The sequence below is a fragment of the Mytilus trossulus genome, chromosome 2 (genome assembly GCF_036588685.1).
Source record: "Mytilus trossulus isolate FHL-02 chromosome 2, PNRI_Mtr1.1.1.hap1, whole genome shotgun sequence".
Classification (NCBI taxonomy): domain Eukaryota; kingdom Metazoa; phylum Mollusca; class Bivalvia; order Mytilida; family Mytilidae; genus Mytilus; species Mytilus trossulus.
The window spans coordinates 61823154-61895242 of record NC_086374.1 but is presented as its reverse complement, the minus strand read 5'-3'; the positions used below and the strand labels follow the sequence as shown (position 1 = coordinate 61895242).

Below are 72089 nucleotides of genomic sequence, written 5' to 3'. Positions count from 1 at the left end.
AGGATCGGTTGATATAAATAGGTCATAAAAAGATCATTTTACCTCAACAAATTTAGAACTATTACCATATGTAAGAGTATTAACAACTAGATTTGTAATTGCTAGCAATAACGGATGGCACCCTGCCCCCTATTAACAGGTGAGCGGCAGCCATTTTGACAATTCCAAAGTCAAAGAGAGCATCTACAGATGTCTAGTAACATTTTTGCAAAGTTTCATTAAGTTTGAACATTTTGAAATGTTTGATATTTTTGCTGTTTCCATGGTTACGGCGGCCATTTTGAAAATTCTAACTTCAAAATCCAACTCTGCCTATGCCAGTTACCATTCCTGTAAAGTTTCATCCAGTTTACTCAAAGTTCTTATTTTTGAAATTTTTGACCTTTTTGCATTGTTGCCATGGTAACAAGACCTACCTATTTTGGAAATTCCAACTCCAAATGCCACATCTACTATTGTTGCTCATCATTACTGTGAAGTTTCATGAAGTTTTGAGCATTTTGAGAATTTTGAAAATTTTGGTGTAGTTTCCATGGCAACATAGTAGTTCCAATGATCGCCAAAGTCATCCAACACCTGTATATAGTGGGCACCTACATTGTTTTAAAATATGATGATTCTGAGTCGAAGCATATCCAAACAGTTCACCAAAAACCAAAAACAGATTTTTTTCACAATTGTGCCGTTTCTATGGCAGCCATATTAAACTTTTCCATGCCATAATTAAAAAAGGGGGAAGGATATTAAAAATCAAATAAGTAACGAATAGGTAACGAATAGGTAATGAATAGGGAATAGGGAATAGGTAACGAATAGGCAACGAATAGGGAATAGGGAATAGGGAATAGGTAACGAATAGGCAACGAATAGGGAATAGGGAATAGGTAACGAATAGGTAACGAATAGGGAATAGGGAATAGGTAACGAATAGGCAACGAATAGGGAATAGGGAATAGGTAACGAATAGGTAACGAATAGGGAATAGGGAATAGGGAATAGGTAACAAATAAGGAACGAATAGGGAATAGGGAATAGGTAACGAATAGGGAATAGGGAATAGGTAACCAACTTGACGCCCATAAAAAGAAAAACGTCAATCCGATACTTAAGTTGAACCGCATAAAAGGATCATGAAAAACGACCAATCCTATACTGTTAGCTTCCACTCTTTGTAGATGAAAAAAGGCAACACAAGTATGCCGCTGTTCAAAGGTCACAAAGAAGATTCCATATTATGTAATGATAAGTTTTACAAATTATTACCGCCTATTGTGTTCAAATGATAAACAGCTAAACACTGTATATAAACTGTGCTTCTGTAAAGCTCTATATTAACTGTATATATGTACACATACAGTTTTACAGATGTACAGTATATAGACAGCTGTATTGCTGCACAGTATATATACAGTTTTACAGGTGCACAGTTCATATACAGTTTTACAGATGTACAGTATATATACATCTTAACAGATGCACAGTTTATATACAGTTTTACAGATGTACAGTATACATGTATTTACAGCTTTAAAGATGTACAGTATATATACAGCTTTACAGATGCCCAGTTTATATACAGTTTTACAGATGTACAGTATATATACAGCTGTGTTGCTGCACAGTATATATACAGCTTTACAGATGTTCATCAAGATAGCGTCTACTAAAGTAGCTGTGTACAGTATGTAAGAATCTAAGATAATCAATTCCAACATCTTTACATTGTATCGGTCAACTAATTCGTGATTTGGAACGTTGTACAAATGAAGGGCTGATTTCATTTGCCCTCCATAACTCTTAAAAAGCCGTTTTTGTGTAAAGAGCCATCCTGATTAATGGAGTCCGTATAGTGTTAAGATTCACGATTTTTTTTTAAATTGTAATACCGTACACAATTGGACAGCAGATATAATACGTTTTATAAATGGTAAGTCTGTAGTTTGAAAGTTATAATCAAAACGTTTTTCTTATTTAAGTTTGAAATCATCTTCTGATTTCGATATCGAGTTAAGATAAAGATATAAATCAGCTTTCTAGTTTAATTAGTAATCGAGTACTCAAGCTTAAGTGTACTGGGATATTTTTAGTATATGAAATGAAAGAACCCACTAACAGTTGGTTAGTGAGTGACAGTACACTATCACTAAATCTTTATCTGAAATTATATTACTTTACGGGATGCGTTCAATTCTATTGTTGAGAAGATACTACATGTATTTGAATTCTTCTTCAAACGAGTACGAAAAAAGTAGGTCAGAAAGGGTGCTCAAGTAGTAGCTATTGGCATACCGACTGTCTATTAAAACATGCGTCAACCAAAAATAACAATTAGGTTGTCGTTAAAAAAACACCATTCTTTTATGATGTCATCATCTGTGTTTTAGCTTTTGGAATCAGTATCTATGTAGTAGATTTCAATTACCAATACAATGAACTTGTATAAACGGTTCGCAATTTCTGGGCATCACTGGTTATTCTTGTGTGGACGAAACGCGCGTCTGGTGTATTAAATTTCAAACCTGGTACCTTTTGTTAGCTATTATTTGTGTGTTTCTCTGTCCTTTATGTTCTTCAATTTATTTGTATTGTAGTCATGTCATGTTATGTTGTCATTTCAACGTTATTTTAACATTGTCATAAAAGCGGCAGGTTTGGCTAGCCACACAACTAGGTTCAACCCATCATTTTTTTTTCTCTTAAACTGTTCTGTAAGAGGGATGATATCAGGTGCTCCGGAAGTGTAAGCAAATACTGCTCCACACGTTGCTACAGTCGTGTTGCTTATGTTATAATAAATCCGGTAAATAGTTTAATTCCATAGGTCACATTCATGAAAAGGAGCGAGTTCATCAAACTATTTGCGAATTCAATCTTCGTTTTTGATCTTTGAATGTCCCTTTCAAGTCTTCCTCCTCTCTTTTACTGTAGAAAAAATGTAAGTGTAAATTCTTAGACAGCTGTTTTATCGAACAAACAAAAATTCCACCTATATGTCGTTCTATAATAAGGTTTTCGTGAAGTTTGATGTGGATATCAATAAGACCATAGATTACTTCAACCGTTTTCTTGTGGGCCATTTTTTATGTTGTAACAAAAAAAAAAAAAAGCAGATTTGAAATTTTCCTAAATTTTTTTTTTCATGACTGATGTTTCTTTGCATCCCTTAAAGTACCTAGCGTAGCTTATAATTGTTAATGATGAAATTGTATAAAGTTGTCGCTTGTTTTTTGTTCATTACATTTTAATTAAAAAATCAGGCCGTTACCTTTCTCGTTTGAATTGTTTTACATTTGTCATATCGTTACCTTTTAATGCTGACTGTTGGAGGCCGTACCGTACGGTGACCTATAGTTCATTATTTCTGAGTCATTTATTCTCTTGTGTAGAGTTGTCTCATTGGAAACCATATCAAATCTTCTTGTTTTTATATTAAATTGTATTGCCTCGTTTGTTTTTAACTTTTATTAAACAAATTTGAATTTTTAAAGATAATGATCTCATTTATCTATATATGTTACAGTAAATTTGAATAATCAGTGATTATGTAGAATCCTTGAAATTTTCAGGAATTATGTAGTATCACTGGCTAATTTAGGGATTATATATAAGCACTAAAATTTTCAGGGATTATGCATAATCACTAGATAAAAACCGTTAGGGATTATACATAATAACTGAAATGAAGAAATAGTTTTATCTATAAAAAAATGAATAAAAGTCAAAATAATTTATTCTATACAATTATATAAAACATCAATATAAACATAAATTGTAAAATGTTAAGAAAAATATATATCAAAATGATAACCCCATTTTTTAAAAATGTTAGGCACAATATATTGAAATGTTAAACACGGTGTATTAAAATAATATACTTCACATCTGTTTCTATCACAATATCCAAATTAAAAAAAAACTTTCCGTTCACATACCGAATCAAAATTTTCAACACGCTTAAGAAAACTTAAGTGTTCACTACAACCATCTCAAGGTATCCCGAAAATGATTATGTTTGTTCAGTTCCCCTTTTCTTTTTGTCTGCGGAATTGCTATGAGAATGTTACACCAAATGCCAGCTTCCTCTAAAATTTATCATTTATCAATCCTTAGTTCCGCCTGTTTTATCATCATCACATTTAAGTTCTCTCATTTTGAATTTTCTTGTTCATTTGAAAAAAAAATACCAAAAAAAACCTAAACCAGAGAACAGATGTTCCATCATCTTCTATGCCACAAACAACAAGCTCTGTGGATTTACAAATAGAACATGAATTTACATTTGACGCTGTTTTTTTTTTTATTTAAGCAACAAACAATACATGTAAAATTATCGCTTTAAAGGGAATGTTGATTAATATTAAATTTGAAGGCTTCAACTTTATCTCAAAACCCTGTGTTGGTTAAATATTTAATATTATCCTCTGTGTTTAAAAGTAAAAGTATCTCATTTGGCAAGGAATATGAAAGAAAAAAATGATAATTTGTCTATATCATAATTTAGTACGCGAGTCTGCCGTACTAAATTATACTCCTGGTACCTTTGATAGCTTTTAATTAGTTTCTAACAAACAAAGGATCCTTACATTATTGATAATCCCTGAAATCATATAAGTATGTAGAATAATTATTAAAATGATCAGTGATTATGTAAAATCACTGGTCATTTTCAGGGATTATATATAATTAATAACGATTTCAGTGATTCTCCATATTCCCTGAAACATCAGGAATTCTACATAATCCCTGATTATACAAATTCACTGTAACATATATACATCTATGATCATTTGATAATGAATGATAAAAAAAAATCCAACCAGAGGGAGTATTATAAAAAATGGTAAAAATTATAATAACATGAAAAAATGGTGTACAAAAGCGAGAACAAACCTGACGTATGTGATATTTTATATACGTTATTTAATTTAATGGCTGAATGTTAATATGGAGTTTTCACTGATGTGTACTGAATAATTGGTTTTCTTTTATACAACATGAACCGTTACTGAAATGTGCATCATTTATTGAGAAATAATTATACTTCCAAGTAGCAATTAGAGTGAAAATTGTCTAAGTCGGTAAAATTACAAATATTGGGTTTATTCAAAACATTACTACATAAGTGAATTATTCTTAAATACAGACAATAATATCATTTGAAAATCAGACATTGATGTTCATTCGACTTATAATGTACACATAAATACATTCTTGAAAGATATACATATCTTGGAAATCAGGCCTGAATTTTGACACAATGGAAATTTGATTACCAATAATGGCGTACAAAAATATCGATAAAGGACAAAAGAAATAAATGTCAACTATTCAAATCACATATTCGATACAATATTATACTCCCCCAATTCCATGAATAACTTGTAGATTCCAGATATTGAACGACGAATTTACTATGATAAAGAAGACACCTGACATTTCAATGCACTACAATACAATTGAAAAAAAAAACTGTGGACAAAACTTGCAAATCGAGTACCACTTATTTTGCATCAATATTTGTAACAGAAACTAAAACCATGTTTCCTATGCATGTATTCCTGTTAATCACCCACTTGATATACAGTTACTGCTGATCTTTGTTTATTTCTCCATTTACAAAATATTTAAAAAAAAATTCCCCGCATTTTCCTACGTTAAACGGTATGCAAATGTGAAGTAGTAATATTTCAGCTCTTAGCATACAAAACGATAATTGATTCAGATTGTAGAATAAAAATTATTTTTCTGTATTTCTTTGTCTCTTCAACAAATATAGCAAAGTACATAAACAATGTTTATTTTTTATTGATCAAATACAACTATTTAAATTGGTAAAATATCTGGTTCCTTGAGTGTTTATTCAGTTTTTTTTATTTATTTATTAGGTTGCTAACGTTGGTGCTAGTGTTTTCAATTATTATTTGAATATGATAATATTCCCAATATCTCGCTTAAATTCAAAATAGAAGCAAACTTTCTTAAGACAGTATATGGTTACATACACATCACCATTTTTTAAATGAAAGTTAAAGTGACGTGGTGATCGCCGAAAAAAACCCAAACCAATTATACAAATTGAAATGTATGCAGTGTATGATACGCATAGTAGAATGAATTGTAAATGATGAGATCTACATATGAATAAAAAGAGATATATAGAAGAGGGACGAAAGATACCAGAGGGACAGTCAAACTCATAAATCGAAAATAAACTGACAGCGCCATGGCTAAAAATGAAAAGGACCAACAGACAAACAATAGTACATACAACACAACATAGAAAACTATAAAATAAAGTTATATATAGGGTACGCGTAAATGCAATACCAACCAAAGGAAATACTTAAAAAAGAAGAAGAAAACATATTATCTTCAATATAGATAGGTTTCTAAATATAATGTATAATAGTCCATCGTCATGAGTTAAAAAGGCTATGGACAAATTAAACAAAAACCCTGAAAAATATGCTTTTGGTGTATCATTTTCCAAATAATAAACTATATTAGATACGTCACCAGACACCAAATGTTGACGAGGTTACTGACTCTGGACAGACATACGAATTTGTCACTTATATGGTAAGGTGTAACTAGCATTTAGAGAAGTCTATTCTCCCTCTCTCATATTGATCATTAGACTTCCAAAAGATACATAAAATAACATAAACAAATCAGTAAACAAAAACACTTAACTACCAATGTGCTAAAGTTATCTTATAATAGATAATAAAATCGCATGTAGAATATGATTCAAAAGAATGCTTGCTGTTACCAAAATCATGCTCAAAGTACTTTAAATGCTGATATGTAATCTTGTCGTCCTACATATACATAGAGATTGAAAGAAGATTGCATACACTAACGTTAAGAATAGGACAAAAAGATGCGATCTTGTGCAATGTCCTTTACTATATGTAGAATACTGTTGTAATAAATTTCTGGAAATATCTCAAAATGTACACCTTGGATAAATATTTACGTTCATGGGAGTGTTTAAGTTGAAGCTTTTTTCTATATGTGTTTGATTTAATCGAATGTAATCCCTAAAGATACTACGCACATTGAAAGGTAAATGACACACAGACACAAATGTGTTGTAAGATAATTAACAGACCTATCAATGTAAATATTTGAACATGGTATAACATTTACTACAATTAGTGCTTTGCCGAATTTCTAATTCTACAAATCATATTTTTTCCTTTTTTTTCTTAAAATGTGTGTGTTATTTTATGTAATTTCCTATAGTTGAAGATAAAATTTATCAGATATTTCTTTTAATAATCTGTTTGTTTTCCCACATTCACAAGCGTATCTATATTTCCATTAGCAGCATGTGAATGTTGATATATAAAGTGTTATGTAGATATGAAAAAAATGTACAGACATTAACAAAATCATGTTACTAGAACTAGATTATATAGTTTATCAATATTTGTAATTTGTTTAAACTTGATCACATGTTCATTTGTATTTCGTAGGTCTAAAACATCGGTTGTCTATCCCACTAAACGTGTGTTGTAAATCTACATTAAATTATCTACTTAATTATGTATAATACGCACAATTCTGTTGTTGGAATCATTCGAAGCAGGCCTTTCAACCTAATCACAGGTAAAGGACAATGTAAGTTTTGTAAAAAGCCCTAACATCTGTATATTTGCGCTTAGTTTCCTGTTATTATCATATTGGTTTCTTTTTTTCAGTAAACTGCAGTATCGTAGGTTTCATAGGTAACGCTTCTTCTCAGAAATGCTTATAATCATTAACAAAAGTATACTTTATTAAACTGAAAAATCAGAAATTGATTCCTCTATTTATCGTTCCAAATTTACTCTTTTGTTATGATCATAAATGTTATGAATGAAAAGTGCTATATTCTAAAAATCGGCATAGATTTTTACTTTCAAAACCCTTGACCAAATCATTCCTGCAGACTTAGTTCTATCCAGTTTATGTTACCATCTTTGATATTGATTAAACGCTTTTTGGTTGTTTATCATTTTCATTTAAAAAGCATTTTATCATTTCAATATCTTAATATATTTAAAAATATAAGGAGGATAAGTAAAATAAAAAAAATGTCCCTTTTGATATGAAAGAGTTATTGTCAAAAGGGAAGAAGGCAGTTGTATGTTTTTTGGATATTCATATGCTGTGGAAAGAAATATCAAGATTATCAAAGTACCAGCCGGCATTGTAAGTTGAGAGGACCCCAATTGATCCCACAATACAGTGTCTCATAACCTTTTATCTGCACATAATTGTCTGCAAACAACCACTAATGAAACGGTATTCATCAATATCTTTATTAAACAAACTTCGAGTAATGTTTGACCATAAGAACAAAATATGTTAGGAATAATATTTATTTAGCAAGTAATATTATACCAGTATGTAAACAAAAGTAGTAAAATAACCACCTCATCATCGTCATTAAGAAGATCAAATAAAAATATACACATGACTTTCTGAACTTAAAAGGTGATTTGTTTTTTCCTTACCCATGAGAATTCAACGATAAAAATAAAGGTCATCTATGGAGTATCAAAAACATTATACAAAGTATGCTGTTGGGCGAAAACAGAAATAATTCAAAAATGACAATATAATCATCTGCTTCTTTTCTTAAGAACTGTTGGAGATAAAAGTTAGATTTACATTTTGAAATATTGATGTGTCCGTATCAGATGCGTGTACTGAAATAAATCTTGTATACATAAGTTTATACATTGCTTATAAACCAGCTTCACTCAAATGTTAACTACTTTGGAAAAGACCAAACCACTACTAATAATAATTATCGTCGTCATCGGTCACAATAAGTTAGAATTTCACAAGGTTCCTTTTAGTTTTACAGTTTACGATTTCGGTAATGACTTATAGTTAGACTAGAGTCAATTGCCAATTCACTACATTGTTCCCTACACTGTGCACTTAATCCTGGATCTTTGATACATCGATCATTGATGTCAAATAAATTTATTAAAATTATATGAGTAAAAGTAGCAATTCAACATAACCTCTAATCAATCATTTCAATCGATCTACACAATACATTATAGACATGCATATATAAACAGTGCGAGCAGCCACAACAACACAAGAATATAATAGTAGAAGTAAACACATACACAGTTATCACATTGGTGGATCAGTCAAACATAAAAGTTTAGATAAGTTAGGCAAACTCATAATATTGCAAAAAACTACATTTGAAAATGCCTGTACCAAGTGAGGAATATGACAGTTCTTGTTCATTCGTTTTTGATGCGTTTTGTTATTTGATTTTGCCATGTGATTATGGATTTTCCGAATTGATTTTCCTCTGAGTTCAGTATTTTTGTGATTTTACTTTTTATGCATAAGTTTGAACTTGATTTATTAAAAACTGGGGAAGCAGACTAAACTTAACAAATCATATAGAAGACATATTTAATTGATCGATTGTTAGACTGGATGCTTTCCAAACTCTTGGTCTTGAATTTATTTTACAAAATGCAGTGGCGGATCTAGGGATTGGGGCGGTCTTGTGATGGCACCCCCTTTATCTCCCCATAATATGATACTATGTTTAGTCACTATAAAATTAATTTCCCTTTAAAGATAAACAAATATAGTAAGTTATATATTTGTTTTAATTTAATCGCAGAAAAAATCGATCTGATTGGGATTTTTAATTTCAAAGTATGAAATCTTGAATTATTTCATTAATTGCCGCCTGAATGTATCTGATAATCCTGCAAAAAGTAAATCACAAAAATACTGAACTTCGAGGAAAATATTAAACGAAAATTCCCTAATCAAATGGCAAAATCAAAAGCATAAATACATCAAAATAATGGACAACCACTGTCATATTCCTGTCAAATGATTATGTATATTACGTCGAAAAACGGTTTGATTAGTTTCTTTCTTTGAAGAAAATGCAAATACTGCACATTTGGTGTAATCACTTGGTTGTAGATGTTAACGAAATTAATTGCAAATGTTCAATCTCCTTACATCATAACCTGGACGCCAGGTCCCAGAATACCCATTGTTTCCAACAAATGTTTTTGATGACATATGATTTTTATTTAAATCTCTATTTTTTGAATAAGAATAATAAGAAAACAATATCGCTATCATGATCAAAGTCATTGATAATCACAAAGCTCTAAATTCTTTTTATAAAACAACATTTAACGATTTTATTTTCTTGAATAGAATTGCTACAGATAAGAGTCATCATAAAAATCTCAGCTTTACTTTTTCGTGGGGAGAACCATTTTCGCAGTAAATTGTCACATCTAGATTATTATGATTCAAATAAAATTAAGTTCCTCACAAATTGTTGTCAATATGATGGTATTCTATATGACTGTCATACAAGTGAGAGGTTAAGCTAGCTATAAAACATGTTTAATCCACCAAAGGAAATGCGTGAATATGACAGTTGTTATCCATTCGTTTGATGTGTTTGAACGTTTTATTTTCCTGATTAGATAAGGGACTTTCCGTTTTGAATTTTGCTTCGAGTTCGTTTTCTTTTGGTTATTTTTTTATTATATAGAATGTCAATATGTTTTTGAGAAACTACATAAAAAGGCCGAACTTAATCCTTCCTCATCAACGTCTTAACGTTATATAACTTGTATCCTAGGTGTAGTGATATTAGATACGATCATTTGCCTTTTAAGCCGACATTAGTACTTCGAATAATCCATCGAATAAGAAAAATTAAAGCTGACTTTAATTTTTAAATTTCATATTTTCATCTTGGTAGAAAGAGATAAGCTGTCTTGCTATGTTAAGAATATTTATGTTGATGTTAACTCGACCCCAAGTGTATAACTTGGATCCTTTTGTTTGATGGAATTTAACATCCACTGGGTCGATGCAATTGCCGATTGACGTCGCATCCACGTGGATATCACAATCCAAGTAGTGAGGTTTTTTGTTTAACATGAAATGATATTGACTTTATAGAAAAACAAAGCATATTGGGTACCGATGCATGATGTTTATTTTCTGTTAATCAACTATATAAACATTCATGAATCATTCAAAAAACAAAAGATTGATACCCCGTATATAGATTGCCTAAGTCGTATTCGTCAATTTCTTTTAGGAATTTTTGGCTCTTAAAGATTAACAACTTCGTATTTGATTTAGCCTTATATCTGTTGTAATTTGTGCCAGACCGAAGGACCCGAAGAGCGTCTTAGTGACAAAACGTGCATCTGGCGTACAAAAGAAGTATAAGCCTGGTATCTTTAATGTTTTCACCAATTAAAATGATAAGAAACCAGTCTATGTTTGTTACAGGGTGATCTTCTTTAAAATCGCTCTACGCGTACGTCAGTTTTTACTTAGGAAAATTTAACCTGAATCTTTGGAAAAAGAGGTAAGGATTTAAGTCTGTTTTCAAGGAAGTTATCTCACATAAAAGCATTACAAAAGTTTAGAATTATTTTTTTTTAAATATCATAACTCATCAAGTCATAATTTATGTTTTAAACAGCATATTGTTTTAAAAATATTTCAGAACATAAAACCAGATGGTCACTAGAACATAACATAGGCCAAAACCACAATTGAAACATTTTCAGAAATTTTATAGTAGTCATACAACTATGACACATTGAACAGTTACGCAACAAACAGAAAGCAAACACAACGATCTTTACTTCTAATGCATTCATTGATACCGCTTTAACAATGTTTAGGGATTAACAGTTGCTGGAAAGTGTTATAACAAAATAAAGACGAACGACTTGCGACTTTGACACATGGAACAGATACGCAACATACAGAAGGCAAACACAACGATCTTTACTTTCAATGTATTCATTGAAACCGCTTTAACAATGTTTAGGAGTCAACAGTTGCGGGAAAGTATTTTAACAAAATTAAGACGAACGACTTGCGACTTTGACACATGGAACAGATACGCAACAAACAGAAGGCAAACACAACGATCTTTACTTCTAATGCATTCATTGATACCGCTTTAACAATGTTTAGGGATTAACAGTTAGGGAAAAGTATTATAAAAAAATAAAGACGAACGACTTATGACTTTGACACATGCAACAGATACGCAACAAATAGAAGGCAAACACAACGATATTTACTCCTCATGCATTTATTGATACCGCTTTAACAATATTTAGGGGTTAACAATTGCGGGAAAGTAGTATAACTAAATAAAGACGAACGACTTGCGATTTTGACACATGGAACAGATGCGCAACAAACAGAAGGCAAACTCAACGATCTTTACTACTAACGCATTCATTGATACCGCTTGAACGATTTTTAAAAACAAACAGATGCGGGTGGTATCATGATTAAAGAAAACTGAAAGACTTGCAATTCCGACACATGAAACAAAAACGTGACGGACAGAATTAAGATACGCAACGATCAACACACTACTAACGCAGACACTGATACTATGGCAATGATTTGCAGGGATTAACAATGCTTGTTTTATCGTGTAAGTGGTTAGATTTAAATGGAATAAGAAATAAGTATCGAGCGCCTAGGTAAACACAACTAAATATTTCAACAAAGATGACATAAAATATATTTTCCGTGAACGCAATTACTGTACCAATAAATCTATTGTCGATATACATCCTGATTGAAATCAGAGAGCCAACTTTTTTTCCAGCCCAGTTTTAAAAGACAAAAATATTTGAAATATAATCCGATATATATCAAAACTAACAATTATAGGTTGTATCTTATAGATTTGTCAGATTTTAGCTATAATATTTCCTGTAAAAAAGGTGACCGATTAAGGTGTGTTTGAGAACAAGGAACACAGACGAAATGATTGACTATAATCTTTCTTGAATTTGTTAAAACTTGAGACGAAAATTTAAGAAACTTGAATAGTGTCTATGTCAAGAACATCGTTACATAAGGGTCTAGAGGGTTGTCCTTTATTTCTGTATTATTTAATATGTAAATATAAAAAATGCGGTATGATTGCCAATGAGACAACTCTTCACAAGAGGCGACATTATTTTCTTTTTTGTCTATTTTTGTCGTTTTTTTATTCCCTCTTTTATTCTTCACTTTTTGTCCAGTGTTCTTCATTTTGAAAACCCATCCCAGACCCTCGTACATATATTGGTCTAAAAATATGAATCTCAAACTATTTTTTCATTAAAAAATAATACAATATAGATTTTTTTTAAATATTACAAATAAAGGTGGCCAATAGTTGTTTCCATCTACGTCATTTGCACTCTGGTGGCAAGTTGTATCATAAGCAATCATACCACTCCTTTTTATTTATAAATCAGAACAAGTGCTAAAAAATGTAACATCTGCTAGTTTTCATCATAAAAAATACCCCAAAAGAACTAGTAAAATGTAAAACTGTTAAGTTTAAAAGTAAACAATAACCCCCCACATCCCCTTCAATCTTAAAAAGCACAATATTTATATTCATGAAAGTTCAATTTTTATCTTTTCACTTTTAATGTTTTTTCCGTTTTACCTTTCAAGCTCCATGTCTGAACTTGACCAGTTTTTGTATCTTATTCGTTTAAGAATTTCTCAAAAATGGTTCTCTGTTATTTAGAAAAACCCGATGGTTGAAAATACAGAAAACAAAATCTTTACAGTTCAAATATTTCTATTTTTAAATATCAGTTTTAAAATGAAATCAAATAAAGTGCATAGCATCTTTTCAGTGATAATGCATTATCTCCTACTAAATAATAATTATGAATAAAGTTGATCTATGTTCTACATGGAATTAATTTCAATTAACGTTGTTCGCCATGACTATGATAATTGTATCTTTTCTTATAACTTCCTTCATTGGATTTGCTAAAAGGTAATGTCAATATTTCCATGCATCATTAAAGATTTACATAAAATGTACAAATATTAACGTACAATAAATGAGGAAAACGTAAAAGATGTTTACTGCCGCCCCTTTGAAGATGTCCGTCAATGGGAATCGTTAGATTCGCCCACCACAGAATCATCAATAAATATATTTCATTTGTTCAATTGACTGAAAACAACTTATGACACAACGGACGAGAAAACACTTCAATTTGGATTCTTAATTATTTTCTCTTATCACAGAAAAGGTAAACCTAATTTTTTATTTAGAATATTTTACATTACTACTGCACACTGTTTGTCAAAGTAGCACACACGCACGTGAATCTTGGATATAAAAAGCATATTTGTTTTACTGTAGCTAATTAAAAACATTAATTGACTGTGAAAAAAAGGTAGTGTTTCATACTACGTAAATGTCCATTACTACAGCACGATATCATTTGGAAAAAAAGAAACACATGTGCATCTCGAATGATTTTTTTTTTATGTTAGTGTATCATTAAAAACGTATAAAAGCGTATATTGGCCGTAGACAAATATAGTTTGTAATACTACGTAAAAATTTAAGAATCATACAATTTCATTTTATTAAAAAAAAAAAATAATTTATGACAGTATTACTACTACTAATACAACTACTACTTGTATTAGTTTTGATAATAAAAAAGCAAGTCTGCTGCATCGTATTATTTTTATTCAAAACAAATAAATCTGGGATTTTTCTTTTGTAACAAAAAAAATTAAATGTAATCAATTAATAATTAGTAGATATTAGTAGAATCAAATGATATTTCCTAGTAATGACATCAAATGATATTTCCTAGTAGTGACATCAAATGATATTTCCTAGTAGTCACATCAAATGATATTTCCTAATAGTGACATCAAATGATATTTCCTAGAAGCGACATCAAATGATATTTCCTTGTAGTGACATCAAATGATATTTCCTAGTAGTGACATCAAATGATATTTCCTTGTAGTGACGTCAAATGATATTTCCTTGTAGTGACATCAAATGATATTTCCTAGTAGTGACATCAAATGATATTTCCTTGTAGTGACATCAAATGATATTTCCTAGTAATGACATCAAATGATATTTCCTAGTGGTGACATCAAATGATATTTCCTAGTAGTGATATCAAATGATACTTCCTAGGAGTGACATCAAATGATATTTCCTAGTAGTGATATCAAATGATATTTCCTAGTAGTGACATCAAATGATATTTCCTAGTAGTGATATCAAATGATATTTTCTAGTAGTGACATCAAATGATATTTCCTAATAGTGATATCAAATGATATTTCCTTGTAGTGACATCAAATGATATTTCCTAGTAGTGATATCAAAGGATATTTCCTAGTAGTGATATCAAATGATATTTCCTAGAAGTGACATCAAATGATATTTCCTAGTAGTGATATCAAATGATATTTCCTAGTAGTGACATCAAATGATATTTCCTAGTAGTGATATCAAATGCTATTTCCTAGTAGTGATATCAAATGATATTTCCTAGTAGTGACATCAAATGATATTTCATAGTAGTGATATCAAATGATATTTCCTAGTAGTGACATCAAATGATATTTCATAGTAGAGATATCAAACGATATTTCCAAGTAGTCACATCAAATGACATTTCATAGTAGTGACATTAAATGATATTTTCAAGTAGTCACATCAAATGATATTTCCTAGTAGTCACATCAAATGATTTTTCCTAGTAGTGACATCAAATGATATTTCCTAGTAGTGATATCAAATAATATTTCCAAGTAGTCACATCAAATGATATTTCATAGTAGTGATATCAAATGATATTTCCTAGAAGTGACATCAAATGATATTTCCTAGTAGTGACATCAAATGATATTTCCTAGTAGTGACATCAAATGATATTTCCTAGTAGTGACATCATAATTAAATTGTTTATCAAGGCGCGCGTGGGGTACAAAACAATTAACCCTTGACACTAAGATGAGTTTATTACTAAAGACAACCGAATTCAGTTAACACGCGCTGTAGAGTCGAACACTCTTTAAAAAGGTCAAAGAAAATAATGTAATTATAATAATACTACTACTATAACTACTTCTTTTTCTACGTCTACTATCCATAATAAGTAATGATAAAATTAATAATGATAATAGTCAAAATAAGAAGGTCAATAACACTGGAAGACTTTTGAACACCGCTATACTGCTGTTGCCTTTATTTATCTAAGCTTTCTCTTCCGTGCGTCGTTCAAAATGTATATCGGTCATTTCTTTTAGATCACAATAATTTACAAAAAGAAGCATTCAGTTCTGAAAAAACAATCCTTCCTCTAAAAAAACAACCAAAACACGTGATGTAACAAAGTGTCCCGTAAGTGTAGGCAATACCTTTGATTAAACGTAAACGTTGAAGATAGGCAATGAGTAGAAAACTGTAGAAAACTTTGATCTAATTTATATTTTAAGAATGTGTTCTTTAATTTAATGTAAAACAACACATTTAGTACCTAACTGTACAACTTTTAATCAATTATTATAGCTGCTCGCCTGACGCTTATATTTATGACAATGTATCGATATAGAGTAAGTGCGGAAGCGTTTCACAAAGTTAGATGATGTTTTCTCCGTTAACTTGAAATTTCTATGATCATCTAATAGCCTTTCATTTTTGCATCTATACCGTGTCTTGGCGGTCTTTGTTGTGGTGCTTAAAAGTACTCTTATAGTAATGTAGTTGTAAAATCTTCAGATGGGTTTTTCAATTTACAACTGGATTCGTGATAGCACATCATTAAAGGAAAATAAGAACGCTCTTATATATGTAACCTATTTCACGAATTGGTATTCTTAAACTATAAGCGAAAAAGAAATATGTTAACAAAGTGTGAACATTAGCTCTTATATTTGATAGTATTTTCAATCAAGTCAAAACACACGTACTACAAACCTATAGAGAAATAGCTGTGACAATGAATACAAAATAACTTTGTTTGGGAACATGGCATTAAAAATGATGAATCCATACCCATTAGTTATATGAAGCATGTATAAGTATAGTTGTAAAGTTTTTTTTGGGTGAAACTTTTCCATAGATATTAAAGTTTTTTATCATACTTCTATTTTGCCTGGGCCCTGATCAAGATAAATTCTGTGATTAGGGATTCAATCATAAGCATTTTTACACAAAACCCATTTTGATGGTTGATTGCGGCCTAGTGTTTTCTCAAGCTTTTATGTCAGATAAATTTACATAATTATCATATGTTTTGATAATATATTAAACGTGCGCTAACTGTTAAGCTTAGAATTAACTTTCTGAGTAATTTGTTTTTGAAAAATGTATATTAAAGAACCAAATTATGACCTTTTTGATACTTTATGATTATGTTGAAATTCAATGCCATATTTAACCTATAGTGAACCTTATGCTTTGGTGGTACCTATACTAATGTCAAATAGACAATTGCGGAGGCAAGTAATCTATTATCTCAGTTTAAATGGATCTGGCATGCTAATAAACTGAGATTATGTTTCTCTCAACAATTAAATTATGGCTGGCTCATATGCAATAATATGTACACATGTATTGTGCAAAGGAAGTGTTTGGTTACGGTTTTGTGGTGGCAAACTTTAAACTCCATCGGTTGAAAAAATCGAAACAGAAATGAAAATATACTAGAAGATATACCAACAGAATCTAATTAACACGATTATTTCCCAAGCACTAGTTTTCATTATCGGATTCGCATAATTGCATGCGTGCATTGTTTTCCGATGTTGGCTATTGCATTCATTTGTTTGAACAAAGATGTCTATTTATTTGAATTTGTGGCTATTTCACACAGAAAACTATTGTTCATGTTAAAGTTAACTGGTCGAAAGATTTACTGGTGATCGAAAAGGTTTACGAGTGCCATCATAATTTTGATGATATTTATGTCGTATCTTTGTTACAGATTACCACGAATATATTACATTTGTCATTAGTAATTATACACCTTTTAATTGGTCGATTTTATTGGAAAAAAATCTCGAGTAAGTCAATTATGGTGTTCCGAATACTGTAAACCAACTTATTTTTACGAGCGATTTATTTTCACGACAAGTAACGCAACGATAAATCGTCTCACATGTTCCTTTTTTTTTTAGAACTACTTCAAATTATTTTTGAAATCTCGAAACTATAATGCCATGAAGTGGGCTATAAAGGGCTAAACGAGAAACAAAGTATTCGCGAATTTGTGAAGGTTTACAGTATATTCTAGGCATAATAGTATATAAGTCACTCGGAGATTAAAAATACTTCATTTTCTCTGTGTGTGTTTCGATTGGGAGACTCAATTGTTCATCATCACTTGATCATTCATATCCCCAATATAACACTTAAAAAGGATAGGCCAACTACCAGCACCGATTCAGTCGTACAAACAAAAAGACGCAATAAAAAACAACTTTGATTCAGATAGCCCGACTTGGAGCTGGCACAATAAGTAACGAAACTAACCTGATTCCTTACGTGTACACACATCTCGACCCCCCTTTTCTGCTTATCCAAAGCGTGCGTCATAAAAGTTGATCTCGTGATAAAACATATACTAGATACTCATAATTGTTTTTTTTTTCTTAAAAGGTCCTGTACCAAGTCAGGAATAGAGCAGTTGTTATCAAATAATTGGTTTATATGTACATGTATTCCTACGTTTGTTTTGTAGCACTTCAGTGCTCCTATCGTTCCTTTTGTTTTCTCTTTTAGTCGATATGTTTCCCTCGGTTTCAGTTTGTAACCCGTATTTGTTTTTTCTCAGTCGATTTATTTCAGCGATATACTACTGTGGCAATTTATTTTGGTTACTATACGAAATTGATAATACACATGGCTATACATGGCTTTTATAGTACGCAATGGATATTGTTCGTACTGACTATAACTCCCTGATCTCATACGTTTGGTTCCTTTGATTTTATTTTGTCCAGTTTCATTGTTTAGACGTGAAATTCCAAATGTATTCAATTTAACATCGATATATCATGTTGGCGAGCGTGAAATCATCAAAATATATTTCAAAAGAATAATTATAATTCCTGGATCATTGTAATGAATAGCTTTAGTTGGTGAAAACAATGAATATTTCAAGTCCTAATTAAAATTAAGTAATTGAAATTATACAAATAAATTTCAAGAGTAATTTCTAGTATTTGATTTATGAGGATGTACATTTTTCATAATTAAAACGAGACTTGATGAAGAATTTTGATAGGATTTGACTTTTGAAATGTCTTGCAACTATGGGGTCACTGCTCGTTCTACCTAGCCACGAGATGGTTAACTGTTTACAAACTTTTGAATTTTTGAAATACTAAGGTTTTTCTTCCTCAGGCATAGATTACCTTAGCAGTATTTGGCAAAACGTTTAGGAATTTTGGTTCTCAATGCTCTTCAACTTCGTACTTTTTTTTGGACCTTTTTCACTTTTTGGGATTCGAGCGTCATTTATGAGTCTTTTGTAGACGAAACGCGCATCTGGCGTATATAGATAATTTAGTCCTTATATCTATGATGAGTTTATTGGAATCATCTCTAGAGAATTTATGCATTTTTCTATATATTTAAAGTCAGTTGAATCAGAACTTGCTGTGTGAGGTAAGGATCCGTGTTGAATGCCGTTCTTTGACCTATAATTGTTAACGTGTTATACATTATGACTAGTTATTTCTTTAGGACTCATACCAGATTGTTTATTTTTATATTGCATATAATTTTGTCGCTTAAAAGGACTTGTAATGACCTATACATGTATGTCTAGTGTTACAGGATATATGCATCATTACCATATTTATTCCAACTTCTATTTGTTACACTTCAAAGTATAAAAAAGTGTGGAATATACCAATACTTAAAAGTCATAAGCAGAAGAAAACTAACAACGAAAAAAAAAAATTCCCCCAAACCCAAAGGCGAAGTATAGTTTAACAAGTCCACAAAACGAAACAGTAAAAACCAAAGGCTAAGTACCCCTCCCCCCAAAAAAAACAACAAAAAAAAACAAAAAAAAACAACAACCCCAAAACACCCGAGTTAACAGATTGGTATAGCATTACCAACTACAGGGTTACATAATGTTTACAAAGGTATGAAAGTATCAACGAAATCAATTAAAAAGTAATTGTAACATGATGCACCAATACTACAACATAAACCATCTCGCTGTATATTAAATGACTACACTAAAAACTAATCTGCGCAGAAAGGAAAAGAAGATCTTGGTCAACTTTTTTAACTCGTTTCTAGAGTTATTTCAAATGTTTTTGTTGTTTTGCAACATATATCATCCCTCTGAAATTTTCATTATAACTATGTTATCATAAATCATGAAGAAGGAATCAATCATCAAGGTTACAATTCGTAACGTTATAATTAAAAAAAAAATGTATTACGTCCGCTCTTTTATCAACTACCGTCCATCCTATTTTAACAGACATAGTAATCAGTATTCCTCGTATATATATTATTTATATCCGACGTGTCATTCTTTCTAGTTTTGCATCTGATTACGACAAGTTGCTAAAACGTTGTCGGTTTAAAATAGGAAACCAACTGATTAGTATTGTAACTGTTTAAGAGTTTCACACTAAAGTTTTATTGATAAATGGCGAGAAGAAATCTTATTGGTATCACGTTATTTCTGTCGAAATCAAGCCTCCCTGTATAGCATTTTCCTATTTGTTGCCGTTCCTAACACTGAGTAAACCGTCTTAAGAAAAAAAATCTGTTCATGAAGCCAGCAACACGATTTTATTTCTAAAAAAAAAAAAAAATTGGTCTTTGGAACACATTTTGATAATGTCTGTTTTATTAATAGTGAACAATTGCATTAACATATCATACAGAAAGCAAAATAAGACCTTAAATATATTTATTCAATCCATGCTATAAAGGAAATGAAAAGCGAGAAAGGAGGTAAGTTAAAAAAAATTATGTAACCAAGTGAAATTTCAGTATAATTATACTTATTTATATATTCTTTAATTAAAAATTTTTTTTTTCTTCTATACATAACTATTGAATACTTATTTTGTGCAATATTGCAATCTCTTTAGCCGTCGATGCTTGGAATTCCGGAATCCTTTCTCTGTCATTAAAGAGTTAAAAATAAGGTTTTAGTAAAAAAAAATCTATTGTCAAAAACTAATTCTTCCATAACGTCTTGTCAAAATAAAATCGATTGTGACGTTTGAATTATGTTTCATGGAAATGTTGAGGTTATAATAAAAGCTGACCGGAAGAATGTAATTAATTTATGAACAGCCGTCAGATTTCACATAAACCCCCTTGTTTTAAAGGTCAACATTGCTTGAAGACCTAAAGTAATGCGAGATATATTCCGGATGACATTCACAATTCTTTTTAATGATGCCATGTCACTCAAACATTTTCACAAAGCATGTTTTAACTTTCATAGTAATCCAGTTTTTTTTTAAATCGTATTAAGCATTTTGCTTAACGTTATTGCATTTAATGATAGTAAAGAGCAAATCACAAAATAAACCTGCTGAAATAATTGAAATTGAAAAAGAAATAAACGTAAATCATTTTGAAAAACGTGTAGGAATGAAAACCAAACTATCCTGTCCCTGAGTTCCTACGGACTGTACTGCTTTTGTAAAACAATTAACAGTACTGAATCAATAAAAAGTATAACATGACAAGTTTTCAGTCTAACCGAACAGTACAGATATATACGAGGGTAGAAATATACCAAAAACACGTGGGTAAATTTTTGTTAGTGTAGTGACTACTTTTCCGTTTCCAAGATGTGTAATCTAGAGAATATTTTTGAAATTTCATCACAGATCTTCTAATTTCATTATTATAATTTGTTTTTTTGTTAAGTCTATCCCACTCTATAAATGAAAATAATAACAAATCAACGACATAATGGTCATAAAGTGAAGGGTTTGTTCGCACGTAAAACTGGTTTAATAACACCATATTGCGTGCATGTTACATTTCAGGCTATTAATACCTTGTGCCTTTTGTGTTTTTCTTTGTATTTTTTGTCGGACATTATCATTAGTTTATTAGCATAACTTTGGTATTTGGCAAAATGTAGATCGGCTCCAAAAGTGATACTTTAAAACCATGCAGTAATTGGTCAGTGTAAAAACAGTTTGTTTTATCAAGTTACTGACAAACTGCATTGATGATAACATACTAGTATATATATATTGGCATTCAATTTTGTGGTGTTCTTCAATTTATTTTAAATAAAATATCTGCATAAAATATTTACGTCTTACATACTTCAGAATAGTAAAATGATGATATTTTTTTCAGTTAAAAGAATAAATAAATGGTAAACTTTCAAAAAAGGACCTTCATCCATGTCTTTCAATGGTTAAAACCTAATAGGAATTTGAAAGTAATTGATTACTCAGCTTATATATATAAATGGTTTTACATTTTACCGGAATGTCAAACAGATAATGTTCAACCATAGCACAAGCAAAGGTAAACTTCAAACTTCAAACTCCCCGGCAGTTCCAGCTCCGATCCGCATACGGGTCCGCATACTACTATTCACTAATGAGTAAAGGAAAATAGTTCCGAAATGGAAACGATCACTGTACGGAGTTTAGGTAAACTTGCCAATTTGACCAATACTTGAAACCGAGCCGTCAGGGTAAAACGGATTTCTATTACAATGGTTCATTAGGAGATACGCCGTGAAACATTCATAACTAATTTCGACTTCGAGTCGCCCAGTGTGCTCGTCATCCCCAATCCATTGCATATTGGTAAGGTAGAAAAGCATTCGACTTCGAGCAGCCCAATGTGCTCGTCATCCCCAATCCATTGCATATTGGCAAGGTAGAGAAGCATTCGACTTTGAGCCCCCAGTGTGCTCTTCACCCCCAATCCATTGCATATTAGCAAGGTAGAGAAGCATTCGTTTTTGAGCCCCCAGTGTGCTCTTCACCCCCAATCCATTGCATATTGGCAAGGTAAAGAAGCAGCTCATAATCTCAGATTTTACTTGTACTCGACAGAGATTAAATTGGCGACTTCAAGTTTTTTTCATCTAATATGACGCAAATTCTTCGTGATTTAAAACATTTTGTTACAAACAGAAGAGTGAGACAAAGGAATTGATAAAATAAAAGACTTTACATATGAATTGATTTCCTACAATAGGTAAACAATAGAGATATAACGAATGTATTAGTATACAATAAGTAAACACCAGAAAGATAACAAATGACTTAATGTACGGTTAAGGTTTGCATCAAAGTAATCTATCTAGAAATCTAATGAATTAATCGGACAAACTAAATAAATGAAAAATTGACGCTTAAACTCAAATAATCAGCAAATGGAAAGATGAAGGACGTTATGTATACATAGGGCTCTATACATGGGATCCAGACCATCCAAAAAGAGGGGACACGACTATATATTGTCGCGAAAAAGAAAATATTTGGTTGTGCTCTTTTTAAGTTTTGACTTAAAAACCGACATACTGAACTAGAGTATTTCTTGTTTTTTTCTCTCTATTTATTTTTATGTATGGAGTTTCGATTATAATTGACTAGAATTGTTAGTTTTCCTACCGCAGGTCGGTGGTTCTTCCCGTGCACTCCGACTTCCTCTACAAATTAAATCAGACAGTCATATCACTACAGTGCTTGAAGTGACGTTAAACACCAATTCACTAATCAATCTCATTTCAAAATGAAAATGAGGTTTCAATCGTGCTAACATTTACATTAACAATGCTTTTGCGAAAGAACATTATAGTTATCATGTAAACTGCTACTGGGGAAAAGGTTTATTTCTCCTGCAATTGTTATGTAATTTTATTGGCTTTTGAATATTATTTGCCATCCTTTAGTTAGTAAAACAACATTGCAATTTGTATCAATAGCAATTACTTTTCAATTATCATTGCGCAACATCGAAATATAATACACTATTAGATATCAACTATCACTGACATTTTCGACTTGTATGAACTGTAAATGGAATCAACTTATCAAAATATGTCAAAGATATACTAAATTATCGGCACTAATCATTCACAAGGAATGTCTTAATGATATCAACCTTAAAAGCATTGTACTAACATTGTTTTTCCATGCAGATGAAAAGCAGGATCAATTAAAGGCGTTAAAATTTTGAGTGCGAGAGTGTAATGTACAGACAATACAATCAATTAAAAGGCAGAAAAACAGTAACTGCGAGACCACAATCGAATCATCATAGAATCTCAATTACTATTGCCTTCATTTCGTTATTACAATTTTATTTACTTTTCATATCTGCAAAGAACTGATACGGCTAATCATTATCTAGATAGATCATATTTAATATCATAAAATGACCATCTCGTATAGATTGATTCCATATATTCATACATTTAATGGAATTGAGTAAATCAAAAAGATAAATAAAAAATGAAACCAAAAACTGTTCACTTGGAAAATTATTTTATTAGTAATTCATTGATATGTTACTTTCTTATTTATATACCATTGCAGAAAACAGTTTTTCATTATAAGCATCTTATGTTTGAATTTCATATATGAGACTTACTTCACTGACGCTGCCTTGGAATATAAGTATTTAAGTAGTGTAACACATAACCTGTTTTAAATCTTCAATTAACCACTTGTGATTATTTCCACTGTGAATATAATGTTTTACTCCGTATGAATGTACCCAACGAGAAAAGATATAATTATTTTAAAGTCATATAATAAGATAAAGTAAACACTTTTAGATTATTCATCATAAACAATATACGGTATAATAGAAGAATAAGGAATATCTCTTATTGGTCATAAGAAAAAATTATGCTCGAGAATGTATCAATTGATGCTTTCATATGCTACCTGCTCTAACTTGATTTCAGTACATTTTTCAAGTTATTGCATTACCTTTAAAAATTGATTCGTCTAAATATATAAGGCTATTTATTGGTGCGATTTAAAGAGAATAATGGGCAAACGGTACTTAATACGGTACAAAAACAATAAACAGATAAAAACAAACATCAAAAGTATAGAAAGAGAAAGAATGGTTGTTTAAGATAAAGGAAAGAGAATAATGGCCAAAAAAAATATACCCCAAACAGATCCTGATTTAGAAAAATAAATAATTATATATTTGTCATACTTCTAACTCTTTTCGGTATTCTTATAAGATTTTAATTCCAATGCGGATTCAAACAGTAAAGTTTTGTTTTCCTCAGTTTTTTCTAATATCCTAGAAAATCAGCATTGCAAATGAAACCGGTGCAAAATCAAAACAATTTTTGGGATGCGCCCAGAAAGAACTGCCTAATCACAGTCGTATAATACATATAGGCAAGAGAGTTTACCTTCGACTCCAATCTTAAATGACTAGGATTGTCAGTTTACTTCTCAAAGGTCTGTGGTTTTCGCAACCAATAAAAACACGAAATAGCCTATAAGCGGTGCATAAAAGTAGCGTTAAATCACCACATATCAAATCAAATCAATTATTCTGCACGTGATATTCTGACCCAATTGGAACACGCCATTTAACTTCTAGTTATGTTTGAAAGTGGTTTTGCACAGATCCTAAGTTTCATTCGGTATAATGTTTTTTTTTTAAATTCTAGTCTGTACTTGTATCTTCCGTGCTATGTCATCCGAATTTGATTTTTGATTAAGATTTTAGCATGGTGTCACTATAGATAATTTATGTAAATGCCTGTTAATCCATGATGAGTAAAAAACAAAAATTATAAAAAAAAAGATTTTAACATGGTTATTTCAGCACCTTTGACGTGTTTATGCTGAAACTTGCGCTAAATATATTTAGCTACAAACTATTGCATGCCAGTTTTTTTTTCTCACTATGTCTATTCAACCTGGTAATGCGTAGGCTTAAAGAACAAATTGTAAATTGTGTGTATGGGTCATTAGTGGAGTAATCGGGATTTAAATATAACAACAAGTTGAATATAAATTAGCTTCTTTTGCCATGTTTAACGTTTACTTTGATTCAATGGATTTAACTTTTATCTTTTTGATCAAACACGTGAAAGAAGCTTGTTCTTTTTCATGTCTGCACTTTTAAGACGATACATCTTTTTATACGAAAGCACTATATAAGTAAATGTCATACTGATTTAGTTTTTGCTAAAAAACTTCATACCTGAATGTTTTTGTACTCTGTCGCTTATACTTTTAGCAGAATGATTTTAGATTTGAAGAAACGAACTGCATATCTTAAATGTTTGTCGCTTTTTTGCTATCTAAATCCCTTTTTATTTGAATAAAAAGAATCCACTGAACTTGTTTTAAAAATTGTATCTATTTTATAATTTTGTAATATTCCGTTTAAATTGAAGATACAATGCATATCAATGATTTCTTAATCACGTGTTCACTCGATAAAAAGTGATTGGCAAATTGATTCACTGATGCGGTTTCATGCCGCGTTTGCACACATGGACTATACAAATAATGCAGGTAAAATGCATTTGATTTGTTTAAATGTTTTTATGGAATTGTTGTACTCAATCTACAGTAACAGCTACTATACTACTTACTGAGGCCTCTAGGTTGGAATAATCGGTGTCCGAGAACGATGATCAGTTAATCAAATCTTATAAAAAAAACCATGTCAGATACTTTTGTCACATAAGATATATTTATTCAAAAGCAAAATTTCAATTTTGTCTATGAGAATGAGGAGACTAAGCAACAAACCCTGCAGTCTTTTTCGACCAGATTTTTTTTTAAATCAAATGTTCAAATTGAAATTACCAAACGCACATCTTTGAATAAACTTTAATTTGAGGTTCTAGCATTTACATGCCGTACTAATATGTCGTCGTATTTGACCAATATGTATGATGCTTTAAAACGACGTAAACTAAAAGATTGAAGTTTGATGTTCTAGTTTTATCACGCTGTACTTATATGTCGTATTTGACCAATGTTTATGATGTTTTAAAACGACTTAAACTAAAAGATTGAAGTTTGATGTCCTAGTTTTATCATACCGTACTAATATGTCGTATTTGACCAATATGTATGATGCTTTAAAACAACTTAAACTAAAAGATTGAAGTTTGATGTTCTAGTTTTATCATACCGTACTAATATGTCGTATTTGACCAATATGTATGATGCTTTAAAACACCTTAAACTAAAAGATTGAAGTTTGATGTTCTAGTTTTATCACGCCGTACTAATATGTCGTATTTGACCAATATGTACGATGCTATAAAACGACTTAAACTAAAAGATTGAAGTTTGATGTTCTAGTTTTATCATACCGTACTAATATGTCGTATTTGACCAATATGTATGATGCTTTAAAACGACTTAAACTAAAAGATTGAAGTTTGATGTTCTAGTTTTATCACGCCGTACTTATATGTCGTAGTTGACCAATGTTTATGATGCTTTAAAACGACTTAAACTAAAAGATTGAAGTTTGATGTCCTAGTTTTATCATACCGTACTAATATGTCGTCGTATTTGACCAATGTTTATAATGCTTTAAAACGACCGCAACTAAAAGATTGTACTCTGTTGACCTGTAGATGTTATTTGGTCAATCAATGCGACCTTTAGTAGTTTTCTCGTTGATGTTTACTTTGCATCGTTCTTCTCTAATGAAGCAACACTACATTACATTTAGGGTCTTTAATGCTTTTCAAATTTGTACTTGTTTGGCTCTATGACTATTTTGATCTAAGCGTCACTGATGAGGCTTATGTAGACGAAACGCGCGTCTGGCGTATTAAATTATAATCCTGGTACCTGATAAATATTTACACGTGTCGTGATTTATAGAAAGAAATTAAAGCCAATAGTCTACCAGATTTCGAAAACTTATTATTTTGAGTACTCATTTCACTCAAATAAATTAGGCCAAATAACCGCAAATTCGAATTTCTTTTAGGTACCATAAACTTGTTATCACACCCAGGGTTCACGTTTTAAGATTTCCAACATACATTAAACATTTGTCCATTCATCCATCGATATATCGATTTGTTAAACTTATCTATTTTCTTCATCTTCCCTTTTGATTTTTTCTCGATTCGAGCTTAACTGATGATTTTTTATTTAACGAAACATGTGTCTGGAGAGTAAACTTAAAGCCTGGTATATATGATGAGTTCATTGTTTATTTGAGCCGAAATTGAGGTCCAACTGTTCGCAAGAAAGTGAAATTGCATGGAGCATAGATGAAATTCAATCTGTTAAATTACGACATAGTTGTTAGAACAGGTTAATAAGGAATGATTATCACAATTTATCAATTAAGCTCTGTATCATCTAATAAATGGTATGGATTTTCAACAATTAAGAAAGTAATTTAACTTTAATTGGCAAATACATTGATTGACCTGTTTTGAATAAATAACTGACATTCATTGATCGGTCATTCTTAAAAGATTAACATAATGTTGACATCACCAGCCCAGTAGTCAGCACTTCGGTGTTGACATGAATATCATAATGATATACACGATATTCAAAACGTGAAGACATAAACTATACACTGTCAACACCAACAATTATATACTAGTAGATATATAATGGTTTACTTTTACAAATTGTGACTTGGATGGAGAGTTGTTTCATTGGCACTCATTCCACATCTTCATATATCTATATCAGAAATAAATTTATATCTACCAAATATTTTGTTTCTATTCACTCGTATTTTTTCCCGCAAATTACGCAATAGAGAAAACAAAACATAAGTGTTCATTTTTTCTTCTTCCGATTTTCACATATCAAATTGCTTCTCGATACAAAAAGTGTTTTATTATTCATAGCAAAAACTTCATACATGTCACGTGACTAAGTAAGAACACGAAAAACTTTTACCTTTTTACTATCAGCATTCTACATCAGTGAAATCATATATACATTTTCATGTCCATTTTCTCTTTTTTTCTTTTTTTAAGCGTATACGAAAACACAAGATGAACTGTAAATGATAGAAAGTTAATAATTTTGAAAGGAAATTCTTAAAATATCAAACAATCTTTATTAAGAAATAAATAAATTAGTAAATACATTTTCAATATTAATTACCTTCGTTGATACAATGAAGCATACATTAATTATATCCTATTTTCCGTGATTAATTTAATTAATCAGGAGTTTTATATTTATTACACGGAGGAAGGATACAGGAAACAAACGTCTCTATTGTCAAGAAGCTCTACGTAAAACAAGGAGGAGTAAAATTTCCGCTGTCGATAAAATCTGAAAACAGATACTTACATCGCGTACTTTCACATTAGCTCCTTAATATCAAAGTCTTAGCAGGAAGAAAAATCACAAAGGCATGTATTGAAAGAACCATGCACTGGAAACTTAAGTAGGGAAAGCGGTTTGAAGTTACAACAGTACATGTTTACTGAATACAATAAAAAGAAGTTTTTTTTGCAAATTCAAACAATTTTTTATCTAGTTTTCTAACCTATTTGTGTTTCACTAATATAACAGTCACATTCTTTTTATTTCGGAAAAGGACAGAAAGACGCCATTTTGGCCGACGAAAACAATTTGAACTAATTAAACAACTATATATCGCTCCGGGTATAACGACTTCCCCTACCAATAAAAACTTATCACCTCGAGATAGCCTAAAAGAGTTGAATGGGTAAGCAGATCCTGCTCCACATGTACATCTAGTATCACTTTCTTTTTACGTTGTGATTACAAACTTTCTATTTTCCACTAGACGATACGCAAGCAAGTTACAATTAATCAATCATTTACTTCAAAATTCTTCACTTTGTTTAAATAAGGTACTATAAAGAAAACATATGCATTATTTTCTAAATGGACATTATTACAGATTAAGAGTGCAATGCAGACATACTAAATGTTTATAATTGCCATAGTTTGAGTAGAATCTGTTAGATTTATGAACAGTATATGCATAAATATATGACAAGATCAGTACACCTAAAGCATAAAAATTTAAAGGAAATACTTCTATGAGTATCTTGTATACAAGTTGTCATAAAACAGTAATGCTCTCAACTTTAAGTATTAATCCCCAGTTATCTTGAAAGCCACATATGTATGATTGCTCACCATCTTTATTTTATTGTTTTAATAATTACTTTTCATCTATAAATCGGTGATAAAACTCATAAGTAACATTACCTTTACTTTAAAGTATATAACACACACATTTTATGTTTTCGGCCAAAGAAAGGACAAGGTATAAAATAAAGATATTCCTAAACGGACAGACAACATGTCTGGTTGAAATTTTTTAACTATAAAAGGAAAACAGGAAGTCGTTATGACATTAACGACACCACTTTTGATGCAATAGACGAACATTCCGACAATTAATGTCTCTTTAGCGATGATCGAAGCTGAAACGTTTGAAAATCAAAAATAATATACAATCGTTAAATAGCTGATAAAACAAAAACAGGATTTTTTTTAGAGCAATGCATGTGAGAGTACATTAAAAATACATTACCTATCGAAATTTTATAACAACAAATTGAAATAAGCAATATCCGTATTTTAATTTAACGATGCTATTTGGCTGGAGAAAACCCTTGTTTCACCAGTCGTGTTATCAACTTAATGGTAGAAATAACATCAACGGTACCAGTTGTACTGTCTTAGATGTGCATTTCGCCAATTTTTGTCACCTCACTGATGTCCGAATGACAAATGAAAGTTCACAACCTAATACAGACGTAAAATGCATACAAAATACACTAGGCGCCACCGACATTTATCAGTTGGAACAATGCAGTCGAATTCGTTCATGAGTCGCGTGTTTCATCAACAAACTACTCACTAGTGACTCTAGATTCAAAACCGTTTAAAAATCAAACGCGTGTTTTCTAAAAAAAAACCTTCATCAAGTACGGTAATGTCCAAAAAATTGTGAATATATCTGACTAAGTACATGCATTTCCGCATGCAGAAAACAGTTGACAAAACCTGGTTTGAACATATTTTTATATTATTTGACCGTATTGTTTTTACAAATGAACGCACACTTTTCATACGAGATAAAAATACTAAAGCAACACATAATATGTTACTCATTTTACATATTAGTTAGCGTACCTTGTAAACATAGTTACAGAACACATTCAAGCTGTTAGGACTTTAGAGTAGATGTTTTTACTTTTGAACAGCGGTATACTACTTTTACCTTTATTTACACCTATTTGTGTCTGTTCGTCGGAAGACAGTTTACAATTCATTATATCCTATAAAACGTTCTTTCTAATTCAAACAAACCTTTGCAAGACTAATACATGGAGGTCCGTTGTCAAAACTTATCTTTGTTTGATTGTGATTTGGCAATTTTGAGTTAACTTGTCCTCTTCAACTAGCTGGTGAATTGTTCGGAAACTTCAGGACACTATGATAAGCAAATATGTCGTTATTCATACATTGCAAAGCGGTATACTACTGTTGCCTTTATTGCAATTTAAACTTACGAGAAACTTTATCTGTAACTACTAAGCAAATATTCAATATTACATAAATAAAATGCTGAAGAAGTATTGATAGGATTAGAAGTTTAAAATGGACTTCAGTTGGCTCTGATTAGATGATAGAATTGCACATCAGTTAACATATTTTTATTGGCAAATATTTTGTATAAAAGTTTCTAATAGAACATAACAAGGCAAGATTTGTTTGCCAACTTTATATTAAATGAAATAACATAGCATGGCAAGCTTTACGAAGTTGAATAAGATCGAAGGAAACATACCATATGTAGCTCAATTGTCAAAAGTTATCATTTTTCAATCAATTAATTGATAACAATTTATCAGGTGAGTAATTTAGGCTACTATCAGCGTCTCCCTAATTTTCAAAGCAGTAGCTTATTGTTTTTAACTCGATTAGGTACACCATGAAAGAACAAGGCTTTTTAATACTAATGATTTTTTCTCAGTCTTGAAAGTCATATTTTGACCACAGGAATTTTATATAGTGCCATTAAGTGTATTCTTATTTTAAAATAAAATTTGAGGAGAGAGTGCTCCTATATGAATTTGAGTAAAACCACAAATAAACCATCTATTTAAAACCAATTTTAGAACGGTAATATGTCTAACTAAAACATTATGCACACAAACTTAATTATCACCTTACATGACTTATCAGCCATCTAATGAGGTTAATGTAAAAAACAAACACATCTTCCATGCCTAATTAATCCGACAAAAAACTGTAGGAAAACTTTTGTAATTTTTTTTAAAAACGGTTAATCAATAATCCTTAGATATTTTTAATTATGAAATATTGTTCTTATTTAATCGAATGCGCTTAATAGAATTAGGAAAATGAATTAAGATTGCCAATGAGATACAAATTCAACAAAGACTGCAGGGCGAGGATGCAACTATTATCAGATAACAAAACAGCCTTTAACAACAAACAAATTAAGTACAGCATTTATGCAACAGGTTTAAAAAGACCCTGGGATGAAAGTCCTAATTGCGAAACAATATATATACAACAATAAAATAGGCACATCATAGGCAAGGAATAAAAGACATGTACATTTAAAACAATTGTTGGAAAATTTGGTTTACAATGTTGCTATGACAGACTTCATTACTTACTTTTATTGATTAGAAGTAAAAAAGTAAATTGTCACAATTGTATATTGGAGGTAAACTGGAATATAAGTCATTGGTAAATTTTGAGTTAATCCACCATTTACACGAATCACCTGTGCTAACCTCATTTAATTGATCAAATGTTTTGCAAAGCTTGTTTTCGGGATTTAAAATATGTACCATTATATCTTACACTTTGTTATTTGTTTTTGCAGAATGCGTTGCTACACTATTCCCTGTCTACTACTTGCAGTATTGCCTGTTATATTTTCATCACAAATTGGACCAGAAAGAGGAAGTGACGTTAGTGGTATTTTATATAAGTTGTTGGCATCAGACATTGACCCGGAAATAAAACGAAAACTTTTATTGGTGGACTATTTAGGTAAACTTTCCACACAACATGAAACAGAAGAGGATATGGAACCGTTTAATGAACTACCAAAACGATCACATATGTGGTTTCGTCATAGTTCTGGAAATATTCCAATTCAAACAAGGCTGTCGTTTGGTCAGCCTCTCAGTCGGAATGGAATCGGTTCAATACACAAAATTAGATATGGCAGAAAATAAAAACTAACTACCTTAACATTTGTGATATACCGAGTTTATGCAATCTGTGTAGACACTGTTTTGTTAAAATAATTATTGTGTAGTCATCTGTGTGTTGGCGAATATCGGAATGAAACTATAGCAAAAAAGACTACCAAAATTTGTCGCAGGCGAATAAAACATTGGTTTCAGTATATTATTTTGAATGTTTATTATTGAAAAGCGAAAAGTATTTTAACTTCTTATAAAAATGTAAACTTAACAAACTAATACATGCATTTTGTCACACACGTAAGTCTTTGAAATAAATTATTTAAACTGGGTGTCCTAAATTTGAAATATCTGGTATATGCACAGTTTAAAAAAAAGATTTACATTCCATTAAGTTTTCCACGAACCAGTTCACTTATACTACTGTTGCCTTTATTTAGGATAAGCAAATGAATACATTATAAATGGAAAAAACCGGCTGGTTTATAATTCGATTTAATGTTATGAAGACATGTGAAATAAAAATTGTGCATTTTTCTTATATTTTTTTTGTGAGAATTTTGCTTATCATGCTACTCGCTAGAGATGGAAAATTATCGCTAAAAAGTAAGGAGACACATGGTGTTGCTATGAAATTGACATGAAATTGACAACGTCGTCACAGGTAAAATAGCGATACACAGATGATCATTGGTCGTTTCAACTCGCCGTTACGACTCAAGCGAGAAAGTCAATCTAGTTGAGATGATAAACAATAATTTATAAATTTACAATGTATATAAAATGTCGGAATATAGTTTTATTTCTACGAACTAAAGGAACAGGACGTAAAACGAGGATCGCCGAGCTTTTCGCCTGTTTGTTCGAGGGTTCAAACACATTACCTATTTTCGACAATGTATATAATGATATGGTTTTTATACTTCAATTTACATTCGACCCTTCAATGTCTATTGTTGTACTTCCAAAAATAGGTAGATGTCTCTGATCTTCCATGAAAATCGACATAGTTTAAACGCAGACTGTCAAAAGGACCCAAAAATCAAATGCAAAAAGAAATAAATGCATTACCGTTCGCTCTAGGTGGAAGACGCAACAAAGAGACTTCATTTGCACAATTACAAATGAAGCAAAATGGTCTACTAGGGTTCGAACTTAAATGATGTGACTTCTGATTTTTTTTTGCGTTTTCTGCACTCTTTGGCTATACAAATTATAAAACAGTTCATAGTGGGTTAATTTCAGGTTGTCCCAAGCTATCATTATATATGGCGGTAATCTGACCGGTATCTTATTGCTGGTGTTTTTAATATTATTAACACATGTATATTACACACTTGTTCACCAAACCCTCAAAATGGCATAATTGCCAATTCATCTATTCTATAACATGAACAACGAATATATAAAAGGAGAACAATCACAAGCTTTAATTAATAGAAAAAACGGATAAGACTTTGAACAAAAGAAAAGCGATGAAATAAAAATCAAAAATCATATAACACTTCATATAATATTATAGGCTGAGCAATACGGTACCAAAATAAACAGGAGTGAATTTAGATGCTTCGATTCAGAAGGATAATCAATTTTTGATTTACTAGAGACAATCTTGAACTGAAGTTTGATGCAACAATGGTAATAAGTGTTCAACTGATCAAATGTGTGTTTTTCAAATTGGAAAAAAATCCGAGTATAAACTACTATAAATGTTTAGTTTATTGCTTTTGTAAGGACAGCATCCCTCAATAAAAATATTCTATGGACTGTAAAAAGCGCGAAGTAACGTATTAAAACGACAAAAAGATTTTGATATTATAAAGGTGAATTATCTTGAAATGACGTCAAATCTTAATAATGTCTTTGTTTTGCGAATTCAAAGCAATGAAAGTTATCTCAACCAATTGATATATTAGTTATTTTTATTGTTCAATAGTATTTGTGTTTAGAAAATGTAATGTCTTACGCTACTTATACAGCAGTAAAGATGTTTAATAAATGAGCTAATGGGGTTTAATGGAATTTACATTTGATAGTTCATTTATTATTTATGTTAAATGGGCGTAAAGGTCAATTGATATGAGTTATCCTTGATCACGGTCCAAGTAAGTTGAAGTTAAATTAACGAACCAACAATATACTTATATAGAAAACAGACTTACCACTATATCTTTATTTCATTAAATTCCATTCAGTTTATATATATTATATATATTGGTTTCATAAGTGTTCATAAGGTGAAAATAATAATAATGAAAACAAGTTGAAACTGATATTCTTATAGATGTTTTTGATTTGTATAACATATTTTCGCATCTAACTTATTAAATTTGATTGCTTGTTCCAAGTTGACACTAAGTAGTACCAAATTGACCTTTTTTATGTCATAGTTTACATTTTTTGTTCAAAATTGACGTTTTTTTCAGTTCCAAGTTGACGTTTCTCAGTCTCATGTTTATATTTCTCAGTCCTTTCTTTGGAGTAAAAAAAGCAAACGTAGAACTAACAAATGTCTATTGCAAGAGAGAATTATCGAATTGGAAATTAGAAACGTTTAGATTAATGATAGTATATCAACTGTTTGTAGATGTTGGATCGAGTTTCGGTTGATGATCTACAATTCATTTAAATGATACATTGTATGTGAATTACATAGACCAAACTTATTCCGAAACATTTTGTTTTGCTTTTTCACAATATGCCTAAAAACACATTCTGATCGGACAAAAAGTTCGGGCAACATAGAAGTATGTACCACACAACTGACGTAACGCACAGAACGAGCTTTTTTGTCGGACTTTAAAGATCTCTGTGATTTGTAAAATAAGACACAAGATACAACTGCGACAACCAAAAGTAGAAGAAAACAGACAATGCAATGGTGAATTCAGGTGAATTCAAAACGACCAGCAGACAAACATTGTCCACAAAACAATACATAAATGGATTGAAGGAGGAATATGAACTTCGCCAAAAAAAACCCAAAAAAACCCAGGTTAGTTCTAGATATTCAGGAAGGGGAGTAAGATTCTTCCCCACATGTAGCACCCGCCGTATAACTATTGGCTAGAATGGGTGCTTTGATATTTACATATGAAATACAAAATGCAGAAATTATTCTTCTTAAAATCGCATTTGAGTTATTGGAACATAATGAGCAGGATATTCAATTTGATTATGATTACTATAGTGCCACATAATAATGTGTATTCATCAGAGCCTGCACGTGAATGTAGAAATAATGGACAATATTATTTTCACATTAAGGATGGTCACTCCTTCAAATAACACTACTGGTTTTCAGAGTTGGGGTAATTGTAATTGTAATCGTTAATCAGCTGTAATTGATTACAATTTTTCAAGTAATCATTGTAATCATTAATTAGCCAAAAATCTGATTACATGTAATTTAATTTAATCAATTACTTTTCAAAATGCCCTGTAATCCTGATTACTTGATGATAACATTCTGATTACAATGAAAAAAATCTTAAACTGTGTTTATGGTCAATAAAGGAATCTTTTTTTTTTATAAAACATGACAATTGGTTTGTATACTTCAGTAAAAATAAACTGTTACAGTATTGAAAAGTCATCAATAGCCTAAGAAGAGACATATAATACAATTATATGTTAATGGCCTTAGTAAAAGATATTGTACATATACTAGTATTCACAATTTAAAGACGTACATATAATTTTTGATAATAACTGTTATATTCAAGTAATAATTTTCTTTGACCCTTAATTATAATCTTTTGCTAATGTTGTGATTTTTGTCACCTTTGAATTGACAGGTAGGAAACCAATAAAGGTTTGTTTTTATTGCAATTACCAACTGAGTATAGCTGTAGGGCTGTAGGACAATATATATGGTAAAAGATAAATCAGACATGTGATAATTTATTCAATTAGCACAAAATTAATTAAAAGTTGGACAAATTTTTGTTTGTATTTGGACTGGACATGTAAAATGGAATGATTTTTAGCACTTGTATTTTGTTTACAATTTGATTAAACTGGTACAATTTCATCCATATTTTAACTCGCATAAACTTCACCTTGAAACAAATATAAATTAAAATCTAGAATATAAAGCTATATTCAATTGAAGTCAAAATAATTCAGAGATTAATGATGATAAAGTGCAATGGGTCGTAACCAGTGACACAATGTTCATGTATGTATGAAGTGAACGGTTGAGGTTCATTAAATAGATGAAGTTTGAAGTTATCATTTTATATGTTTATGGCCTTTAATAGTAAACACCTTTCTAAAAAATGCTATAGTTATATATTAAACGTTTATTCATTCACATCATGCAACATATTTTTTTTAAAAATTCATTGTAATCAGATGTAATCATGATTACTTTGCCAATGTAATCATTAATTTAATCAGACACTTTCAGAAATGATGTAATCATTAATTTAATTTAATCGTACAAATGACAAAGTAATTGTAATTTAATCAATTACATTGAAAGTAATCGAACCCATCTCTGCTGGTTTTGTATGATTTAATAGTACCAAATATTTCTCTCGTTGATAAATACAACAAAAGTAAGGACAACGAAACATCGCACACGTCCTAATTGATACTGTAAAACTTGTGTATGGTCGATTTCAGTACATATTCGATGAGACAATGATAGTTATGCAACTACTTATAAATGAGTTGTTGACAATTTGAAAACTTGAACATTATTTTTTGTTATAGTTTCTTGTTTGACGTCACTTGAAAAAATAAAACAGATATGACTAAGACCTTCTAGTCCAGCCTCTCCTTTGTTATATGGAACCTCGAGATCCATAAAGTTAAACACAAGTTATTGTCCGGAAACTAGAAAAATGCTTGTTTTTTTCCCCTTAATTCCTAGACTGTTATCTCAATAATCCTTTAAATAATACAAATGTTCTTCGGAAATGGAGAGCAGAGCATGCTCCACATGTGGCACCCGTTGTGTTACTCGTATACATATAAATCCTGTGATAGGTCAAAGTCGGTATGTCACATTCAAGGGGGGAAATAGAATGTGTATGTTGTTAAGATAATGGATACATTTCAACCGACCTGTGATGGCGTCTAGAAAACTTTCAAAGGTATGATTTCAACTATAAAGGAACCGTATGATACCGATTTCTGCTATATATAAATGACTACCATCCGTTGCAAGCATAACATTATTTGGGCTTCAAAACCTAAATACAAAACAGAAAAATTGTACCAGAGGGAGTTTCTGCGCCTCTGTTGGGGATGAAATATAATATCCATGGATATCTTTTTTTATTTAGACTATTGGTTCCTAGATATGATCTCTTGTAAAGACGGACACTTCCACTTTGCAATTATTAAATACAGAAAAATAAAGATAATATAGTATAAAAAATATAAAAAAGAAGATGTGGTATGATTGCCAATGAGACAACTATCAACAAAAGACCAAAATGACACAAACATTAACAATTATAGGTCACCGTACGGCCTTCAACAATGAGCAAAGCCCATACCGCATATAGTCAGCTATAAAAGGCCCCGATAAGACAATGTAAAACAATTCAAACGAGAAAACTAACGGCCTTATTTATGTAAAAAAATGAACGAAAAACAAATATGTAACACATAAACAAACGACAACCACTGAATTACAGACTTTGGACAGGCACATACATAAATAATGTGGAGGGGTTAAACATGTTAGCGGGATCCCAACCCTCCCCCTAACCTGAGACAGTGGTATAACAGTACAACATAAGAACGAACTATGAAAATCAGTTGAAAAAGGCTTAACTCATCAGATAGACAAAATAAAAGTGGACGTGGCCGGGTACTTATACATCCCGACACAAAAAGACACAATGAACAGATTTGAGAGTACTCGCAGTTATCTGACAGCTAGTTCAAAGCTATTAACTAATAAAAAAAATCATGCCTCTAAGACTAAGCAATCAATCCGTACACATCCAACATACAATGGATTTAGTGTAAAGACGTCATAAACAGCCAGAGAAAAACATGCCCTTGTGCAATGCCAAGTTACAGGTATCGATAGATTGTGTTTGTTTTATCTTAAAAACGATAGTAAAGGACTGAGACCAAGAAAATGTGAAAAAGAAAACTATCTTGATAGGTACAATATAGCTTGCAATAAAACTATAAATACTAGTACTTATCAACCAAATAAAGTTATTACTCATAAAGAATGAGAAATCAACGTTAACAAATTGCTTCGCCGAGCCCATAATTGATTTACAAGTTATAGTTCCTTGTAAACTGACTTTAAAAAACATTAACATTTAAACTTGTTTTAAGTCGATAAGTACATGATTGTTGGGCTTTGCCAAATAATTTCTATGTAAATGTGAGGCCTCAGTACTTTCATAAGTTGCTCCCTTTCAACTGACATAATCGCAAACTTAAAACAGGTACACTACGCAAAAATTGAAGTCAATAGACCATGAAGGAAGGAACAGGACAAAATATTTGTATGGAAATGGGATGTACCAATGCTGTTTTTATAGCATACAAAATATCTCGTAAAGACCTAATCAAAAAATATCGTCGACGTTTTATAACATATATGGCATGCATTTTGTTTTTTCCTTAAATGAGTAGTAATACGACTTTTCATGAATGCATCTTCTCTTCATTCTCTTCTGATAAATAAATTTCTAACAATAAAGTCTAAACACGAAACTTTACATTCATAAAATGCTATCGGGAGTTCCAAATTGTAAAATGCAAAATATATAATCGGATATAAATGAAATTCCTGATCAAACATACCAAATTTAATTTTTGTACTAAAGACGCGACTTTGGTCCACAAAAGACTTATCAGTGGTACACAAATTATTAAAGAAATTAATGGTCAAACTACATTACCAATTGAAGAGCATACATTACCAATAATTCAGAAAGGTTTTGAAACAAAACAAGGAATCTACACACGGGGTAGAAAATCCATAGTATTTTAAACAATCTAACGTTTTGTTAACATTTAATTACACAAATGTGGGTAATAAATTGAGGCGATTGAGAATATATTCATTTAATTCATATTCAAAATTCATTAACAAAATTATGTAACAAACGTTCATTTTTTTTTATTTCCCATGATGCAATATTAAAATTCATTTTATATTATGAAAACAAGCTTCAAACTAAGCTGGAATGATATTTAACATTTTGAAAAATTGGAAGAGAATGTAAGCAGCTTAATAGAAAAATTGAGAATATATAGCAATACTCTAGTAAAATGTGTCTTTATAATGCATATATGAACTTTGACAACAATGCAAAGTTCTTTCCTACTATATTTTACTAATTGACTTTCCTAGTCAAATGTTTTTCAGTTTTGATGCAGCGCCTTTGTCTAAATACCAAATTACATCTCCATTGGTAAGACGTACACGGGCAGCTGGTAAAAGAACATCTTCCTTTCCCTCTAATACTCTCTGGAAAAAATCATGTGTAACTTAAAATGCTAGAAAGAAATGCTAGAAAGAATAAATCAAGCAATAATGAATTAAAGAACTAATTTCACTAAATTTTCGAATTTCACAACATCTTCGAGCAATACACGAACATAAAATAATATTTGACATTTGTGTAAATCAGTTTATTTTTTCTAGTTGAAAAGAAATAGTTCGTAAATGACTGTAAGGCAACGTCATATTCTGTATTAATTAATCATTGATTTTCATTATAAGAATCAAATACTTATGGTTGTAAATCTTGCTTTTCTTTTCTGCCAATTGTTAGATAGTAATTGGTAGATCAACAAGTTAACAACCGTTCTCAGTAAATACAGACTTTCAATTGATTACTCGGCAATGTAATTAATATATAATTTTCATTTCCTTTCCGAATATGTGAATGACTTTCAAGACGTTTCTTATATATCAATTGGTTACTTCTCTTCCACATAAGTTGTTGTAAATAAATACATGTAATTATAATAAAAGTACAAACCCATCACATTTTTTACAATAACAAATTTTAGTAGAATATACCTCATATGTTCTATTCTGAATGATAAATTCAACATAACACATACGGTATGCACCCACAAAATCAGAGCGAGCCAAGAATAACATTAGTTCAATGTACATATTTGGAGCAAATTACTTTCTATTCGTAGCTGTTACTTTTAAAATGTGGAAAATATGTAAGAAATAAGTTTAAACCACATCTAATTTTAAGGCCTGGAGATAATGGCAGAATGAAAAAGCATAATTTGCATTTGTTTGTTCAGCAGTACATATTTTTGGAACTACAGAAAGCTAATTAACCCTTTAAAACAATCAAATACTTGTAAATTTGTTAGGCACAAACTATGGTAAGAATGTCATTGTATTTGAAGTTCAGACAATTTTTTCACGATTAAAACGAGGAAAAAGATTCTTAACATGCTTAAGGGACTTTCAAATTCATAAGATATAACAAAAAACAAAAAATACCAAGAAGATAAACAACAGCTACAAAACACATCATAAAAAACTAAAGAGGCACCAAAATCAGATTAGGGGACCATAGATGCTTCGGAAGGGTAAACAGATCATGCTCTACAAGTGACACTTATCACTTTGCTCATATATTACAAACACGGTGATAAGTCTATGTCCGTAGGTCAGATTCTTTGAAAAACGAACGTGATTATGTTTCAACAATTGGAACAAATTCGTCGTCATCTGTTGAGCGGATATAAAATAACGGTCAACCAACTCGTGATGGTGTCCATTAAATTTTTGAATAGACACAGTATGTATCCAGTCTAAGTGTTAGACAACGTTTAGTAAAAAAAACTTAAACATACCTGGACTATATCAGCTTTACCCTCTCCACAAGATGCAAACACAGCACATGAGGAGTTGTTTATAATTGGATAAGTCATGGTAACACGTGCTGGTGGAGGTTTTGGTGAATCACTAATTGGTGCTATTATTCTAGTCTTTTCCTGCAATAAATAGTTACACAACTCCTGTATAAATTTGGTAAACTTGAACCGGAAAATATGTTATATTTGCAAAGGACAAACTTAAGTTAATTTATTAAATTGGAAACATGTTACTTAACTGTATTATCTAGATGTCTATTTGTTATACGAATAAAGATATTCTTGGCCTAACTTTCTGATGGTACGTAGATGGTCGTAACGTAAAGTTACGGTTAGCCGAAGATGGGAGAAAATATTGGGGGTAAGTTCTTCTTTTCCGATGTTCCTGATTATACTGTTCACCTCAGCAAAACTGCTCATCTCAAATAAAGGCAACAGCAGTAGACCGCTATTAGAAACTCATAAATCGAACGAGACAATAACAAATCCGGGTTACAAACTAAAACTGAGAGAAACGCATCAAATATAAGAGGGGGAACAACGACACAACAGAAACACAACATTAAAATGTAACACACACAGAAAAAAACTATAATATAACAATGGCCATTTTCCTGACTTGGCATGTCAAACCCCCATACTTTTATGTCAATGATAAACAAGGAAGCTCACAAGGAAGCTATTAAACCAAGAGTTCCAAATGGTGAAGTTGAAATCATCCCTTCGTAAATTTTACGGACGCCATCACGAGTTGGTTGACCGTTATGGAATAACCGTTTCACAAATGATATCGGATATGTTCCTTACGTCGTAACTAAAATCCCCTTCCCTTTCATGAATGTGACCTACCGAATTAGAATATTTACCGGATCTGTTATCACATAAGCAACACGACGGGTGCCACATGTGGAGCAGGATCTGCCTCCCCTTCCGGGGCACCTGAGATCACCCCTAGTTTTTGGTGGGATTTGTGTTGTTTATTCTTTAGTTTTCTATGTTGTGTCATGTGTACTATTGTTTGTCTGTTTGTCTTTTTCATTTTTAGCCATGGCGTTGTATTTTTGTTTTATATTTATGAGTTTGACTGTCCCTATGGTATCTTTCGTCCCTCTTTTAAATATAACATTAAAATGACATTTCATACACACAAATCATTAGTATGTTGATATTGAAGTCACGTACCATTTGATATATCACTTTTTTAAACTAAATTCAATTCTTACTTTAGCTTTAAATATTAAAAAGATGTGGAATAATTTCAGCTGTCCCTCTTCAATCTGTTCAAAATTTAACAGTAAAATCAATCACGGTATTAAGTCAAAATTTACCAGTAAATTCAAAAATGGTATTTAGTGTTTTCATGGCTTAAACATCATGTTTTCATACTTCCATACACCTGGCTAGTGAGATTTTCTCTTTCTTTTATGGTTTTCAAGAATTTAGACCATTAATGTACTTTTTCCCCAACACTCTATAGTCATGTGGGGCCATGTTTGTTTGCGGACTGAAAAACACAAAAACGTTATAGAGATACACAAGCACCATTAACTCCAAGTTTGATAGAAAATTGTAAAGGGGATCGTTGATCAACGTAACGACGACGACATAGGCTAGTAGTATTACCGGTACCTATTTTACTGCACCAGATGATGATTTCGACAACTAATGTCTTTTCAGTGATGTTTGAGGACAAGGAATGGCAATAGATGACGTGGCCTTATGACCAGGTGAGCTAAACATTAACTGTCCCTTTGGTTTTTTCCCTCTTTAAAAAGTATGATGAACACTAAACAATAGTATGAATAACATGTTAATCAAAAGCATTTACACGATCATAAAATATCAATTGGAACAAGTCCAAACATTTCGAATTTCACAAAAAAACACTTTGTACTTTGAAGAAATAATATTTGAACTATTTTAATGCCCAGACAATCAAAACAACAAAAGTTCATTTTGATTTACAAATAACAATGGTTTTGTTCAGATATTGTAAAATCCCATGAGCATCTTCTAAACTGCGTTAATATTGTAAGAGCCATTAAACATGATTAAAAGGAAAACAATATTCTGCAATAATACAGGTAGGAGACATCCGCGTATTGTTATACACTTTGACACAACAAGTTATCCGAATTCACATGGGGAGTTGTTATTTCTTCTAGCATACAAAAGAAAAACATACTTCTGTCAAATGATGTCAAACTTAAAATATCATTTCTTGTCTAGTTTCAATAATGAAAAATCTCATTTTAATAGTCTGCTCATGTATTTTTGTCGAAATCAATTATAGGAAAGACCTTGTAAACATGTGATAAAATGACAGTACAAAAGTTCTATTGAAATTCTTTTGTAATTATTGATAATGATTTATTCTATAAATATCAATAAACAAAAATCTTCCAAGATTATAAAAGAATTGAAAAGGACTCAAAAGGAAGCTTTTAATCAATTACGAAATATGAAAATTAAGAAAATACGATTTATTTACATTCTATTACCCGTTAGTTCAACATAAGTCGATGGAAGCTATACTCACTTTCGTAATTTAGTCAATTTGATCGACCACACGATATCCTTCAATTGATTGCGAATTATGAAAATCCGTTTCTTGCACGATAGATTTTGACTAAACATACGATAGCATTTAATCATTACGAACTACGAAAACACGATTTATTAACATTCTATAACCTGCTAGTAAAACAAAAGTAGATGGGCGCTTTTCCAACTTTCTTATTTAACTAAATTTGATGGAACATATTCTTTTTAAATTAATTTGGAATTATGAAAATATGATTTATTTACGTTGGATTTTGATAGAACATACCAAAGTCTTTAAAAGAGGGACGAAAGATACCAGAGGGACATTCAAACTCATAAATCTAAAACAAACTGACAACGCCATGGCTAAAAATGCAAAAGATAAACAAAAAAACAATAGGACACATGACACAACATAGAAAACTGAAGAATAAACAACACGAACCCCACCAACAACTAGGGGTGATCTCAGGTGCTCCGAAAGGGTAAGCAGATCCTGCTCCACATGTGGCACCCGTCGTGTTGCTTATGTGATTACAAATCCGGTAAATAGTCTAATTCGGTAGGTCACATTCATGAAAGGGAAGGGGATTGTAGTTACGACGTAAGGAACATATCCGATATCATTTGTTAAACGGTTATTCCATATAACGGTCAACCAACTCGTGATGGCGTTACGAATTAGGAAAATACAAATAGTTTACATTCGATAACCTGTTCATTCAAAAAGAATTGTTGGACGCTTTTCCGACTTGTAATTTACTGCAATTGATCGAATATACGATAACATATAATTAATTACGAAGGACCAAGGTGACTCTCAAGTCAAGAGAGGTAAACTTTTAAGTATCCGAATTCACATGGGGAGTTGTTATTTCATCTAGCATACAAAAGATAAAGAAACTTTTGTAAAATGTTGTCAAACCAAAAATATTCTTCTCGTCCAGTTTCAATAATGAAAAATCTCATTTTAATGGTCTGGTCATGTAGTTTTGAAAAAATCAATTATAGAAAAGACAATGCAAATATGAGATACAATGACGGTACAAATGTCCTATTGCATTTCTTTTATAATAATTGATAATGATTTTTTCTATAAAAATCCATTAAAAAAAATCATCCCAGATTATGAAAGAAAAGGCGGGGAGATAAAAAGGAAGCCATCCATTAATCACGAATAATAACAATACGATTTTTATTTACTTTCTATAACCTGTTACTTCAACAGAAGTCGATGAACACTTTCTTGACTTCGTATATTTCCTAATTTGATTGAACATATGAAAGCCTTTAATTAATTACAAATTATAAGAGTGAGTTTTTTTTTACATTCTTTAACCTATCAATTCAACAAGAGTCGATGGACGCTTTATAGACTTTCGTTATATACTTAATTTGATCGAACGTACGTTTTATAAAAAAAAAAAAGGTTACGAAATGAATAATGAATATACAATATGTGTACGTTCTTATTGGAACGAACATACTATAGCCTTTATTTATTTTTATTTTTTTTTAAATACGAATTATGAAAGTTCGATTAATTTAACTTAATTTGATCGAACATCCGATTGACTTTAAGTAATTACAAGAGACTTATTAGTTACGCTAAAGTCAAGAAAGGTAAAAGGTTATGTATGAAATCGATATGATTTTTCTTTAGGCCTTTTTGTATTTTAGTAATTAATATTAACACGAATTTGATTTCCAATACTTTTCACCTTCATTTGGGCTTCAATAACACTGACATGTTCTTAAAAGAGTTGCAAAGGACAATTCAGAAAGCAAATCCGAACTGATTAAAGACAAGAAAAAAGGATCAATGTTGGTTTGATTAGGAACCATACATGTTATGTAACATCTATAAAAGATATGTGTCGACATGATATCTAACGAGATAACTTTTCAAAAGAGGGACGAAAGATACCAGAGGGAGAGTCAAATCACAGAAAGAAAATAAACTGACAAAGCCCTGGCTAAAAATAAAAAGACAAACAGACAAATAATAGTACAGAAGACACAACATAGAAAACTAAAGACAAAGCAAAACGAACCCCACCAAAAACTTGGGGTGATTACAGGTGCTCCGAAAGGGAAATCAGATCTTGCTCAACAAAGACCAAAGGATAATTAAACAATCGCACACAAGTTCATGAAGTTGGTGTCTTAAAACAGAACACAACAACGTTCCACTAACTGCTGGTCTAAACATATTTATTTATAGTGGATTGGGAAACAAGTTTTGCAACTTATATTAATCCCTTTCCACTTTGCGGGTGCGAGCGCTGCCTTGTAGCGGCATTAGCCTACTCTTTTTCGAAATCTACAAGGGTGTCTTTAACGTGCAAGAGATATGGCTCTCTCTCTTAACACGGGTCAGTCATTTATTGTCCCCTTCCGACGGACTATCATCGTTTCCTTAAGACAATACTCGCAAATGGTGTCAAGGGCGAGCCGAAAATTGAGTTCCTGAAATTTTCATCCCGAACAGGAATCGAACCAGGAACCTTTGTATTAGTAGTCCGATGCACTAACCACTACACCACGGCTCTCTTACTAACTGATGCGTAAATACATTTTAACAAAAACTAAATGCATGATTTCAGTGTAATCTTATTATAAATCATGCATGTGTGGTCAACTTGCAATAATAATTACACAAAAAATATTCATTCGACCAGTGAACTGAAGCTCAGTTAATAAGTTTTTGATTTTACTCCTTAATGCATCCTTATTGGTATTTGACCCTGGCAGTAACACTCAATGAGAGCATGTCACAAGCCAATGAAGACAGGTAATCATGCATGTATTTCAGTATGACAAAGTTGCCAGTCAGAAAAATATATTTAATCAATGGCCTCATACGGAATGGAGGCCACAACAGCCTTTGGAATTATACTTTGAACAGCTCATCTCTTATTCTGTTGTGAATTTACAATGTGATAAATCATCAGGTTCATTATGAAAAAATCCACATCAAACATCACCAAAAACCTTGACCTTGATACAGAGGTCACAACATGTTTCAGATATTTCCTATCTGAATGATTTTTTACATTTTATTCCCTTATATATTATATATTTATTTTGGAATACAGAAAATTCAGATTGTATATGTACTATAAATATGCACTGGCTATATCAAGAAAATAAGACGTTTTACCAAATTTATGAAACATTCGTCAACTCTTTCCGTAAAACCATTTGTGTTTTGTAATGCAAACGTGTTTTAATGATTTTCTTATCCAAGGCGGAGATTACCTTAGCTGTATTTGCACAACTTTTTGTCGAATTTTTGTTCTTCAATGCTCTTCAATTTTGTACTTGTTTGACTTTATAACATTTTTTATCTGAGCCTCACTGACGAGTTCTATGTAAACGGAACGTGCATCTGGCGTATTAAATTATAATCCTGATACCTTCGACAACTATTAACTTGGTACTACCACTTGCAATAAATGGCCTCTTAGGAACCGAATTTTGAGTGAATATCCCATTCCAAGCAATACCGTGGATTCATTTATTTTCGTTCAGTCAAGGTCGTTGGTACCAATTTTCGTGGATCCAGGAAAACTAGCATTTTCGTGGATATTTGATTTCGTGGTTCTCCAAAGATCTGCATTTAATTATACAGCAAATTTGCAATTCGTTGATCATTTTAGTTCGAGATTTTCCGGTACCCACGAAATCCACGAAAATTGGTATTCAACGAATAATAATGAATCCACAGTAATATATCAATTAGACCTACTTCCAACAGTTGATGCCCAGAAAAGAGAGAGCATGTATGTCCATCTGGTCCCATTCCTAACAGCAACAGATCAAATCTAGGAATATCTGTTCCTGGGAAAACCAGTCGTATCTTTTTCTCGTAATCAACAGCAGCATCTTCAACTGAAACATGTAATGGCAATGAATGTTATTTGTTCAGGTCTTGTTGTTGAGAAATGCAAGATGTTTTATTGCCAATACCATCATCTTTTTATACTTGTGTTACTTCATTTATTAACTAGTGTTTGTGTCAATTTGCCAGATTTCTTTGGACTTTGTTCTCATCCTCATTGTTCTTTAATCAATGTTCAGTTGTTTTTTTCTTTGGTGTAAATCTCAGTTTTTTATTAACTTTAAGTAATCAATAGGTCAACTATGCAATTTACCCTACTATTTTTGTAAACATTGTGAAAGCACTCTTTTTTATTGATTGAATGATTGATAAGTAATAATAGCAATATTCTATAAATAGTAAATGTTGCCCAATGAACCTGGAAATGAGGTCAAAGTGTGTTTTTTTCTACTGAAAGAGGTGCAAAAGATACCGAAGGGACATTCAAACTCATACGTGGAAAAGACAACGCAATGGCTAAAAGAGAAAAAGACCACCAGACAAACAATAGTCATGATAGTACACAAACACAACAGAGAAAACAAGGGACTGAACAATAACAAAAGAAAAAAAAAGAAAATGCCTACCTACCTACCCACTGTCTCAACCTTTGGGTAGGGTTTGGGCACACGAAGATACTTTTAAGTGTGGCCTAAAGTCATTGTCCATTAACCAAGAAATTTGCCTCTAATTCATAAACAGATTGAGTCATAACTCCACAACTCCAATCCTAACCATTCTTTTGTTGTTTGGAAACTTGTGATAAAATTTCAGGCAATTCTATCATGTCTATACACTGTTCCACAAGACCATGAAGACACTGGAAAAATGCTTATTTGTTTCCATTTTATACCCCTTATTCCTAAACCAAAGGGACCATAACCCTCAAAATCAATCCAAGCCTTCTTTTATGTGGTTACAAACTTCGTTTTAAATTTCAAAAACTCATATTTACTTTTACTTAAGTTTTTTGCAAATTTTCAAATATATTAAAATTATTGGCAAATTTCCAATTATACTTTAAAAGTTATTGGCAATTACTATAATGGAGTTTATTATACTGAAGAGAGAGCCGTGGTGTAGTGGTTAGTGCATCGGACTTCTAACACAAAGGTTCCTGGTTCGATTCCCGTTTGGGATGAAAATTTCAGGAACTCAATTTTCGGCTCTCCCTTGACACCATTTGCGAGTATGGTCTTAAGGAAACGATGATAGTCCGTCGGAAGGGGACGATAAATGGCTGACCCGTGTTAAGAGAGAGCCATATCTCTTGCACGTTAAAGACACCCTTGTAGATTTCGAAAAAGAGTAGGCTAATGCCGCTACAAGGCAGCACTCGCACCCGCAAAGTGGAAAGGGATTAATATAAGTTGCAAAACTTGTTTCCCAATCCACTATAAATAAATATGTTTAAAAAGAAGTTATTGCCAAATTTCCAATGAAGTTACATAATACTGAAATTATATATATTGGCAAATTTCAAATACACATAGTGTGAAGTAGTTCAAACATTACTTTTGGATTACCTCCCTTACACTGCTTTCAAATTGTCATAATTTGTCCTTTAATCAGAAAAAAAACTTGTTTTCCCCCTTTTTTGCCCCTAATTCATAAATGGTTTGAGTCTTTAACCCCTTACATATACGTCAATCCTAACCATCCCTTAGTAGTATTGAATCTTGTTGTGTAATTTCAGAAAGATTCATACACTTTTACACAAGTTATTGTCTTGAAACTACAAAAAATACTTGTTTTTGGCCCCTTTTTCACTTTATTCCTACACCCATAACCTTTAAAATCAATTCCAACCTTCTACTTATGGTTTTAACTTGGTGGTACAATTACAGAGCAATTGAAATACTTCTACACAACTTATTGTCCTGAACCTAGATAAAAGTTTGTTTTGGGCACCTTTGGGACCCTAATTCCTAAACTTTAGAGACCAATCCATAACCCCAAAAATCAAGCTTCCTTTTGTGGTTATAAAACATTGCAGACTTTGAGTTTTGGGCTTTGCTTATTGTTGAAGGCTGCAAGGTGACCTATAATTGTTAATGTCTGTGTCATAATAGTCTCTTGTGGACAGTTGTCTCATCATGCTCATTGGAAATCATACCAGATCTTCTTTTTTATATTGTGTTAAAATTTTATTTATTTATTTTTACTAAACACTAAAGTTATTATCCGGGAAACCATCTGTCTTCGGAACAATGCTGACTACGATGATGAGGCCCACAACAACGTGACACCAATATACGACCGCAAATTTTTTTACAGTCGTATAATTAAAAGTTTTAATGGTACCAAATATTTTTCTGAATCTTTTATAAGCATGATAAGTATACCGGTATATTTTTTGGCCGTGTTACATCCTTAAAACTCACCTGATATGTCTGGGTTTATGGGAAATATATTTTCTGGAGGCATACCAACTTTATCAACAAGTCCAGTTTTATATAAACTGTATGTACACTCTGAATTATCATATGGCACATGTCTTTCATCACAAAAAAATATTCTCCATTTTGTCCAGTCTGTTTTTGATGAAGGCAAACCATTGCACAGATATTTAACTAAACTTCCTCCTAAAATGAAGATTAAATATTATACTTAGGCCATATATAAATATGACTAAATTTAAAAATCATTGCTTGCATTTATCATTAAGATTTTGTCAATTGTAAACCAAATGCAATTTTGATTTTTGCGATATCGAGAAAAATCCGGTTTAATTCATATAAAACAAGAACGTCCATAGCACACAGATGCACCACTCACACTATCATTTTACATATTCAAAGGACCGTGAAATTGGGGTCAATGCTTTTATTTGACATTAAAATTATCAAGATCATATCATGGGGAACATGTGTACTAAGTTTCAAGTTGATTTGACTTTAACTTCATCAAAAACTACCTAGACAAAAAATTTAACCAAAACTTTAACCTGAGCTTTGCACTTTCTTTTTTTTATTTTGTTCAGTGAACTGTGAAATTGGGGTAAAAACTTCAATTTAGCATTAGAATTTATAAAGATCATTATATGGGGAACATGTGTCAGAGTTTCTTTTGTTTGGAAGAAAGGCTGATTTCTACTATCGTAGGTGCGGCTTAAACATTTTAAAGGCAAGTTTGAATTATTGCAAAAACCTTGTGATGTTTTTGTCAATAATAAAATTGCCTATAGACACATGATAGAAATCTTAGAAAGACATCTTTGATTTTTATTGAATAGGAGTTTGAATCATACATGTACACCTTCCTCCATGTCCTCCCTAATTTAAATGAAAATTTATTTTTACATTAAGGCCATGTTAAATGATCATTTATTTTCCATAACCCTGCCAGTTCTGTTGCATTAATTGGCCTACTTTTGTAATAGACTTGATAATCTCATGTTCGTAATCTTTTACACTATCTTTATAGAAATAAAAGATATATACATTTACATGGGAATTCTCAATTAAGACTCCAATGCTGCTGTAAAATTGCCTATAGAAAGAAAGACAACTTTAATTTTTATTGAATCAGAGTTGTCAGACCTAATTATATAGTCATCTGGATTTTACCTTGTTTATAAATGGGTGGAGTTGGCAGTAATGGATTTAACCCTTTTCATAACTGGGGCTAGTTGGTAAACCTAAGTGGGGCCAGTTGGTGAACCAGAATAGGGGGATTTGGTGAGGGCCAATTTGTCCAGGTTAATTGCTCTCTTGTACAAAGTACAATGTATATCTTACATATTTACTGATATATAAGTATATTAATATTTACTTCTTCAAGTAAATAAAATTATCCTGACTGATATATAAAAATTTATAGATTTTTTTAAAAAATTTGTCAAAATGAAGTTTTTATCATCCTTTTTTAAAAAATATAATAAAAAGAATGAACACAGGACTTTTTTTCACACTGTACAGGTTGTGCAAAATTGTCCGATATTGTACAGTTTTATCATGTTTATGCATAGAAAATCAAATTTTGTGTGATAAAAAGAAAACTTAAGACGATAGCTCTTATAAACATGCTTTTATATAAGAAAAAAAAATGGGGTACTGACTTTGTTTTCTTGCTGCAGATTAGAATTGGTAAATTCACAACACTTTCTAATATAAAAAATACTTTATCTGAGTTATCTCCCCTTATTTGGCAAAGTTGAAAAAAAACTATAAGCCGTAATTAAGATAAAAAACATCATTTTCTATATTACATGAATAATTTTAAACATAAATTACATACTGCTCTCAAAATGTGCACATTTTATCAAAGATCTAGACCAATGTTATCTGCTACTTCAAGATCCAAGATGGAGGAAGATGGTGGAAGACACCCAAGCCACAGTAGTTTAGGGGTATAGAAAAAAATGATAAAAAGTATGGATGACCACGCTATTTTTCAAGGTACAAAAATGAAAATTCCCCTATATCATGTATATCATGTTTATTCTTTTCTGAGCAGTAAGAGTTATTCTTCGTTCCATATATAGGGGTAAATTCAGTAAATAAATATACGTCATCAGGGACCGCCCATTTAGGGGAGAGCTTTCTGCCTAAAAGTGAAGTCCGGTGCTCTTCTGATTGGTAGATAATGTTTGTAATAAATATTTTTTAGTAGATGGATCAAAACTAGAGTTTAAAAAAAAAAAAAAAAAAATGCTGAATGTACTAATTTTTTTTCCTACAGGGTTGAAAAGTAATGGGGGTCAGTATAGGAATTCAGTGTGAATCTACATTGTTTGAAAACAAGGCCATGTGAATGCCCTAAAATGCCAAATGACCCTATGTTTTTATTGTTGCAAAAGATAGGGCTACATTTGTACTTTCATGAATGATATATGAAAGTTTTAATTTCTAAAGGTAAATCAGGTATAAATTTATTCCCACACATAGATTAGCAATAAAGTCAATGGGAGATTTTTTTACTGAATTTACTAGTCCAGTCAATCTAGCATAAATTTGACCCTAACCTGAAAGTAATTGCAACAGAAGATTTTAAAGTTTTAATCTTCAGCATTATACCCCAAATATACATGGAAAAAAGTCCCATAAAATCTTACTTGAGGAAGACTAAAAGAAATCACTATTTAAAATTCCTAAGGAGATTTGCATTGAAAAGGGAGATAACTCTTGCAAAAAAGGCAGAAATATCAATACAAATTGATACAAAATTATAACTTTACTGCTTCTTTTCATCAGAATGTATTGATTCATGATTTTTTTAGCAGTCTTTAGAATATAACAAACAACTGTAAAGGTGTTTTCCTATATTTTATCAAGCTATAATCTGGATTTCGTAATTTATAAGTTGACCATTTATTCCATTTTTCAAATTTATTAAAAATAATTAAGCATATATTCTTCTTTTTGTGTTTAAAAGTTTCTTTAGATAAGTATTTTTCTGAAAAAACATAATATACAAATAAAGATAATACCAAATTTTCACATTATTTTTTCAAAATGGTTACAAAGCTTCAAATTTGCAATTTCTCTAATGAAAAATGCATGAAAAAAATAAAACTACCCCCAACACTTTGGTTTTGTACATTTCATGAGCAGAAGATTATATAATTTAGTCAAATACAAACTTATAACCCCATCAAAGTATCATACTTTACATAAATTTAAAGAAAAACATCCGAAAACTGACAAAAAAAAAGACTCATTTTTGCAAGAGTTATCTCCCCTTCCAATGTTAATTTCCATAGGAAATTTAAAATGCTGATTTTGAGTTTTCCTCAAGTTAGATTTTATGGGACTTTTTTCTGTGTATATAAAGGGCATAATGCTATAGATTAATTAGAACTTAAACATTTTCTGTTGCAATTAGTTTGAGGTTAAATCTTAGTTTGACTGGACTATACCCCTATACTCTAAATATGCATGTTTACTATCATCGTGAATCTCGACTATAGTCGCTCTATAGTCGAGATTCAAGTTGATAGTAAACATGCATATTTAGAGTATAAATATGGTATATTAGTATATATATGGTACAAATAAGTGATATATATCGAAAAATCTGATATTTATGATAAAAAAAAATAAGGGGGAGGGACTATATGGGGCTCATACAGGATCCTGTCCTCAAGCACCTGTGTAAATTGTTAGTCAATATATAACATGTATAATATAAAGTAATATTTTTAAACAACAAAAATTTTAATTTTGTTATTTTTGATTTTTTCCTGCTAAAATGTAAATTATAAATTTTATAGTCGACGCCCGGCGAATAATCTTCAATAATTGAAGGATCGCTAGAAACCTAAAGAAGAAGAAGAAGAAAACGAACGTCCTAAATATTGACTTCGGACTTCCTCCGTCATGATAAAACAGATGACAATTCTTTGTGTTAGATTTACCTGAAACCCCAACTGTAAATATTCCCCTTTCTTGTATTGATGAAGTTGCTTTGTCGATAACAAACTGACACAAATCATTTGAAACTTCTTTATCAGTGCTCCGAACTCGAATGATGGGCGCCGCCATTGTTGTCTACCGTGATTTCGCTTGACTTGAACACTAGAAGTACGCTGGTATGGAGTATTACATTACTACGAAGGCACTGACTACGGTTACATGGAAATGACTTTATGTAACAATAATAAAAATATTATTGTTACATTAGAGACTAATTGCCGGAATGCATTGTTGGGTAAGGAACCGATTAATTACGAATGTAACAATAATTATTGAGGCTACGGTTACATGGCGTCATTGTTACATGAAAACTGAGACTACGATAGTCTCAGATGAAAAACAGCAATGTACGATGGGGCTAGTAATATGTACTAATGATGATAAAAGTTAAAGACATCTATTTTATAAACAATATATACAATTATAACATACAATTTCTTGATTTTTTTTTATTTACAATGACAGTTTCTACATATCCAGTCATTGATCAGAAGTGGTTTTTTGAGCATGCTCAAGTCCGACAAAATTTTGATGAAACAACTCTAAGCAATATTCGTATGTATAGGTATATTGGTTAAATAAGGGAAAACATACCTTTGGTTTGGGTGAGCTCCATCTGATTTTGAAACGAAATTACGCCCTCCATGGACGAGATTGAGGATGATACATCATCGTAACATGTATACAAAAATTCATAGTATTTAAGTTCACTGTTAGCAAACTTTGCTTTTGATGTAATAAAAAATTGCAGGTTTGTGTCTTGATATTGTTTCAGTTTCGATTCAAACGCATCCCAAGTTTTAATGTTTTCACCCAATACAAAATTGGTAATAGGAATATCTTCGTCCATTGTTCAAAGTATAATGACGGTTATAAAAGTAGCTGTGCAGTTAAATACTTAGAAGGGCACACTTTTCTCACCCGAGTTCTCAACAACAAACCATCATGAACTATATTTTTCGCCTTTGGCACTAAATCATTATGTATTTTTTATATTTCAGCTCCCCATTATTCAGTATTCTTAATATTTCAACTCCCCATTATTGTGTATTCTTTATATTTCAGCTCTCCATTATTCTATATTCTTTATATTTCAGCTCCCCATTATTCTATATTCTTTATATTTCAGCTCCCCAATATTATATATTCTATATTTCAGCTCCCCATTATTCTGTATTCTTTATATTACAGCTCCCCATTATTGTGTATTCTTTATATTTCAGCTCCACATTATTATGTATTCTTTATATTTCAGCTCCACATTATTCTGTATTTCTTTATATTTCAGCTCTCCATTATTCTGTATTCTTTATATTTCAGCTCCCCATCATTATGTATTTTCTATATTTCAGCTCTCTATTATTCTGTATTTCTTTATATTTCAGCTCCCCATTATTCTGTATTCTTTATATTTCAGCTCCCCATTATTGTATATTCTTTATATTTCAGCTCTCCATTATTCTATATTCTTTATATTTCAGCTCCCCATTATTCTGTATTCTTTATATTTCAGCTCCCCATTATTCTGTATTCTTTATATTTCAGCTCCCCATTATTCTGTATTTCTTTATATTTCAGCTCCCCATTATTCTATATTCTTTATATTTCAGCTCCCCATTATTGTATATTCTTTATATTTCAGCTCCCTATTATTGTGTTTTCTTTATATTTCAGCTTCCCATCATTATGTATTTTTTATATTTCAGCTCCCCATTATTGTGTATTCTTTATATTTCAGCTCCACATTATTCTGTATTTCTTTATATTTCAGCTCCCCATTATTCTGTATTCTTTATATTTCAGCTCCACATTATTGTGTATTCTTTATATTTCAGCTCTCCATTATTCTATATTCTTTATATTTCAGCTCCCCATTATTTTGTATTCTTTATATTTCAGCTCCCCATTATTCTGTATTCTTTATATTTCAGCTCCCCATTATTCTGTATTTCTTTATATTTCACCTCCCCATTATTCTATATTCTTTATATTTCAGCTCCCCATTATTGTGTATTCTTTATATTTCAGCTCCTTATTATTGTGTATTCTTTATATTTCAGCTCTCCATTATTCTGTATTTTTTTATATTTCAGCTCTCCATTATTGTGTATTCTTTATATTTCAGCTCCCCATTATTCTGTATTCTTTATATTTCAGCTCCCCATTATTATGTATTCTTTATATTTCAGCTCCACATTATTCTGTATTCTTTATATTTCAGCTCCACATTATTATGTATTCTTTATATTTCAGCTCCACATTATTCTGTATCTTTTTTATATTTCAGATCTCCATTATTCTGTATTCTTTATATTTCAGCTCCCCATTATTATGTATTTTTTATATTTCAGCTCCCCATTATTCTGTATTCTTAATATTTCAGCTCCCCATTATTGTGTATTCTTTATATTTCAGCTCTCCATTATTCTATATTCTTTATATTTCAGCTCCCCATTTTTCATTATTCTTTATATTTCAGCTCCCCATTATTATGTATTCTATATTTCAGCTCCCCATTATTATGTATTCTTTATATTTCAGCTCCCCATTATTGTGTATTCTTTATATTTCAGCTCCACATTATTATGTATTCTTTATATTTCAGCTCCACATTATTCTGTATTTCTTTATATTTCAGCTCTCCATTATTCTGTATTCTTTATATTTCAGGTCCCCATCATTATGTATTTTTTATATTTCAGCTCTCCATTATTCTGTATGTCTTTATATTTCAGCTCCCCATTATTCTGTATTCTTTATATTTCATCTCCACATTATTCTGTATTCTTTATATGTCAGCTCTCCATTATTCTGTATTCTTTATATGTCAGCTCTCCATTATTCTGTATTCTTTATATTTCAGCTCCCCATTATTATTTTTTTTATATTTCAGCTCTCCATTATTCTGTATTTCTTTATATTTCAGCTCCACATTATTCTGTATTCTTTATATTTCAGCGCCCCATTATTCTGTATTCTTTATATTTCAGCTCCCCATTATTCTGTATTCTTTATATTTCAGCTCCCCATTGTTCTGTATTCTTTATATTTCAGCTCCCTATTATTCTGTTTTCTTTATATTTCACCTCTCCATTATTGTGAATTCTTTATACTTCAGCTCTCAATTATTCTGTATTTCTTTATATTTCAGATCCCCATTATTCTGTATTTTTTATAGTTCAGCTCCCCATTATTCTGTATTCTTTATATTTCAGCGCCCAATTATTGTGTATTCTTTATATTTCAGCTCCACATTATTATGTATTCTTCATATTTCAGCTTCCAATTATTGTGTATTCTTTATATTTCAGCTCTCTATTATTCTGTATTTCTTTATATTTCAGCTCCCCATTATTCTGTATTCTTTATATTTCAGCGCCCAATTATTGTGTATTCTTTATATTTCAGCTCCACATTATTATGTATTCTTTATATTTCAGCTCCCCATTATTCTGTATTCTTTATATTTCAGCTCCTCATTATTCTGTATTCTTTATATTTCAGCTCCCCATTATTGTGTATTCTTTATATTTCAGCTCCCCATTATTCTGTATTTCTTTATATTTCAGCTCCCCATTATTTTGTATTCTTTATATTTCAGCTCCCCATTATTCTCTATTCTTTATATTTCAGCTCCCCATTATTCTGTATTCTTTATATTTCAGCTCCCCATTATTCTGTATTCTTTATATTTCAGCTCCCCATTATTATGTATTTTTTATATTTCAGCTCTCCATTATTTTGTATTCTTTATATTTCAGTTCCCCATTATTCTGTATTTCTTTATATTTCAGCTCCCCATTATTTTGTATTCTTTATATTTCAGCTCCCCATTATTCTGTATTCTTTATATTTCAGCTCCCCATTTTTCTGTATTCTTTATATTTCAGCTCCCCATTATTTTGTATTCCTTATATTTCAGCTCCCCATTATTCTGTAGTTCTTCATATTTCAGCTCCCCATTATTTTGTATTCTTTATATTTCAGCTCCCCATTATTCTGTATTCTTTATATTTCAGCTCCTCATTATTCTGTATTCTTTATATTTCAGCTCCCCATTACTATGTACTTTTTATATTTCAGCTCTCCATTATTCTGTATTTCTTTATATTTCAGCTCTCCATTATTATGTATTTTTTATATATCAGCTCCCCATTATTCTGTATTCTTTATATTTCAGCGCCCCATTATTGTGTATTCTTTATATTTCAGCTCCCCATTATTGTGCCTTTTTTATATTTCAGCTACCCATTATTATGTATTCTTTATATTTCAGCTCCCCATTATTCCCTGACCGTTATATATGCATTTGTTTTAGTGCCCCATTATTCTCTATATTTTTGCCCTCAATTATTCTCTTTTTTATATATTTAAGCTTCCCATTATTTTTTTATTCTTTTTAATTTACCTTACCATTATTCTATATACATGGTATATTCTTTATTCTCTATTTAGAATTCTCTTTTCTCATGTAAACGTCCCCTCCAGACCCTCCTCCTATAATGTGTACATATTTTGTCATGTTTAAAGTATCCATAGAAATAAGTAATATGCAGTTCCTTAAATATACTATTACATTAAAAGGTCCATTGAATATGTCATTCTATGTGTTGATTTCGCCGGTGACTTTATTTTAAAAATAGTAACCAATCAAGTTTTACCTTGTAAACAAACAGGTGCACGAACCAACGTTCGAATATGGCATACGTAGACACCCACTTTCGTAAGTTAATTGCACATACTTTCTACACGGTCACAAATGGAGCAAGCGTCCACTTGAACAGTTATAAAATAAATATTTTAAAATAACACGATTTGTATAATGTGCACTTATTAGACATCCTGTAAATATCAATGTAATTTGAAAAATAAGAAACCAAATCAAACAGGAGTTGTCTCCCATAGACCTAGGTTTATAAGAACACGTATAAATTTACAGACTTCAATTTTTTGTCAATGACATGGTTTATATGTTACGCTAATGTTCTCTAATTATTCTTATCATTTACATGATAAGGTTATTAGTTGTATCTTTTAATTAGTTAAAATGGTTAAGACTAGTCCAAATATTTACATGACGTCTTGGAAAGTTACATAATAAATTAGGTTAATAGATATAGGAACACAGGCACTTGTCTCAGATTTCCCCCCTATATACCCTAATATAACACTTTAAGGTATATAGTATTTTATTTCTGAGACAATTGCATGTGTTTAGGAAGGCTGCATACATCATCGGCAACCATTTCAAACATGTTTAATGTTGTCTGTCGATCAGTAAGGCATCAACCATTTGATTTTCTGGGGGGGGGGGGGGGGGGGGGGCTATGTTTTTTTTGGGAAAAAAAGTTTGTTTCCAGTTTTTGGAGGAAAAAAAAAATTGTTTTTGTTTCTAAGAAAAAAAAAATTGTTTGTTTCACCCTCAGCTGCCACTATATGTAATGCTCAAAATTGTAAGAAAAAAATTGTTTTCGACTTGTCGCGAAAAACAAAGTTTGTCCAGAAAAAAAATCCATAGCGATGTAACTATGCTCTTCTCATGTTATGCAACCAACCGTACCTCTTTGAGTTTAAAAACGAATTTCTTAATAAAGTTATTAACAGGCTTTTTAATTGGCCGTTGGGGAAAAGACCCAGATTTTATCCTTCAATTGGATAAACAATAGGTAGGTAGCAGTGGCGGGTCCAGTATGTTTGTGTGTGGGGAAAAGGGGTGGTCGGAACCCCCCTTTTTTATTATAAAGAATGCTTTGAAACGGGAATATAAGGTTGGAGATCTTAAGTCCAGCGCTATAATCGCCAGAGGTGCAAATGTAAAGTCTAGCACTCAAAATACATATATAAGAAGTCTACAATGGATATTTCTAGTGCTTGATATATATATATATATATATATATAGTCTAACGCTGGAGTTTAAATCTCCTGTGCTGATCTAGCTGTTCATTTCCAAATCTTCATCACAATACGTAAAGAAAAGAATTATAAGACAAAGTAAGGACAGCACGGGGCCTTTGGGAGCATCGAACAGCAAGCTATAACATGTATAAAGGACCCCAAAATGACTTGTGTAAATCAATTCAAAAAGGAAACCAATGCCCTAAATTATATAAATTCGTGAAACGAGAAACATTTATGAATCACATTAACGAACGACAACCACTGAACAACAGGTGTAAATAAATTCAGCGTGTTTAAACGTTTTGACAGGCGTAAACCTCCACACTAACCCGAAACAGTGGCGTTACATTACAACATTGAAATACGCACTATATATATATATAAGATATCAATTGAAATGACTTAACTCGAACAAAAAGAGACACATTAAGAAAGCAAGTCAACATACACTGAACGAATAAATATGATCCATGACACAATATAAATACAATATTTAATTAATAACCGAAATGGGGGATGTGAAACAATGTAAATCAGTAATTTTATGTAACACGAATTAAAATAAGTTTGAAACAGCAACCAGTTTAAATCAGGTTCATCTTAAAAAACATATATAGTAAAAAGAAAGCAGGAAGCGTTAGTATTTCATGCTTTAGTAAACAATGCCCAATGATACAATAATCCAAGTATAATATTTTACAGATATTTGGGAGTTGGATAGATTTGATTATTCATGGCCGACAAAAGATGACAAAACTCTTTTCAAGAATTTTCATATAGAAGACCTGGAAGAAGCGGTAAAATCTACCCCTGTAAAATATGCTGTATTTGTGCAATGTTTGAACAACAAACCAGAGGAAGCAAGTGAGTATTATTGAGTACATCAATCAAAGGGGGATAACTATCGTTTCAGGTGTACTGATTAAGAAACACATTCATGACATTCTATGTGACAATTTTTTCAATAATGATCGTCCTTAACATGCATGCAATATTTGCCACTAAACGTTAAAGTCATAAGAAATGAGTGACCGGTGAAAAATAATGTTCTTCCAATTCTAGAACCAATGCATACAAACATCATAAACTTAGTCTTCTGTGCTCGAATTTATCATTTTTTTCGTGTAAATTTCGTATAATTGTCATTTTTTTTTCAATCGGTCAGTGTTGTTGTGAAAATATGGCAGGTAATTAAAGTTCGTGTTTTGAAGCCGAAGTTTAACGATTGTCACCTGTTTGTCAACAATTGACGAAAAATAAACAAAAAAGCATGTAAATTGAGCACGTGTTTAACATGTAAATTCAGATAATAGTTTATTTTAAGGACATCCATGCGTATTGTGGTAACCGGATTTTTACGAGATGGGTCACACTGAGGTCACCTTGCATACGAAAAATATGTCGGGGGAATTGCTTGCTGGAAGGAAGCTATTCAAATAAAGTAAACTTCTTCTAAATATGAATAAATTAAAGAATTTTCTTCAGAAAAAAGTATATGTACATAAGTTTTATAATGAAAACTATCCATTGAGTTATTAAAATCATATGCATTATTTTTTTTTGATTTGAGGTTTCTTATGACTTTAAGCAAGCAATCCAATAATGATATGGAGGCTCTAACTTTTATTGTAATATCATATGGAAAATAATAAAGTATTCAATGGGAAACAGTTGCTACATTTATTTGTTTATCAGTAATTATAATTATATTTCTGATATCAGTGGCGGATCCAGAAAAAAATTTGGGGGTGGTCCCAAATGAATATTGAATGGTATGAAAAAGGTTAAAAAATACCTTCGACATTATGGAAGATCATGAATTTGGACACCATGCGATGCACATATTCCTAGGTAAAGGAATTTAAAGACATGTAAAAATGATTTTTATTTAAGACTCTATACAATATATTGCAATCTAAAATAGCACAACATACAACTGTCTTCTGAATAAGGCAAGCTGTAAAAAAGGTTTAGCTAAAATGTTCCGAAGACTCTATAGTTCAAAAAAATATATATAACTTTTTACTAATAATAAGCAATAGTTTGCCTGTCTATTAGTATTTACAATGTTAGAGATATATTATGTTTCTTTTCTTGATTGCGAATTCATTCATTTTCGTTTGTATCAATTTTAGAAACATGTATTTCGTTGAAATTTGATTTCGTGGTTGTAATAAAATCTTATACACACGAAATGCGGGGAAAATGGTATCTCAGGAATAATAATGAATCCTCAGCAGTAAATGATTCAGACAATATAAACACAGGCACTTGTCTCAGAATTTGTTTTCCTATTTCCTATATACTTTAAAAAAAAAAAGGCACTAGTATATAGAAAAAAAAATTCTGAGACAAGTACTTCTGCCTATAAAACATGAACATTTCATTTATAAATGCGTGTTTTCTGTTGTTATTTAAACAAGAAGACCGTCGCTGTGGTTTGTGGAAGCGTGCTCACCTAGATTGCTAAAAGTTGTTTATGTGATACCAGTTTGAGTCAAACAATGTAGTCCTCAAATTGTTAGTTGCAGCTTCCACGCTTTGCACGCCCTAGTAAAGGGTCTTGGAGGGTATCTTAGCATTGTATCGTTGCAGACTTGTACCTTAAATGCTTTTGCGTCCAAGACACGTATCAAGCGCCGTGCGTTGAAAGAGCCAGGGCCATTTTCCCGTGAATTCTTTTCATTCGATAAGATAGGTAAATCATGATTTAAATAGCCAAATAGATGCTAATTATAGTACATGATCATACGTCACATTATTTTTATACCTTGAACAGGTATTCCTACCAAAAACAAGGCCAATACTATTGACTTTTTTATATTGCATTTGTTTAATTGTTAAACTCCTTTAGGCAGCAACCATTTTTTTTTGGTGGGGGGCTATGGTTTTTTTCCCGTGCAAACTTTTTTTTTTGCCTTCGGCGAAGAACAATCTATTTTTTTTAGCAACAAAACAAAAACATTTTTATTCTTTCAATTTTAGCATTACATATAGTGGCAGCTGAGGGTGAAACAAACATTTTTTTTTCTCAGGGTCCAAAACAAATTATTTTTTTTCACCAAAACCTGGAAACAAACTTTTTTTCCGAAAAAACCCATAGCCCCCCCCCCCCCCCCCCCCCCCCCCCCCCCCCCAGGAAATCAAATGGTCGCTGCCTTATGCGCATAAGGTACATTTCGCGTAACTTGTCAACAAGCCAAATAATATCGAACAAATTCAAATGGGATGCTGTTTTTCTCATTTTGAATATATGTATATCTGTATTTGTCTTTTAATCATTCATTTAATGTTTTATCGTCTATAAGATAAGATAAAATAATAGAATAGTTCAACCGGAGAACTTCCTACATCAGTTGGTCATAGAATAACTTGTGTTACTAAAACATGATGTATGGCCTTTTATGACATTTTAACAAATCGGCCCTTGGTTGTGATACAGATGCAATAGCTTCTTGATGCTTTTCCTACAATCACGATTTGTAGTGTAGTTGATTTGTTCTGTGGTTTTGTTTTATTTTCTGTTGACTTTTGTACCGGTGCAGGAACGGTGGTAAAAATATCATTACTATAGTATCTACATGTACACAGACTGACAGTTAGTGAATTTGCGACAAAACTGCCGTTAACTGTATTTATTACACATAATACTATGTTCAAAAAAGGTTTCGAATATTGTTTGTGTTGTTTTGAAACTTGTATGCAATGGCCTCATTTTAAGTTATGTGTATATTACACGCGCAGCATTTGGGCTTCATTGCTATATGATAAAGTATCGTGTTATTGGTTATGTACAGGCATCAGTTTGACGGCATTTGTTCCTTGCATAAATGTAATAAATGTAAACATTGAATAGAAAGTAAGTCAAGAAGAGTACGAACAGTCATGGGAATGCACACAATAAGCGATACATTATTATTTCTTTACTTAAATGATATACTAGTATACTATAAAGTCAAAACGAACCAGAATGACTTTATGAAATAATCCAAAAACCGAAAAAATATGATAGCAACATTGAAATTTAAAATAACAACACAAAAAATGCAAAAAGTCTTAGCGAGATTCGAACCTTATCTTCAAAACAGTCTTTTATTAGTAGTTCTATGCTCTACTGATTGAGCCATGGTGACGCTTGGTGATACTGTCTTATCAAGGAGCTATATCAGTGCAATTTAGCGATGTTACAATTGTTTTATTAAAAAGTTGTTTTTTAGGTAGTAAGGACACATCAAACCAATTTCAATTTTGAGGGATTAAATAGCATAAATTACAACAGTCACAAAAAACATAACTTTTCTTTGGTTTGAAATGTCCTTCTGGGGGGATTCCCTGTTTTCCCCACCTAAAATCACCATAAATTCCGAATATTGGACTATCATCCTTTTTGAGGGTTAAATCAACTATTTATCATACCTATCATAATATATGTAAATCAAGGTATTGATCAAAAAGCATTTTTATTTTTTGTTTTTATAGTAAATTCTATTCTGTCGGCACTTTTTGAAATTGGCCCTTCTGTGAAAAAAAATCACGACAAATTGGCCCTACCTCTTTTGTGACGTAGGCTTCATATTATGTTTATACATTAAAACTCCATGGCTAAAATATTTTGGTCCTCAATGCAGTTGAAAGATTTACCTGAAAAATCTACCTTCAAACGTGCCTTTGTGCGTATGGCGATCACATTTTTTATATGCTTTATATATATGCAATTTCTATTTTATATTTTGTTTCGTTGATGAGTTTATTGTGTATTCAATAACGAGAAGGAATTACGCGGTCTAAAGATCGACATTGAAAATTTTATTTTACTTTTCATTTTATTTATAGAATGGGTAATGGAACTTGCAAAAAATCATAGTATCATAAAGGGTGTTGTAGCAGGCCTTGATCTTACCAGTTCTGATGTACGTACTCATGCAATAATCATGGTTTTATCTACTTATTTGTGTCAGTTTAGCTTATAACACGCTTACTAGTTAGTTATTGTTGTCGTGTCATTGAGTAGATTGGAAATTGAGCAAACCAGAAGCCGATGAAGATTAATTTTAATTGAGACAAGGGTAGGATGAAAATAATGAGGAACAATATATGTTCTTGGGAAAGTTTTGGAAAATCATAATACTGTCTTTATATTCGACAAAACTGCAAACTTTAAAAATGTTTACATGTTTTTACCAAACGATAACTGGATTTCAGATTTTTCTTCAAGGCTTTTATGGTTCATTACTGGTCTGGATAGTTGTTTTAGGTTGAAATTTTTTCTCAATTAAAAAAAAATATTCAGAATTTTGATTTTAAAACTGCTGAAACTAAACTAGAAAATGTACGGTTCAGATTGACAGTGTTGATAAATGCGTTTTCATGCTCTATATATTGTGTTCATAAAAATCTCAAAGACAGTCATACTCACTAATTTTCTTCTAGAAAATCTTTAAATAAAAAAAAAAGTGTTCTACGATTCTCATAACATCCATAGCTTAAACGTTTGCATAATTTCGTGTCATAGATAATGCCGTTGTTTTTGTCGTTATTTTCCTTCTTCATATTTTCGATTTGCAGTTTTAGGATATTATGCTTTTTGAACATTGTTAAAGTCTGTACGGTAACTTATAGCTACTTACAGTTTTTTCCTTCATTGTTATGGTTGTCTCGTTGGTGCACATGGCACTAATTTTTTTTTTTTTTTATATTAATAGAGCTATCAATACATATCATATAAAAAGGTGTGGTATGATTGCCAATGAGACAACTGAGTCCAAATGACACAGACATAAACAGCTATATATCACCGTACAACCTTCCACAATGAGCAAAGCCCATACTGCATAATCAGCTACAAAAGGCCCCGAATCAAGCATATCTACTTTTTCTTTTTTGATTCAGCTACCAAAGGTATTGGATGACATGCAGCAAAATCAGCTGTTCAAAGGATGTCGACACATTCTAGATTTCGAGGATGAGAAGTGGATAACTCGCGAAGATGTTTTTCAGGGATTAAAAGTTCTCGAGGACAGAGGACTGACATTTGACCTACTACTCAGGTTTGTCAAACATGGAACACAACATTATTTTATTATGATTGGGATTAAATATTAACTTATGAAGTTACATATAGAAATGCGCGTAGAGCATACAATTTACATATTAATAGCTTTAAAATTGTTATAACTTAATTAGTTTACATCAATAATAACATTGCCTTACATTGTTATTATTCAATTTATTTTCATCAACAACAACATTAAAATTGTGAATATTCAATAAGTTAACATTAACAATAAGATTAAAATTGTTATTATTCAATTAGTTTACATAAAAAAATAGCATTTTTTTTTGTTTCTTTTCTTTAGTTTACATCGACAATTATATTAAATTTTATACATGTTTTATATATTATCTAGGCCACATTTGCTAAAGTATATTCCGGACCTTATAAGACGTTTGCCAAAGTAAGATTTTTTGTCTGATATATTAGCACTTGGAATTCCTAGTAACGATTAAAACTAGATATAATTAGTTTATAGTGTTACAGATAAGATAAATTTATTTTATTATAGTGTCACATATTGATTGACATAATAAAGTACACAATATACATATCATCACATAAAAACATTCAATTAATTTTACCCAGCCATAAAATTGACTTATAAGACACTTTACATCTAGTGGTATAATGGAGTCAAATTGCCAGACTTAGCTTTGCTTTTACTAGCGTCGGCGTTATAAGCGTTTTTTTTTTTTTAAAGAATGTGATTAGATCAGTTTGAAGGGAGCCACTTATGGTAAATCACTGATATCAAAAACTTATTTTTTTTTAGTTTAAGGTCAAATAGCCATAAAATAAATTATTAATAATGCAATTGCTACAGAAACTAGATATAATAAGATGTGGTATTATGCCAATGAGACAACTCTCCATCCAAGTCACAATTTGTAATAGCACTATAGCTAGTAAACCATTAAATGTCAATGTACGGTCTACAACACGGAGCCTTGGCTCGCACCGAGCAGCAAGCTACAAAAACAACTAGTATTAAACCATACAAACGGGAAAATCAACGGTATAATCTATATAAAAACGAGAAACAATAAACTCTGATGAACCACACCAACAAACGACAAATAAATAACATCATATTACTAGAACCTTTTTGAACTACATGTACCATTCTATGTTACAGACTTCCAATATCAGAAACATTGTGCTATTTATGCGCATGTGCATTTAAATAATGCATCTTATAGTCATCTTATAATTAGTATGATAATATTAACTCTTTTAGTTACACTTGCTATTTTTTAGTTTAATTATACGATAACCTGAATATAGTGTATGACTGCCTTTTACATAAATTAATTTTATACAGATTAAAATTTGTTGTTGATCATATCGCTAAACCCTACGTCAAAGATGGAAAAATGTCGCCTTGGAAAGAGGAAATAGCAGCCATTGCAGAGTTTCCTAATGTATGGTGTAAAATGTAAGTTTCCTATGTATTAAGTAAATGGTAAATTTCCTTTGTATTATGTAAATGTAAGTTTCCTATGTCTTAAGTAAAATGTAAATTTCCTAATGTATTAAGTAAAATGTAAGTCTCCTATGTATTTAGTAAAATGTAAGTTTCCTAATGTATGGTGTAAAATGTAAGTTTTCTAATATATGGTGTAAAATGTAAGTTTCCTAAATGTAGAGTGTAAAATGTAAATTTCCTATGTATGGTGTAAAATGTAAGTTTCCAAATGTATGGTGTAAAATGAAAGTTTTCTATGAATGGTGTAAAATGTAAGTTTTCTATGAATGGTGTAAAATGTAAGTTTCCTATGTATGGTGTAAAATGTAAGTTTCCAAATGTATGGTGTAAAATGAAGGTTTCCTAATGAAAGGTGTAAAATGTAAGTTTCCTATGGATGGTGTAAAATGTAAGTTTCCAATGGATGGTGTAAAATGTAAGTTTCCTATGTATGGTGTAAAATGTAAGTTTCCTATGTATGGTGTAAAATGTAAGTTTCCAATGGATGGTGTAAAATGTAAGTTTCCTATGTATGGTGTAAAATGTAAGTTTCCAATGTATGGTGTAAAATGTAAGTTTCCAATGTATGGTGTAAAATGTAAGTTTCCTAACGTAAAGTGTAAAATGTAGGTTTCCTAATGTATGGTGTAAAATGTAAACTTCCTAATGAATGTTGTAAAATATTTATAAAGGCAACCGTTGTTCGAAAATCATTAATCGATGGAGAGAAAAACTAATTCGGGTTACAAATTAAAATGAAAAAAGACCCACATCAGCTGCATGTATAAGAGGAAAACACCACGAAGCAACAGAAACAAAGAAGTGCACCCCCCCCCCCCCCCACAATGCAAACCGACAATGCAACACACAGAGAAACGAAAACTGCAAGATAACAACTGCCATTTTCCTGACTTGGTACTGGACATTTTAAGAAAAACAGTGGATTAAATCTGGTTTTATGGCTAACTAAATCTCGCGCTTTTATTGCAATGTTAAATATAACATTATAATGACAGTTTTCAAATGTACCTTGTAAAATGTAAGGTTTCTTATGTAAGTTTCCAAATGTATGATGTATAAATGAAAAAGTTTCCCACTGTATGTCGTAAAATGTAAGTTACCTAGTAAATGGTGTAAAATGTAAGTTTCAGAATGTATGGTTAGGTTCCTAATGCATTTAATTTGCAACCAACAATCAATCACTTTAATAATCAAACAGTGAAATGCAATATCAGAACAGACACTTTGCATTACAAGAATACTGCTATTTATACTGTTCAAAACCTTCACGTTGCAGACATATACAACCAATTATGTTATGCGAGGCAATGACGAAGGCTTGTTTATGTATTATAACCTGAAAATGTAACAGATATAGTTATCAAGAAGCAAACAAATGAAATAAAAATAAATAAAATGTTTAATAGATCTGGACTAGTAAATGAAGGAGATCTAATTAATTGGAAGAAAGAAGATTTTCAACCATATGTTGACGTAAGTTACAATACTTGAGCCAATATTTTCAAATTGCATAGACAATGTGACCACTTGAGGTGATATTTCTGTCAACAGATTGATGCCATGTAATCTACCACTCAACACATTCACAATAGATCTGGTTTAAAACCGGTATATATTGATATGATATCAACTTTACTTTCATTCGTTCCGTATATTCATGCATTATTTGTCGATTGGTGTTAATTTTAATTCATTTATTTTCGTAGGTACACGTTTTCGTAGATTGAGAAAAAAACATATGTCTTCGTCGAAATTTGAACACCATTTAAAATTTAAGTTCGTGGTGAAGCTATAACCATGATATATACGAAAATTGGTATTCTGTGTATAATAAGGAATCAGCCGTAACAATATCAGTCCATTCGATCCTTTATTTATTGTAAATGCAAGATTGAAATTCTTTTTTTATAAACTGGGCCTTTTTTCTAATCTGAGCTCTTATATTTACAGCACGTAATCCGATGTTTTGGTATAGACCGTTGTATGTATGGTTCGGATTGGCCAGTGTGTTCACAAGCTGGTTGTAAATATGTGGATGTATACAGCTTATTAAATGATTTATTGCCATCCCTTTCTGATGAAGATAAAGAAAATATGTTCAAAGAAAATGGCCGGAAGTTTTATTCATTACAGTTATAAAACACAATTATTTTATGTAGAATGATGAATCGTATATAAATAAACAACTATGCCGTGAATGTGTTATCTGTAAGTCTTCGTTGTTTTAGTTGAAAATGTATTGAAGCTGACAATGAAAATTATAACGCTTTGGCCTGGCTGACTGATTGTGAACGTTTGCAAAATTTTACGTCATTTTTATATATCAAACTACATAACTGCATTATCATAAGTCATGAGTTTATATCTTTGAGACAAGTGGTGGGTTCAAAGAAGAGAGTGGTTAGGTAGATTACATACTTAGTTTACTAGAAAAATACCTATTTATCGCGAAATTTATATAAGTAAAAACAAATTAGTCCGAAATAAATTTTCGCCGGGATATGGTACAATGTATATAACCATCTGGATGTATGCTCCCTCTTTAAACGATAATCCCCTTCAGAAAACGACATGAAGATCCCTACCTCCTAAGAAAAAATCTTATTTGAATTATTGTTCTGTACAATTATAATACATTACAATTAGTTATATATAAGTATTTTGATCTGAGCGTTACTGATGAGTCTTAATATGAAGACGAAACGCGCTTCTAGCGTATTCAATCATAATCCTGGTACCTTTGATAATAGTATACACATTTTCAAAACGACTCGAAAGAAACGATCCAGATAGACTCATCGAATCGTGGACTATGGCATCAAGAAATTCCAAAAGAACCAGATATTAAAAATCACCCATGAATATTTATATATTCACTAACATGTATTTATGACCGTTGAGAACGATTGAATTATTATTTTACGACTCGTTATAGATATCTTTCGATAGTACCAAATACCTTGATTGAAATTAATTTGGCTTGTTCAATTTTCGTTCAGTTTTGACAAAATACTTATATCAAATTTTCATAAACTTTTACCACACACTGTATTACAAACATTTCATAGGATATATAGAAATTTGACAAAACACTACTTTTTATCATTATGAAGCTGTTACTATTTTCTGAACAACAGAACGTGAGTTGAACGTTCACCAGGTTTTTATCTCCATATAGTGTTATGTGCCATCTTAAAGTTCAACCCGGGATGTCAAGTTACACAACTGATTACCTTCACAGTTTGAAGTCCCTTGCAAGTTTGTAATTCACATGCAATTCTTTATGACTGATCCTAGATGTTATATTTTCATTATCGGATAAAAAAAGTGTTCCAAGTATTTATATGTCAAGTTGTTTATTAGTTCTTTCTAATGAAATTTTGTTATGCCTTACTTCGCTCCCACAGTTTCAAAGACATGCCATAGTTACAGATGTTTTATAACGCTATTACATTTTCATTATCTAATTGATATTAAACTATATACTTCATTTTACCAGCACTTTTCTTTTGTACGGTACCCATCCAATTTTTAAAAACATGCAAAATGTTGACTTTCTTATTCGATAATGAAAATATAACACATAGGGACAGTCATTAGGAATTGCATGAGATATACAAACTTGCAAGGGACTTCAAACTGTGAAGGTAATCAGTTGTGTTACTTGAGATTCCCTCGAATCTGGTGCAATTTTCCAGTTGTACTTCAAGGTGGCAATTACAACTGGAAAATTGCACCAGATTCGAGGGAATGTCAAGTAACACAACTGATTACCTTCACAGTTTGAAGTCCCTTGCAAGTTTGTATATCTCATGCAATTCCTAATGACTGACCCTAGGTGTTATATTTTCATTATCGAATAAGAAAGTCAACATTTTGCATGTTTTTAAAAGTACTTGCGAACATCTAAATGTCAAGTTGTTTATAGATTCTTCATAA

The 72089-nt window shown here is 31.2% G+C and overlaps 2 protein-coding genes and 1 long non-coding RNA gene across 3 annotated transcripts; 2 read left to right on the top strand and 1 right to left on the bottom strand.

Moving 5' to 3' along the window:
* Window positions 1-13947: 13947 nt before the first annotated feature.
* Window positions 13948-33564, top strand: LOC134705300 (uncharacterized). Its single transcript, XR_010105532.1, has 2 exons — window positions 13948-14102; window positions 32702-33564. It is a non-coding gene; the product is annotated as an uncharacterized LOC134705300 (long non-coding RNA).
* Window positions 33565-40063: 6499 nt separating this feature from the next.
* On the bottom strand, window positions 40064-54897 carry LOC134707718 (6-phosphogluconolactonase-like). The gene is made up of 5 exons (XM_063567725.1): window positions 54653-54897; window positions 50679-50879; window positions 48163-48305; window positions 41847-41987; window positions 40064-40485 (listed from the first exon to the last, which is right to left on the bottom strand). Exons 1-5 carry the CDS (start codon window positions 54777-54779, stop codon window positions 40369-40371), a joined length of 729 nt encoding a protein of 242 aa, XP_063423795.1. The 5' UTR covers window positions 54780-54897; the 3' UTR covers window positions 40064-40368.
* Window positions 54898-59361: 4464 nt separating this feature from the next.
* Window positions 59362-70357, top strand: LOC134707717 (L-fucono-1,5-lactonase-like). Its single transcript, XM_063567724.1, has 8 exons — window positions 59362-59433; window positions 61312-61473; window positions 65443-65519; window positions 66499-66656; window positions 67017-67064; window positions 67986-68099; window positions 69557-69623; window positions 70101-70357. The coding sequence occupies exons 1-8, from the start codon at window positions 59409-59411 to the stop codon at window positions 70287-70289; spliced, it is 840 nt and encodes a 279-aa protein (XP_063423794.1). The 5' UTR covers window positions 59362-59408; the 3' UTR covers window positions 70290-70357.
* The last annotated feature ends 1732 nt before the right edge of the window (window positions 70358-72089 follow it).

Excerpts from the sequence above, each read along its gene's own strand:
- LOC134707718 (XM_063567725.1), bottom strand. The coding sequence starts at position 54,779 with ATGGCGGCGCCCATCATTCGAGTTCGGAGCACTGATAAAGAAGTTTCA. Across the intron at positions 50,880-54,652 it reads ATTTACAGTTGGGGTTTCAG|GAGGAAGTTTAGTTAAATAT; the intron begins GTAAATCTAACA and ends TCTTCATTTTAG. Across the intron at positions 41,988-48,162 it reads CTGGGCATCAACTGTTGGAA|GAAAAGACTAGAATAATAGC; the intron begins GTAGGTCTAATT and ends TATTTATTGCAG.
- LOC134707717 (XM_063567724.1), top strand. The coding sequence starts at position 59,409 with ATGGCATACGTAGACACCCACTTTC. Across the intron at positions 67,065-67,985 it reads CTTATAAGACGTTTGCCAAA|ATTAAAATTTGTTGTTGATC; the intron begins GTAAGATTTTTT and ends AATTTTATACAG. Across the intron at positions 69,624-70,100 it reads ATTTTCAACCATATGTTGAC|CACGTAATCCGATGTTTTGG; the intron begins GTAAGTTACAAT and ends TTATATTTACAG.